A 72089-nucleotide genomic window follows, 5' to 3' on the forward strand; every position below is an offset into this window, starting at 1 on the left:
AGAGAATATTTACTTTCTCTTTCCTAAGTTGGGAATCATAACCCTAATATATATAGCTTTGGTATATTTTCCTAATTCCTAATTAGCCCATCATTAATTAGAAATTAATTAGAACTCAATTACTAGAGTATGTACACATATTTGACTCATACTTTATTTAATAATTAAATCTCAATAAACTTTAACCAAATTAGATCACTTTTAATTTAAACTAACCTATAATAATAATAAATAATAACATATAATTACCCTTTTATATATATATATATATATATATATATATATATATATATATTTTCCAACATTATTCTCTTCTCAAACAATTGGTGGGACAGGAGAGAATGGTGAAAATGACATTGTTAAATAGGAGACACAGTCATTATCTATCATTAAAGCTAAGGATTTGACCAAAGGATCCTAACCTTGCTATCATTAAAGCTAAGTATTTGCAAACCACTCATTATCTGATTTCGATTTTCAAAATCAAAATCAAAATGTGGAAAGAAGGTCCCAATGTTGTCTGTCATGTTTCTAATTTCATCCCACGTTTCATGTCAACACAACACCTTTTCTAACAATAAATGGTATGTGTTGTGTGGTGTGAAATCAACTTAGTATAATGTATATCAAGGAATTAGATTCCCTTTCTGAAATATGTATGTTAAAAAAATAATTGTTTGGATTGTTACTTAAAGTAAATGATACACAAGTTATTTAAATTATGAATGCTGTTCATCAATTCCTCAAATACAACATTGGCAATCAATCTGTTGACCGCAACTGTATAATGGATTCCAAGAAGGGTCATTGCAACATTGTGTTACTGGCGGATGACCACAAGATCTCGAAAGATTGTAACTGTAAAGACCTCCAGTTCCACAGCAAGCCTTCAATTGTTCTTTAAACCCTGGAGATTTGTTTGGAGAACTGTAAATCCGCATTGTAGTGCTGTAATAATTAGCATAAACTATGTTGGTGTCGGGATGAAGGTTTCGGATTTTTTCGAGTTCTTTTTGAAGTAATTGATTGTGGTGTTGAGAGAATTGGTTCAATCATGTTAGACAACCAGTTAAGGGATCATATTAATCCTTGTCTGAACCTTGAAACAGTGTCAAATAAGTGGGAGAGCATCGAATTGGGAAGTTTCCAGGGACCAGAAATGTCACTGCACCCAACTCGATCAACTCCTACATATCAAACTCAAATGTTATAATAATATGAAACACAGTACTGATCAATAATTGCCGTAAAAAACTGGTAATTCTTACATTAATTGATGAAGTTATAGAATCAACAACAGGAGGAACAAAGTTTCAAACATTCTCAATGCTTTTTCCTTGCTTGAAGGCCTGACTGCAAGCATTTCCCCCGATTTCTCCCATCATTATCAAAGAGTTCCGTAGGAGCTGTTTGAGATCTGTACGTAGATTAAGAAATTGTTTGAAGGAATTCACTTCATCTACTAAAGATATGTCGCTGACGGGATTATAGGTTCCAGTAAATGAAGAATTGAGTGCACTAGCATCCCCCTCCCCCCCAAACTGCAAAATTCACACCACTTTCAAATTTCTCTGATTTTTCATTTTTATATCCATCATATGGTGGAAGAAATGGCAATCCCAAAGCTTCAGCTGCAAAACCATGGACAGATATTATCATATCTATTATGGGATATATAATAATGGTGGATCCTAGACTAAAGTTTGGGTGCTTACTAAAATTTTTAAAAATTTTAAGAGTTTTATGTAAACTTTTTAAAAAGAAATTAAGGTCTAATTAAACTTTTAAATTTTTTGTTAGATTAATGGGAATTTTCAAAAATTTAAGGGATCTAATTAAAATAGGAATAATATTTTGTACACTGCCAGCAGAATTTTTAAATTTCATAAACAATGTTAAGGGTTGACAATAGTCTTATAGAGATGTAGTATAATATTAAAATAAATAAATATTTATAAAAAAGAAACATGTGACAATATTTTAAAATTGCTTGTGAAATAAATATATATATACGCTAGTGTATCAAATATTAACCCATCTAAATATGATAATATTTGAATTTAAATCAAAAATTAATAAAATAAAATATTTATAAATTGAAATAACTTTAAAGATATTATATATATATGTTGAATAATTAGAATATCTTAATACAAATACTACTTGCATTTGTAATATTCAAATCCGTAAAAATAGATCATATATTTGCAAATATCTAAATCCACACTAGTCGTTACCATTTTTATTTGTATTTAGATACATTTAGAGTATGGATCAAAGTAGTCAATATCGTAAAGGTGGACATATTGTTTTTATCTTGATCTTGATACATACGATATCAATGTGTTTCAGTGTATTATTTCAAGTTTATTGATGTTTTAAATCTCTTTTTCACACTTTTATACATGCAAATATATTATAAAGAAATATATATAAATTATGTCTTTATAATATATTTATATATAAATATAAGTTTTAAAATTATTAAGTCAAAGAAAAAACAAACATGTATACCCAAGTAGCCATCTAACATTAATGGTGATATTCCAAAGCATGAGGCCAAGTGGGATCAACTAAAAAAATAATTTGTGGACTCAAAATCTTCCATTTGCAAACGAGTCACTATCTATTTCGATTTTCAAAATCAAAAGAAAAATGTGGGAAGAAGCTTAAAAAAAACGTGGGAGCTTGGAAAAACAGATTAGGTTTAGTGTTATTGATAATGAAGAAGATGTTATTAAGGAACTTTTGGAAATTGAACTGAGAATATTAAATTTGGATTTATAGGTTGTTTGATCTGTGAATTTTTTAGGTCAGTGTTTTTGGTGGTTTTTAAGGTGGGTTTTTGCTAATTCTTATTCGAGGGATTTTATAGGATTCTTTTATGCCTTATTTTAATTGTTGTTGAGTTTTTGGGAGTAGTGTTCTTATTCGATGCTTGTAGTTTGAAGGTGTTGTTCTCGTTGATGTGTACAGAGGGGAATTGACTTTTTTAAGAAAAGTTTTTAAACTGTCATCTATCAAGTAAATGATTGGTTTTCATTGCTATATATTGGAGTTTTGTCCTTGCTGATATGTGTTGGAGTTTTGTTCTCAACCTTCATGGAAAGACATGTACAATTCATGGAGGGAGAAGCCTTAGTTGGTAGAGATATGACTTATAAGAGCTGTTGGGAAAAGTGTTAATATTGTGTGTAATATTAATTGAGGAGAATGTGTGTGGGGTGACTTTAGTGGATGGTATCTCTTGTGAGTTCTTGCAAGTTGTATCTCCATCAACCGAGAAGCCTCCTCCATGAATCGTACATGATTCTTCATAGAGACTAGAGACAACCCCAATATTTTTAGTTGTTGAAAGTCCAATTGACTGTCCAACGAGTAGTAAGTCGGTGTACAAGATTAAATATAATTCGAATGAAAGTATTGAGAGACTTAATGCTCATCTTGTTGTTTTTGGTAATCACTAGGTGAAAGGTATTGACTATAATGAAACTTTTAATCTTGTGGCGAAAATGATTACTGTTCGTGCTATCTTAGCTATTGCAGCTTTGAATCGGAGTTACATTATATGGGTATATATAATGCATTTTTGCATGGTGATATTGATGAAGAGGTTTACATGAAAGTTCCTTAGGTTTTGTCCTTGATAAGCCTGGAATGGTTTGTTGTTTGCCCAAGTCTTTGTATGGGTTAAAACAGGCTCCTCGGTGTTGGTTTGCAAAGTTAGTTACTGCACTAAAAGGGAATAGATTTCTTCTATCATATTCTGATTATTCTCTCTTTACATACACTACGAGATTTGTACACATTAATGTGCTAGTTTATGGTGATGATTCGCTTGTTTCTAGGAATGATTTTGCTGCTTTGAAAACTTTTGAGGGGTATCTCAGTTCGTGCTTTCATATGAAGATCTTGGTGTTTTGAAATACCTTTTGGTGATAGTAGTAGCTCGTAGTTCTTTGGGTATATATTTTTATCAAAGGAAATACGCACTTGATATTATTTCGAAGACGGATCTTTTGGGAGCAAAGCCCACATGATCACCAATAGAGAAAAATCATAGATTGACGAGTGATACATGGCAGTTTGACTGATTCTAAGTTATACAGATGGTTAATGGGTCGTTTGATTTATTTGGTAAATGACCAAACCTAATTTAGTATACTCATTTCATGTCTTATCTTAGTTTATGCATGTGTCAAGACAGAAGCATTGGGACACGACTTTGCGTGTTGTCCAGTACTTGAAAGGTTCTCTTAGCCAATGGATTTTATTGATATCTGATAGTGATTTTTCCTTAAAAGGGGTGGTGTGATTCAAATTGCTATGCTTGTCCTTTAACTCAGCATTCGCTTACCGGTTGGCTTGCCTTTCTGAGACAATCTCTTATTTCTTGGAAAACTAAGAAACAACATATTGTGTTTTAGTCTTCTGTTGAGGCTAAGTATAGGTTTATGGCTTCCATCACTTGTGAGCTCAAAAGACTGAAAGCCTTGCTATTGAGTTGTTTATCATCCTAAAACTATTCCTTTATTTTGTAATAGTCATTTTGTGTTGCATATTGTATAGAATCCTAAATTTCAATAGCGTACTAAACATATTGAAGTGGATTGTCACTTTACTAGGGTTGCAGTCCAGGATGCATTGATTGCAGCTTCTTATGTTCTGACCTCCATTTAGTTGGCTAACATTTTTACAAACGCGCTTAGTAAACCGCAATTTGAATATCTTATTATGGGATATTATCTTTTAGGAATATCTAAATATATTGTATATCTTTCTTTTAGGCATATATTTAGGAATATATTATATATCTTTCCTATTCTTACGTAACTCTTGCTTTATAAATATTATGTATACTCTTAAGAGGTCAATCAATAAGATTAAAAGGATTACTTATCCTGTCATAAAAATAGATTTATTTAAAAATATTTAGATTTATTTAAAATATTAAGTTTATTTATATTTAAAAGTATTTAATAGATATAAAAGCCTCTTAGTTAATTTTGTTATGAGGTATACATTAGTGCGTATGAATTTTTAAATGTATATTTTTAAAATATTTATTTATTAACTAGAAAATTAAATTTTTTTGGAAAATGACGATTAATATATTAGTATTAATATATTAATTTTGTTTGGAATAATTTCATTATAAGTTCTAATCATATCGCTATTTTTTACTCAATGTCTAGAACTATCCATAACTCTTCCCCAACCTATAAATAGAATGATAAATGCGCTTCAAACACACTTGACTCCATACCAATTGAGCTAAAACTCAATCAAGTAGTATCAATATATTAATTATAAATGAAAATTTAATTATATAAATTAAATATTTAATGTGTCACATGTAACTTAAAAGAACTATTCCAACAAATATTTTTATATAAAAATTCTTGCTATAGATTATATATATAATATGATACAATAAAACAATTAAAATTAGATTATGTGGCATCTAGTGTAGGGAAGGAAAATTTTATAGTATTTTAAAGTTGCAATTTAAACTATCTAATTTAAAATTCTCCATTTATATTAACCAGTGGTTAAAGTTTTTATCAAATATTGTAATATTGTATAAAAAAATTATCTACTTTAAAAAATTATAAAATTATTTAAAGACATAAATTAAAAACTTTTAATATTTTAAATTTTTTGTAACTTATGATACTAACTCAGCTTGATTAATCAAAAATCAAAGCAAAAACTATCTAATTTAAAACAAATTATGAAATTATTTGATAACATAAATTAAAAACTTTTAGTATTTAATCTTTTAATTGGTATCAAATTAACTTGTGATATCAATTCAGCTTGATTAATCGAAAAATCAAAGTCGAAACTATCTAATTTAAAACAAATTATAAATTTATTTAAAGATACAAATTAAAAAATTTTAATTTTTAAAACTTTTAGTTGATATCAAATTAACTTATGATACTAATTTAGCTTGATTAATCGAAAAATCAAAGTAAATTTAAGTCGGTTACTTCAACCAATTTAAAAATAATTATTTATATATTTATGCTAAAATTATTCTAGACTATAACTAGATTATAGTTCACTCAAACTCACATGTGAATAAAAATATATATATATATAAAAAACAATTTTATAAAAATAATAATATAAATAACAATTAAGACTTTGACTGAAGAGTAAAGTATAATGTTAAAAATTATAGAGGTTTAATTTCAAATCTTATTATGTGCATATTTTTATATAAAATATATAAAAAGACACTCAAAATATGCAATTTACCTTGTAAAGTAAAAGTAACTTCATCATTATCCAACAAAGTTGGATGCGCGGTTAATAATAATACTGAACTTAACAAAAAATTTAATATTTATAGAAATATAAATAAATAAATGAACTAATGAATGGTCAAATTAACTGAATAAATCTATTAAGAAAAAGCCCAATTTGATGGGTTCGATCAAATTTAAAGCCATTAATACTCACACCTATATTCAAATATCTTTTCTAATCAAGTCTTAGTTTAATTGAGATAAACATTGTTGGCATTGCAACGAGATTCATAAAGATCTTGAAAAGACACTAGATTAAACCCTTTTTTTATGAATTTATTTTCAATAAATTTGTTTGTTTACGGTAGATGGAAAACACAAGCTATTTGTATTAGGAATAGCATATAGTTCTTCTAAAACACCCTTTGAAATCCATCTGTAAGTTGCCTCAGTATAATGTAAACCATCCCAACTCACATGTGAAGAAGGGTCCTTGCAGCTTGTCGTTAATGGCGGATCCCCGCATGCCACTGATGCACTGTAATTGTATCGACCTCCCCCTCCACAACATGATCTAAGTCTTTCAGTAAATCCTGTAATCATTCAATATCAACAACAACAAAAAAAAACCATATAAACAGGCTGAAGTAAATTAGTATTAAAGAGCAAATTAGTTCTTTAGTAGAAAATTTTATTCATTTCTACTGTTAAAAATTGGTTCTTGTATGTTAGAGTGAGGTATATATGGCCGAGCAGTGTAACTGTTTGGTTATTTTGTCATCAATGTCAATTTTAACAGTAAAAATGAATGAAATTTTTACTAGAAAAGATCGATTTGCTCTTTAATCTAATAGATAAAGACTAATTTATCTATTTTTTCAGTAAAGGGGATGAAATATAATCTAACGTCTAATACAAAGTTCTCTATAATACTTTTTCCTGACAGAAAATATTCTTGAACCATTGGTTTAGATATACTATAAGGTATAAGCCTTACCAAATTGGTTCCGGAATGGTAGAAACGCATTGCAATGTTGTAATAATCTGCGTAAATGATGTTGACATTTCGATGAAGCTTGCGCATCTGATCGAGCTTTTTCTGAAGCTGTTCGTTGTGGAACTCGGAGAATTGGTTCAGCCATGTTATGCAACCAGTTAAAGGATCATAATCTGCCATATCGGAACCTTGAAAGTATGTGAGATATGCTGGGGAGCATCCAATCGGAAGGTCTCCAGGGACCAAAATTGTGACCGCCCCTAGCCCTATCAACTCCTGCATAGCATTGTTTATCAACTAAAAAAACTTTTTCTGGTATGAAGAAATTCTGTAAAAGATTGTCGTTAATTCAGACTCAGGCATGAGTGTTCGATAAAATTATATATCCAACACAGGTATGATAAAATACAGGCATGTATGCGACATAGAGTATATTTAGATTTTCCTAAAATTTTCAAATATTTGAAGGATCTTTTAAAGTCATATTACAATATTTATATGTTGGATCAGAAATATTTTTAGGGGGAGTCGAGATTAAGTTATATATTTTTTATAATAATTAAAATACAATTTGATCCTTGTATTAACTTATATCGTTATGGTTTTCAAAAAATTTCTAGCATTTTGAAGGTAAAGTATAATTTTACTATATATTAATTTATGATTTTATAAATTTTAGGATCTAAAGCATAAATTTCCCGTTTTAGGAGGGTCAGGGCCCTTGTCTAGCCGTCCCTTCACCCTTGGTTGGACATGAGTGTTGAATACGAATTTTTCAAAGTTTTTTATGTATTTGATGATGTTTCGAAATTAAATATTATATTTATATGACAATATATAAGTGTCAAACACGAGTATCTGTCCAACACGAATTAATTTGTTACCGTGATTGCTGAAGCAATGGTATCAACAGCAAGAGGAACAAAGTGTAGAATCTCCTTAGTGCTTTTACCTTGAAGGAATGCATGACTGTAATCATTTCCTCCTATCTCTCCCATCACTATTAACGACTTCTTGAGGAATTCTTTGCAATCTGTGAGTCAAACCACATTGCCATTAAAAGAAATAGATATGTTAACTTTACAATCTTTCCTTTTAAATATAAGAATTAAATATTAAGTAAATTCTATAAAACATAACAAAAGTAGGAGATATTTGGAGAAAGGATTGTATGAAACAGTGACGCCATGTCATCTGTATACCTTTCTAATGATTTTATGCCACATCAATATTTTTATCCTGAATTTCAAGATTTTATCTTGAATTTTAGTATTTCAATTTGAATTTGATTTTATTAGGATAAAATCCTAATGTGGCATAAAACTATTGGGAAGGGATACAGATGATGTGGCGTCACTATTTCATACCATCCTTTCCCGAGACATGAGATACTGTAGCTAAACACTATAGATAGCTCATATCTGCTACGGTTTATGGAGACATCCTTACAGTTTTCGTAGTTGTTATTGCCAACAACTTCAATTCACAACATATCTAAAGGATTAGAGTTGCACATCCATTCACAGATCGACTTATATTTCGTACTTGATCAGTTTGCAAAATTTTATTCTGTCTAGGGCTTAGGGTCTATCTGCCATATTGAAATATTCATTGTTTTGCCTAAAATGCCTTTTTCTGGAAATTGTCGAGTCTATAAGAGAATCTGGACTTGAAATGGGATCTTCTGTAAGCTTCTTCTTGCCATAATGGCAAAGGCATTCAGAGTCATTCTTTGAGCATTTGATTTGTAGTCCTAAAGGGAAAGCACAGGGGTTTTGAGGCTCTTTGAATCTGAACTATGTTCATGATCTATTTGTGCTCATTGCAAATCATATCAAGGGCCTTATGCATAATTTTGTATAGATCTCCAAGGAGAACAATGGAGATAGAGAGGTTTCTTGCAGCTAGTAGGCTTTAAGTTTTCTCATTGAGTTGTTTTGGGATTGATATGAGGAACACTTACTATAGTTTGATATTGTCGAGTCCTTCAAGTATGAAGTAATACTTAGAGAAGTTTAGTAATTTCTATCAAATGAAGAGAACAACATTTCAACTTGAAAATTTGCTCTCGGATCTTATCAATCCTATGGCCTTGTTGTCCGCAAAATAGTGTAGCTAATTCTTGCATAGCTTGTTTGTATCCTCCTAATGCATCCAAAACTCTTTGAACATTCCTATTAATCTTGCAACAAACTACAGTAGGACTAAGTTTGTTGTAGCACCTACTTTGAATAGTTCAATGTACGTCCACGCCTAGTACTCTTGAAATCGTATATTCCATTTGCTCGATGGAATGTCATCAATGTTTCTACTTGAGGTTCAATGAGAAACATCTAGGGAAGGCATTCTTTCGGTATAGTTTTATCACTATCACTAGGTATTATGGAGTCTTTTGTATATCCTTGGGAGGAGTACTCAGAGGATTCTTCTATGTCAATGACTAGTAGGTTATCCCTAACCAAACCATTTAGTATAGAGGAGAATACACTCGGTGTATCTGCTTCCTTTGTCATCAACTATGTTGGTTGCTTGGATGAAGCACCAATTTTGGATCTAGAAAGCTTGTTGCAGTTTTGGGCCTAGTTGAATTTGGTAAAGGAGTGTTAATATGCCTTTTCTTTTACTTTTTCTTTCTACAGTTGTTGTTATTCCTATTTGAACTTCTAGACCCATGCTTTAGTAACCTTTACACCTGGTGGAGCCTGCTATGCTTCTAAGTTCAAGGGAGTGAAGAATAGATCTCGTCGAACAAGAGGAGATGACAGTAGAGAATGTGTTGTCAGAGGAGTTGACTAAAGATGTTGGGAGGAGTAGAAAGGAATATGTCATGGTGCCTGAGAAGTTTGAGGGTATGTATCAAACATCCTTGGCGCTAGCTGGTAGAAACTTTTAGCTTCTTGCTCTTAAACCTTCTGGTTGTATTGCCATTGTAAATCTAGGAATTGCTTTTGGAGAGATCTAATCTCTGCTTATTTTTCCAGACATTGTAAATATGAATCATTGGCTCGTCTTTAAACTTTGTTGGAGTTCCTTATTAAGAACATCTAGTCACATTTGGATCTCATAGATTACATTTTGAAGTGTCTGGAGATGGTGGTCAAAATGTTCATTGATCTGGTTGATCTTGTTTTCAATTCTTTAAAGGTTGGCATTTTGTGCAATGGATTTTGGGTTTACTAATTTCAAACTTCTTCTAGTGCCACTACTTTCTTTTGGTTTCTCTTTTCGTCCCTATCATTAAGGTTAAGGGCTTTCAATATGTGTCTTTTTTTGTTTCTTTGGTAATCTTGTAATAGAAAAAACTTTGTGTCATGCAGGGTTTTTGGTTGGATCTTACAAACCTAAGAAATCTGTACCTTCTGTTTTTTTTGTCTTTCTTTTTCAATGTACGCTAGTCCTATAGCATAGCAAGGGTGTGGCTTTTATCTTCTTAGTTTTGGAGAAGGTGAAAGTGTTGGCCCATCTGCAGGAAGAATGTCCTCTTGCACTATGGAGGTGGCGTGTATTTCACCATAGAGGTGGCGTGTATTTCACCATGTACTGGTTTGTGGTCTTGTCTAAGCGGTGCAACTCAGGGATCTCCATCAAGGTATCTTTTTGTAGAGTGTTTTCTTAGAAGAACATATGTTTTTGCTTTTATTTTTCTATCTTTAGTCCGATTGGTTCAAAGCCTGAGTAAGACTATCTTCATGGCATCCGTCACAATCATAGTTTATATCCCATGGATAATGTATAGTTGAGGAACCTTTGAAAAAATATATCAACGGTCCTTCAGTGTAGAAACTGTGATGATGTGTTTTCATCGACCGAGACCATAATCATATCTTGGTTGATACATCTAGAACCGCACTGTTTGAGATGTGAATACTGACTCTATCATGAACTAGGTTGGAAAGACAAGATGTGACCACTTTTCGATCAATTTCTTCACATTTGAATTTGGTGGTCACTGTTTTGTCCGGATTAGTGGTGCATGCGGCCTCCATAGACTGGATTGGCTTCATATTTTTATGAAACTTTTCATAATTTGCAATCCATGAGAAACGGAGTAGAGAGATCCATCTGTTACCTAGTTACAACTTTAAGAACATGTACACAAGTGACTAAGTTTTCTTGTACATCAAATTTCACGAACAGGATCTCATGTTTGAATGGGATGGAGTTGTCAATTGCATGATCTTTGTAATCCACTAGTAGTGGAGGGTTGCTTCATTTGTGGCATTGATCATTTTTGCTCCAACTATTTGGATCTAAACTTTGAGGCATTTGAGAAGTATTGGATCTTTGAGGCATCTTGAACCTAAAAGGGTTATCCTGGCAAAGTTGGTTGTCCTTTGGTGCCATGGTAGCTTAGAGCTAAGCTTAATGCTCCAAAGTGAATGTGAGTGTAGCCATGCTCAATCCATTGTTATAGAAGTCACAAAATGTTCTAATGTACTTACTGGGAGAATGCACTGGTCAATTTTGTTAACTGCATGTATGCCATAGGAGCTTGAGCTTTTGAACAAACTATGAATTTGTTATCTCGATCAACTCCAAGGTTTTCCGATTGTTGCATCTTAATATCAATTCTAAGTTCTTCGATCAACTCGGCAGTAAGGAGGTTTACTTGTTGTCGAGGTTTAAGATCAGTAGTCCTAGCCAATAGTGATTGAAATTGACGTTGATATTCCTCTACAGTCCCAGTTTGTTTCAAGTTGGCAAGTTCTCACAAGGGGTTATTACTCATAGGTGGCCCAAACCTTACATGACAACACTCTTTGAAGTGCCCCCAATCAGATTTGCCTCCTCTTCTTCCATTTGATCAAGCCACAATTGTGCCTCTACTAAAAGATGGAATGATGCTAAGCTTATTTTGTCTTCTTCGTTAGTTCGTTGATTGCCAAAAAAAAAATTTCATCTTTTCAACCACCCTAAAGGATCTCCAACACCATCATAAGTGGGAAGTATCGTGGCACCATACACCCACCGTGTTGTAAGTCTAAATTCCTTTTCCTACCTCCGTTGCTGCCCTATTCTTCATTATTCTTTTCAAAATCTCCTTTCGTTATCTTTTAGACCGAAAGAGATAATATCGTCACTTGCTCCTCTAATGCTTGTTGCCTTGTAGCCATTTGCTCCATGAAAGCCTCTAGCTTGGTTGTCAAAGTTTTTTTGTCGCCTATGACAGCTAGCTCGGATACCAAGTTGTTATACGCCAAGACCAAGTTGTTATGCGCCTTGGCGTAGAATCTAGTCATAGGTCTAGACGAGAAAGAATTCTTGCTTCGACCTATAGTTACTCAAAAGGCAGATTTGTCATTGACTGAACCCCCTCTCAAAATAACGTTTCTTTTTTTATAGAATAATTGATTGCCTCTTTATTTCATATTGGCAGCCTTTTATAAACTGTTAATAACAAAGGAAAGAGTCGTAATTAACATAAAATAGAATTCCTAACTTAGAGTTTATGAAGAAATAAAAACCTAATATAATAGAGAAAATAAATAAAATTAAAACTCTTAATAAAACCTGATATAATAAATAAAACTAAAATTCTTATTGCAATAAAAACGTCCATATCAAAATTTTATATAAAGCCTAAATAATTTTTAAAAGGATTGGTATGGGTTTAAAAGGGGAAGACGAGAGCCTTCTATTTCGTTAGATTCTAGGATATGGACGATTTCTAACCAATGAAACTAACAAGGAGGAGAAGATGGATGATGTGGAAGTTCACCTAGAATAAGGCGATAAGCCATTGGATGGTGGTGGGAAGAGAATGAAAGGAGATGGTAGGTGATTTTGTGACCTTTTCTCAGATGTTATGGTGATTTTATGCAATGGTGGAGTCAGAAAATTTGTATATCTTTTTACAATTTTACCATTTTAATAATCTATATCTTAATAATTTTAAAAAATTAAAATTAAATTTTTATAGGCTAAAGTGTAATGCTACTATTACTAATTTAAAATTTTATAAATTATAAAGAAACTAAATAAAAATCTTTCTATTTTAAGGGGGTTAGAACCCAGCCAGTCACCTTGGCTCCACCACTGAGCTTATGGATAGGAGACAGTAGAGTGATATATTGTTCCCGATGATGTGACGTTCTAGAATATGAATTTCTTGGAGATAACTGGGTAATCAATAAGCTTGAAGTTAGAAATTTCAATTGGTAGGTAGGTTTGATTTTTGTTTATCTTTTTCTCAATTCTTTTTTCTATATTTAATCTTGTGGTACTGATCTCTATCAATGGAGGTGCCCATTCTATATACCCTAAACTGATGGTAAGGAAAATGAGAAGGGGTTAAGGCTAAAAGAGAGTTATCATGGTTGAAATTTTTTGTTGGTTACTCTGCTATCTTAGCTAAATATTAACTCTTGATCCTATTTACATTTTGAACTACTGATTTTTTTCAAAATCTGGAAAGTTCATGTCCTCTCATTTTCCTTCCAAAACCAAACAGAATCCAATATAAAAGACACCAAAAAGAAGAAAAAACATACCTGAAGAAGATGAACAAAGAGAAGGCAAAACATCTTTGAAAAATCCCAATTCAACACCCAAAGAAGCATTTGTGAAGGGATTATGGATTCCTCTTTCTTTGAAAAACACATCATCAAGTGCTGTAGCCCCCACTACTGCAAAATTCACACCATTCTCTAAGTTTCTGGGTTTTCCATTTTCACCTCCAAAATATGGTGGTAAAAATGGAAGTCCGAATTCTTCAGCTGCAAAACCATGAAAAAAAATAAGGAAAAATATAAAGGGAAAAATAAAATTATACAATATAGACATAACCCATTTTAAAGCATGTAAACATACCAATGAAATCTATAACCAAGCGCCCATCAGAGCATCTCCCAGTTGGATAATCAAAGAAGGTTCTTCCATAAGGAGGAAAATCAAAGTGGAAAAGTTTTTTTGATTCTGAAAGTGAAAGTTGAAGCAAGTTGCCAGTATCAGCTAAGGAATCACCAAAGCTGAAGATTGATGTAGAGCATCCATTGACATGTGAGATTGTGATGATGGCTATGTTAATGATAAAGCTAATAATTAAATGGTGTTTAAACAAAAAAACATGATGAAGAAAAACCCATCTCAGAAAAGTAAAAAAAAAAAAAAATTCAGAGCAGTGCCTTCGAGATGCAGCTGGTGAAGTTCCACTCTGCCTACAATATGTTTTTTTAATACCCACCATTGACTTTCCAGATATCGTGTTAGGTAGACGATATGGTTCTCTGTTTGTTTGTTTTTTTAATAAATTACATTAACAGTTATTCAATTTTTTACTAGATAACAAAACTGTCACTATTTTAAATTAAAATTTGAGTGACTATTTTTTCAACTATTTTTAGCAATGTTTGTCTACGCTTTGGTAACTGCCATACAATTGCATTTAAGGTCTTCTTAAAACCAATGTCGAGAATACGATCAGCCTCATCAAGGACCAAAACCTGCTCATAGGCCAGAAGTCACTACCCAAATCAGCAGCTAACAGAGCGGTGGAAAATATCAAACAAAAAAGCGGAAACAAGCCATTAAAAAATTAATAACCAAATTAACTATACATTATGTCAAGTTGTTGACCTGAAGCTGAGAACAATCAAAATTTGGAGTCTCATCCATATGCTGAAGAAGACGTCCAGGAGTACAAACTAGAATATTCAGCTCATTCACCCGCTCTTTCTCACTGTCAACTTCCTTTCGAGCACCAATTAGAAGGCCAGCACTAAAATTATGATGCTTCCCAACAGTTTTTATTACATCAAAAAGCTGACCAGCTAGTTCCCTTGTGGGAGATATTATGATGCTGCCTACTCCATCCTCAGGACCCCATCTCTCTCTATGCAGCTTCACCAGGACCTGACATAACAATTGATTCAGCATGACTGTAATATTCAAAAAAGGTCCAGAAATACTAACAAAACAACACATAATTAGTTAGTTTTAAGATAATCCTGCATATCACAAAAGCCATCTGTCTTAGTTCATTTTACATCTCCATCTATAGACTTAAATCCACAAAATAAATGCCATTGTGCTTGCAAGATACTTAGGTTGAGCTTGAAAAAATTTGAATTCAATTCAGTCATTCAAAGTTGAAGTAACATACTCAATCAAGCCTGAACTAAGCTTTGAGCATCAACTTTCAAGTCGGGTTCGAGGTCGAGCTTAGTTCAACTTGATTACACCCTTCACTTAACACCTAACCAACCAAAAGCTACCCCAGCCCTCAAAATAACCTAATAATAGTCCCTTCTTTCAAAATCACAAAACCTTCCTCCTAATTTTCTAACAAAAAGAAAATTAATATTCATGAATTGATAAAAATAAATAAACTTTTAATAAGAAAACCCGCTAACCGGAATAACAAAAGCAAGAGTCTTTCCGGACCTAGTTTTAGCAGCACCGAGAATATCTCTTCCAAAAAGCGCTTGAGGCAAAGACGCCACCTGTATATCTGTCATATTCTTAAACCCACCTCCCTCCAACCCACCTGTATACAAATTTACAGGGTTTCGGTTCTCTCGTTGGACCCAAATAGCCAAATATCCTTTTAATTTTTAAAATAAATGAATTTTACATAAAAAAAAAAAGGAGGCAATATTTCGCGTTTAGAAACTCGAAAAGGTCGTGCCCTAACTTATGGGGTTTTGATTGTTCTCGTTGAATCTAAACAACCGAATATCCTTTCAAGAAATCAAAGCACAACTTTTGAATAAAAGGCAAACTTGTTTTCGAAGGTTCAAATGTAGTGTCCTAACTTACGGGATGTGATTTTGATATCTCGAGACAAGAGGGCCTTTAATGCTCGTTTCAATTTATTCAAGCATTTCTTTTTAATCAACATTAATAAAAAAGGGATCGTATTTTAAATTCTTTTCAAATTTTCAACTTTCGACGTTTAGACATTAATTAATCAATTAGGTACTAATTTTGGGCATTACGAGGGTGCTAATCGTTCCTTGTACTTAACCGAATCCCGAACTCATTTCCTTGAATTTCGTAGACCAAAATTGTCGTTTTAGTAAATCAAAACGTTTTATTAAAATGACCAAATTACGAGGTGATCCGATCACACCTCATAAAAAAGATTGATGGCGACTCCCACGTTTTCATTTTCAAAATAAAATGTCGACTGCTTTTTCAAAAATAAAAATGGTTTCGACAAGGTGGATGTACATAATACCTTTTTGCATGGTGATATTGATGAAGAGGTTTACATAAAGCTTCCTCAAGTTTTACCCCTAATAAGTCTGGAATGGTTTGTCCTTTGTCCAAGTCTTTGTATGGGTTAAAACAGGCTCCTCGGTGTTGGTTTACTAAGTTGGTTACTGTACTGAAAGGGTATGGATTTCTTTAATGATATTCTGATTATTTTCTCTTTACATACACTACGATATCTATACACATTAATGTGCTAGTCTGTGATGATGATTTACTTCTTTCTAGGAACAATTGCGCTGTAACACCCCGTACCCGAGACCGTTGCCGGAGTCGGACACGAGGGGTTAACAGACTTAATTCCCTTATTTTTACAGTCCATTTTAAAAATTTCCAGACTAGCTGGCTAACTGCGTCACTGTCATCTTAAAAATCATATCTTGAGTTCCAAAACTCGAAAATCAGTTCGTAAATTTTACCTGAAACTAGACTCATATATCCATCACAAAATTTTTTTCTAGAATTTTTGGTCGGGCCAATTAGTACAGTTTATTAGTTAAAGTCTCCCCTGTTACAGGGTTCAACTGCCCTGACCTTCATGCATTACGACTTATATATCTCCCTGTACAGGGCTTCAATACTTATGCCGTTTGTTTCTAAGGAAACTAGATTCAAAAATGAATCTATAAATATATGGCATGACTTCTAATTATCTCTGGTTAATTTATAATGAATTTCCAAATTCAGATCAGGGGATCCAGAAATTACTCCGGCCCTGTCCCACAAAAATTTAGATATCTCTTAAAATCCGACTCATATGACCGTTTTGTTTCTTCCATATGAAAGTAGATTCATCAAAGTTCGATTACATAATTTATTCACTATTTAACTCCATTCCTAATATTTTTAGTGATTTTTCAAATTCACACCGCTGCTGCTGTCAGCATCTACCTTTAGGGTAGACTTTACCTATTACATAGTTTCCATGATTTAACTAACCCTTTTAGCATATATAGCACAAAATATGATTGTGATTAACCATTCCAACAGCCAATCATTGCCAAGCATATCCACACCTCTCAATAACCATATACATACAAGATGATTATAACATTATGCTCAAAATATAAATATAAGCCATTTTCGCATGGCTATCCAAATTTGTACAATACCGAAAGGTACATGACCAACATCAAAAGGGTAGTCCTATACATGCCATTTCAAAGTTCAACCAAAAGTGTACCAAAAGGGGCTTTGATAGTGTGGACGACTTGACTTCAACAATCCCGAGTCCGATGGTGACGAACCAAAACCTATAAAACAGAGATTCAAAGAAACGGAGTAAGCATTTAATGCTTAGTAAGTTTTGAGCCATGAAATTAGACACAACTAAAGTGTAGCATTCATATGGCTAAACGGATTAATTCATATGCACAAATTCTCAATATCATACTTACTTCACATTACCAACCCTTATATTCATACACAAAAGATCAACTTAGCCAAAGGCCGGTAGCTCATTTATCGACTGATCGAATACTATTTGTAAGGGATCAACTAATTCAATGTATATACGAAACATACCTCATCGCTGGGATTTTATGACCGTATTAATTGAAACTATTACAGCAAGGTCGCTCATTCCCAAGCCAAGTACCTTCGGGATTTAACCGGATATAGCTACTCGCTCGAATGCCTTCGGGACATAGCCCGAATATAGTAACTCGCACCAATGCTTTCGGGACTTAGCCCGGATATAGTAACTCGCACAAATGCCTTTGGGACTTAGCCCAGATATAATAGCTCGCACAAATGCCTTCGGGACTTAGCCCGGAACTAGTCACTAGCGCAAATGCCTTCGGGACTTAGCCCGGTTATCATCCAAATATTCATGCACATATCAATAAATCATGACACATCTATATTTAATTTTCATAATTAGAGTTCAAACACAAGTCACGTATTAAGCAATCCCATTTTCGGCTCACTAGCCACATACAAACGGCATGGTTTAGTTTGCTTTATAACACGATCTCTATGCACATACGGCTACCCGTCATACGCATAGACTAATTTACTCAACCTATAATTAACAGAAGAATCATCATATCACCGTATATTTGTTATGCTCATACGTCATGACTTAATCAAATCGTAAACTAAGTCTCGTTACTCGAAACTTACCTCGGATGTTGTCGAATGATTTCGATGGCTATTCGACCACTTTTTCCTTCCCTTTATCTGATTTTGTTCTCCTTTGCTCTTGAGCTTAATTTAACAAATAAATTGATTTAATCATTTGAGCATCGAAAAGAGGAACTCAAGGTCCTTAGCCCATATATATATATACATTAGACATTAAAGTCACATACATATGAAATCATGAATCAACTCAACATATTAATCCACACTCCCTTTTAGCCGATTGTCTAAGCCAAGATAAAAGCATCAATATGCTTGCCTCTAACCGAATACATGCAACACCAATCTTCTTCCTATGGCCGAATATGCATGTCTCGGTTGAGGCCAATTATATACTTAATACCACATATAAATGACATACATTTTACTAACTAATGCATTACATATTATAACTCAATACGCATCCATCATTTACTCCATAACTGAAACACCACCATATATAAATATATACCTTGAGATAATATATATGTCATACCAATACATCATGTGCAAATATATATATATATATATATATATATATATATGTGTGTGTAAGAGTCGAATCACAAAGTTGATTATAACTATCTCATATTTTTTCATCATATACCCGAATGCACAAATACATTATAATAACTTCCAACTCAATTCATGTTACAAATTTATACTTCACAAGAATAAATCATTAACCAAATATAAACATATATCCAAAACACAAATCTTACCTACCATGTAATAAGCATATCAAAATAAACTCTTTCTACGTTCGAATATAACCTAATATCATTTAATACCAAATCATGTATAACACCTCAACCAAATATAATAACCAAATTCACATGTATATTTTATTTTTACATGAAGCATAGCGAATCATTTTAACCATGAGTGACATAACAAGCATAAATCATACTTATGGATATACCATGGCCGATTGCTTCATGAAGTTGCTAAGACCTACCTTTTTCAAATTCTCACACACTCTATCATCTTCATACCAAGAAGACAACACCCATAGCCAGTATCATCTCCCTCACATAGCAAAGATTTAAACCATGGGCTAGGTAGGACTCAAGCTAACAACTAAAATATACATGAATCTCATGGAGCAACATCAAACATGCCTTAGCCTAGTTACATGCATGGCCGAACCTCTTCAACCTTTCTTCTTCCTTTCTCCTTAAAATTTTCGGCCAAAGATGTTAAAGGATGGACATTTTTTTCATCATTTTCCTTTTTCCATTTCTTTATTACTAACTTTTTATTTTATTGTTTCCTACATGCCACATTAACACAAAGTGTTTATAATATGGTTAATCCCATAGCATGGCCGGCCACTAGCTCAACTTTTGGGTATTTTGACATGCAAGGACAACATTTTCTAACATTCATCAATAGGCCACTTTAACATTTGCCTAGCACATTTCTAAATTTTCTCACATAAGTCCTATTTACCTAAATTCACCTACAATTAACAAAATTCAAATATGAAATTTTTCACACATGCATATATACATATAATAAGCATCAAATAGGACAGTTAATTATTTTTATGACTCAGTCTTGTGGTCCCGAAACCACTTCCCGACTAGGGTTACATTAGGGCTGTCACAACTCTCCCCCACTTAAGAAATTTTTGTCCTCGAAAATCTTATCGGTAAATAGGTTTGGGTATCATTCTCTCATAAAGTTCTCGGTTTCCCAAGTAGCTTCTTCGATTCCATGTTTGAGCCATAACACTTTTACTAACGGAACCCTTTTGTTTCACAACTCCTTCACTTCACGAGCCAGGATACGAATCGGTTCTTCTTCATAACTCATATCAGCTTGAATTTCAACCTCGGAGGGACTTATTATGTGCGAAGGATTAGATCTATAACGTCGAAGCATCGAAACATGAAAGACGTCGTGAATCTTTTCAAGTTCAGGGGGCAAAATCAATCTATACGCAACTGGACCAATTCGTTCGGCAACTTCATATGGCCCTATGAACCTCGGACTCAGTTTGCCCTTACGGCCAAATCTGAGTATCTTTTTCCAAGGTGAGACCTTAAGAAACACTTTGTCTCCCACCTGATACTCAATATCTCTTCGTTTTAAATCCGCATACGACTTGACGATTGCGATCGTCGCCTTGAGACTTTCACGAATTATTTTTACTTGCTCAAAGCATCTTTAATCAAATCCACTCCGAAAATTTTACTTTCACCGAGCTCGGTCGAAAACAATGGCGTACGGCATTTACGCCCGTACAAAGCCTCGTAAGGTGCCATCCTAATACTTGATTGAAAACTATTGTTGTAAGCGAATTCAATCAAAGGTAAATACCGCTCCCATGAACCACTAAACTCGAGGATGCAACATCTCAACATATCCTCAAGTATCTGAATTATCCGCTCGGATTGACCATCGGTTTGTGGATGAAAAGCGGTGCTAAAATGCAGCTTGGTACCCAAAGCTTCTTGCAATTTCTTCCAAAATCGCGAAGTGAATCTCGGATCTCTATCCGACACAATAGAAGTCGGTACCCCGTGCAATCTCACAATCTGAGAAACATACAATTCAGCTAGTTTATCCAATGAAAAATCCGTACGTACAGGGATAAAGTGAGCCGACTTAGTCAGTCTATCAACAACAACCCAAATCGCATCTTTCTTACTTGCCGACAATGGCAACCTAGATACAAAATCCATCGTGACTCGATCCCATTTCCATTCAGGTATCATGATCGGCTGAAGTAAACCTGTAGGTACTTGATGTTCCGCTTTCACTTGTTGACATATTAAACACCTCGAAACAAAATCAGAAATGTCTCGTTTCATACCATGCCACCAAAACTGACGTCTCAGATCGTTGTACATTTTCGTACTCCCCGAGTGAATTGACATTCGGCTACAATGAGCTTCGTTCAGAATCATCGAAATAAGTTCTGAATTTCTTGGAATATACAAACGAATTCTGAACCTCAAACAATCGTCATCATCAATTTGGAACTCTGATTCCATATTCGAAACGCATTCAACCCGTTTTGCAACCAATTCATCATCGACTTTCTGAGCTTCACGAATTTGATGGATCAACAATGGTTTGGCCTTTAATTCTGCCACTAACACATTGTCGGATAGAATGGACAAGTGTACATTCATCGCTCGTAAAGCAAACAGTGATTTACGACTTAAGGCATCCGTAACCACATTAGCCTTTCCCGGGTGATAGTCAATGACAAGCTCATAATCTTTCAACAACTCGAGCCAACGTCTTTGTCACAGATTTAAGTCTCGTTAAGTCATCAAATATTTGAGACTTTTGTGATCCGAATATACATGGCACTTCTCACCAAATAAATAATGTCGCCATATTTTCAAGGCGAACACGATAGCAGCTAGTTCGAGATCATGGGTCGGATAATTTTTCTCGTGTGGCTTCAATTGTCTCGATACATAAGCCACAACTCGACCTTCTTGCATCAATACGCAACCCAACCCAAGTAGGGAGGCATCACTATAAATGACAAACTCTTTGCCTGATTCGGGCTGCACTAGAATTGGAGCTTCAGTCAAATAAGTTTTCAGTTGATCAAAACTTTTCTGACATTTTTCCGTCCATTCGAACTTAACATCTTTTGAAGTAGCCGTCATTGGTGTGGCTATCATCGAGAAACCTTTACAAACCGTCGGTAGTGTAGCCAAGTCCCAAAAAGCTCGAACCTCAGTAATATTTCTCGGAGGCTTCCAGTTAAGTATGGCTGAAATTTTGCTCGGATCTACTCGAATATCCGATGCGGATACCACATGACCTAAGAAGCTCACCTCCCTTAACCAGAACTCACACTTACTGAACTTAGCATATAACTGCTTATCTCGTAAAATCTGCAACACTAATCTCAGGTGCTCAGCATGCTCGGTTTCATCTCTTGAGTAGACCAAGATGTCATCAATAAACACAACTACAAATCGGTCCAAATACGGTCTGAAGATTCGATTCATCAAATCCATAAATACCGCAAGGGCATTAGTGAGCCCAAACGGCATCACTAAGAACTCGTAGTGGCCGTATCTCATTCTAAAAGCAGTTTTGGGTATATCCGAATCTCGAATTCGCAACTGGTAATAACCCGATCTCAAATCTATCTTTGAAAACATCGAGGCTCCCTTTAGTTGATCAAACAAATCGTCAATGTGCGGTATCAGATATTTATTCTTTATTGTCACCTTATTCAGTTGACGATAGTCGATGCACAACCTCATGGTTCCGTCCTTCTTTTTCACAAACAATACTGGTGCACCCCAAGGTGAGAAACTTGGTCGAGCGAAACCTCTATCCGTCAACTCTTGCAACTGAGCTTTCAACTCCTTTAACTCGGTTGGTGCCATACGATACGGAGCTATCGAAATTGGCATAGTCCCAGGCACAAGCTCAATACCAAACTCTACCTCCCGAATAGGTGGTAAACCAGGTAATTCTTCGAGAAAAACATCCGGGTATTCACAAACCACCGGCACAGATTCAAGTTTCCTTTCTGGCTCTTTATTATCAAGTACGTATGCAAGATACGCTTCACACCCCTTTCTCACATATTTTTGGGCTAACATCAAGGATATTATTGTTGGCAATCCATTCAAGACAGTAGACTCAACTCGGACTATCTCATTATTCCTAAAATCAATAGTCTTACTTTTGCAATTCACAACCGCATCATGCACGGTCAACCAATCCAAACCAAGAATAACATCAAATTCATCAAACGGCAAAAGCATCAAGTCCGCCAGAAAACAGGAACCTCGAATTACTAGGGGACATTTCTTACACACTTTGTCGAGAAGCACGTAACGACCCAAGGGATTTGACACCCGAATTACAAACTCAGTAGACTCAACAGGTAGAGTCTTACTGGATGCTAAGGTTTCACATATATAAGAATGAGTAGAACCAGGGTCAATCAAAGCAATCACATTAGTATCAAAGAGAGTAAAAGTACCGATAATAATATCTGGCGAGGAAGCATCCTCGCGTGCACGTATAGCATAAGCTCTAGCAGGAGCACGAGCCTCAGATCTGGTTGTAGCATCTCTAGATCCTCTCTGACCGCCACTAGCATTGCCCGTATTCCTAGATGGTCTACCCCGAGTAGTAGTAGCACCAGGTTTCCCACTCTGATTTACGTTCTGTTCAAACAATCTCGGGCAATCTTTAATAAAGTGGTCGGCTGACCCGTACTTGTAACAGGAGCAGTCATGGAATCTACAACTCCCCGAATACCATTTACCACAATACTGACACTCCGTTCTGTCTCGACGATCATTTCCAACACTGGCGACCGAAGTGACTCGTGCACTCACAGGGGGTCGGTCACGATCTCGTCTAGCAAAACCCGAAGTGTCTCTAGACCAGCCTAAGTCATCTCTAAATTTCTTCGATGACTGTTGGAAGGGCTTTCCCGAAGATCTCTTACGAAACTCCTTTGCTCCCATATCAGCTTTCCTTTTCTCCTTACTGAGCTCCTCGGCTTTGCAAGCTTGCTCGACAAGTACCACAAATTCTCGGATTTCCAAAATGCCAACATACAGTTTTATATCATCATTCAGTCCATCCTCGAAACGTTTACACATTACGGCTTCTGAAGAAATACATTCTCGCACGTACCGGCTAAGCCTTACAAACTTTCGTTCATAGTCGGTAACCGACATGGAACCTTGTTTAAGTTCAAGAAATTTCTTCCATTTTTTGTCAATGAATCTCGATCGATATCGTCTTTCAAACTCGGTTTGGAAAAACTCCCAAGTTACTTGCTCTCGGGCACAATGAAATCAACGTATTCCACCAATAATAGGCAGAATCACGTAGCAAGGAGATAGTACACTTTAGGCACTCATCGGGTGTGCAAGATAGCTCATCGAGTACCCGGATAGTGTTGTCCAACCAAAATTCAGCTTGCTCGGCATCATCGCGGTCCGTAGCTTTAAATTTAGTAGCCCTGTGTTTTCGGATTCTGTCAACTGAGATTTATTTGACCTTATTTGGTCAGTTGCCGGAGGTATTGTAGGTGCGGGGGTGGCATTAGTCGGGAATGGAGGTTATGGAACAGCCGTATTAGTTCAAATGTATTGGTTGAACCAATCATTCATCACGCTATAGAAAGCTTGTCTAGCTTCATCATTCGGATTGCTAGCAATAGGTTGAGAGTCCGCCGGCGCTGTCCCTTGTGCGAGAGTAGGCGCTACACTCTCAAGATAATCAGCTACCGCTCGGTCGGGATCGGGATCAATTACTATAAATAACCACATTTTCAATTGTCAGAAATCACCACACTATCAAATAATCACATAATGGCATATATAGCTAGACCCAAACGTAGTACGGTAGTCCTAGAATCGACTAAACTGTAGCTCTGATACCAATAAAATTGTAACACCCCGTACCCGAGACCGTTGCGGAGTCGGACACGAGGGGTTAACAGATTTAATTCCCTTATTTTTACAGTCCATTTAAAAAATTTCCAGACTAGCTGGCTAACTGCGTCACTGTCATCTTAAAAATCATATCTTGAGTTTCAAAACTCGAAAATCAGTTTCGTAAATTTTACCTGAAACTAGACTCATATATCCATCACAAAATTTTTTTCTAGAATTTTTAGTCAGGCCAATTAGTACAGTTTATTAGTTAAAGTCTCCCTTATGTGGTTCATCGCTCGACCTTTATGCATTACGACTTATATATCTCCCCGCAGTGGCTTCAATACTTATGCCGTTTGTTTCTAAGGAAACTAGACTCAAGGAATCTATAAATATATGGCATGACTTCTAATTATCTCTGGTTAATTTATAATGAATTTCCAAAGTCGATCAAGGGATCCGAAATCGCTCCCGCCTGTCCCACGAAAATTTAGATATCTCTTAAAATCCGACTCATATGACCGTTTTGTTTCTTCCATATGAAAGTAGATTCATCAAGGTTAGATTACATAATTTATTCACTATTTAACTCCATTCCTAATATTTTAGTGATTTTTCAAATTCACACCGTCATTGTCAAGATCTACCTTTAGGGTAGACTTTACCTATTACATAGTTTCCATGATTTAACTAACCCTTTTAGCATATATAGCACAAAATATGATTGTGATTAACCATTCCAACGGCCAATCATTGCCAAGCATATCCACACCTCTCAATAACCATATACATACAAGATGATTATAACATTATGCTCAAAATATATATATAAGCCATTTTCGCATGGCTATCCAAATTTGTACAATACCGAAAGGTACATGACCAACATCAAAAGGGTAGTCCTATACATGCCATTTCAAAGTTCAACCAAAAGTGTACCAAAAGGGGCTTTGATAGTGTGGACGACTTCGACTTCAACAATCCCGAGTCCGATAGCTGACGAACCAAAACCTATAAAACAGAGATTCAAAGAAACGGAGTAAGCATTTAATGCTTAGTAAGTTTTGAGCCATGAAATTAGACACAACTAAAGTGTAGCATTCATATGGCTAAACGGATTAATTCATATGCACAAATTCTCAATATCATACTTACTTCACATTACCAACCCTTATATTCATACACAAAAGATCAACTTAGCCAAAGGCCGGTAGCTCATTTATCGACTGATCGAATACTATTTGTAAGGGATCAACTAATTCAATGCATATACGAAACATACCTCATCGCTGGGATTTTATGACCGTATTAATTGAAACTATTACAGCAAGGTCGCTCATTCCCAAGCCAAGTACCTTCGGGATTTAACCGGATATAGCTACTCGCTTGAATGCCTTCGGGACATAGCCCGAATATAGTAACTCGCACCAATGCTTTCGGGACTTAGCCCGGATACGAGAACTTCGCACAAATGCCTTGGGACTTAGCCCGGATATAGTAGCTTCGCACAAATGCCTTGGGACTTAGCCCGAACTAGTCACTAGCGCAAATGCCTTCGGGACTTAGCCGGTTATCATCCAAATATTCATGCACATATCAATAAATCATGACACATCTATATTTAATTTTCATAATTAGAGTTCAAACACAAGTCACGATTAATAATCCCATTTTCGCTCACTAGCCACATACAAACAACATGGTTTAGTTTGCTTTATGACACGATCTCTATGCACATACGGCTACCCGTCATACGCATAGACTAATTTACTCAACCTATAATTAACAGTAGAATCATCATATCACCGTATATTTGTTATGCTCATACGTCATGACTTAATCAAATCGTAAACTAAGTCTCGTTACTCGAAACTTACCTCGGATGTTGTCGAACGATTTCGATGGTTATTCGACCACTTTTTCCTTCCCTTTATCTGATTTTGTTCTCCTTTGTTCTTGAGCTTAATTTAGCAAATAAATTGATTTAATCATTTGAGCATCGAAAAGAGGAACTCAAGGTACTTAGCCTATATATATATATATACATTAGACATTAAAGTCACATACATATGAAATCATGAATCAACTCAACATATTAACCCACACTCCCTTTTAGCCGATTGTCTAAGCCAAGATAAAAGCATCAATATGCTTGCCTCTAACCGAATACATGCAACACCAATCTTCTTCCTATGGCCGAATATGCATGTCTAGGTTGAGGCCAATTATATACTTAATACCACATATAAATGACATACATTTTACTAACTAATGCATTACATATTATAACTCAATACGCATCCATCATTTACTCCATAATCTGAAACACCACCATATATAAATATATACCTTGAGATAATATATATGTCATACCAATACATCATGTGCAAATATATATATATATGTGTGTGTGTAAGAGCCGAATCACAAAGTTGATTATAACTATCTCATATTTTTTTCATCATATACCCGAATGCACAAATACATTATAATAACTTCCAACTCAATTCATGTTACAAATTTATACTTCACAAGAATAAATCATTAACCAAATATAAACATATATCCAAAACACAAATCTTACCTACCATGTAATAAGCATATCAAAATAAACTCTTTCTACGTTCGAATATAACCTAATATCATTTAATACCAAATCATGTATAACACCTCAACCAAATATAATAACCAAATTCACATGTATATTTTATTTTTACATGAAGCATAGCCGAATCATTTTAACCATGAGTGACATAACAAGCATAAATCATACTTATGGATATACCATGGCCGATTGCTTCATGAAGTTGCTAAGACCTACCTTTTTCAAATTCTCACACACACTCTATCATCTTCATACCAAGAAGACAACACCCATGGCCGAGTATCATCTCCCTTACATAGCAAAGATTTAAACCATGGGCTAGGTAGGACTCAAGCTAACAACTAAAAATATACATGAATCTCATGGAGCAACATCAAACATGCCTTAGCCTAGTTACATGCATGGCCGAACCTCTTCAACCTTTCTTCTTCCTTTCTCCTTAAAATTTTCGGCCAAAGATGTTAAAGGATGGACATTTTTTTTTCATCATTTTCCTTTTTCCATTTCTTTATTACTAACTTTTTATTTTATTGTTTCCTACATGCCACATTAACACAAAGTGTTTATAATATGGTTAATCCCATAGCATGGCCGGCCACTAGCTCAACTTTTGGGTATTTTGTCATGCAAGGACAACATTTTCTAACATTCATCAATAGGCCACTTTACCATTTGCCTAGCACATTTCTAAATTTTCTCACATAAGTCCTATTTACCTAAATTCACCTACAATTAACAAAATTCAAATATGAAATTTTTCACACATGCATATATACATATAATAAGCATCAAATAGGACAGTTAATTATTTTTATGACTCAGTTTTGTGGTCCCGAAACCACTTCCCGACTAGGGTCACATTAGGGCTGTCACATGCGCTGCTTTGAAAACTTTTGAGGGGTATCTCAGTTCTTGCTTCCATAAGAAGGATCATGGTGTTTTGAAATATTTTTTGAAAATAGTGGTAGCTCGTAGTTCTTTGGGTATATATATACATATATATATATATATATATATTTCAAAGGAAATACACAATTGATATTATTTCGAAAAGGGATCTTTTGAGAGCAAATCCCACAAGATCACCAATAGAGAAAAACATAGATTGATGCATGATACAGGACGGTTTTGACTGATCCTAAGTCGTATAGACGGTTAATGGGTCGTTTGATTTATTTGGCAAATGATCAGACCTAATTTAGCATACTCATTTCATGTCTTATCTCAGTTTATGCATGAGCCAAGACAGAAGCATTGAGATACGACTCTGAGTGTTGTCTAGTACTTGAAAGGCTCTCCTGGCCAAGGGATTTTATTGAGATTTGATAGTAATTTTTCCTTAAAGAGGTGGTGTGATTTGAATTGGTCTGCTTTCGCTTATTGGTTAGCTTACCTTTCTGGGATAATTTCTTACTTCTTGGAAAACTAAGAAACAGTATATTGTGTTTCAGACTTCTGTTGAGGCTGAGTATAGGTTTATGGCTTCCGTCATTTGTGAGCTCAAGTGGCTGAAGGCCTTTCTATTGAGCTTAGGTGTTCATCATCCTAAAACTATTCATTTATTTTGTGATAGTCAATTTGCGTTGCATATTGCACAGAATCTTATATTTCACAAGCGTACTAAACATATTGAAGTGGATTGTCACTCTATTAGGGATGAAATCCAGGATGAGTTGATTGCAACTTCTTATGTTCCGACCTTCATTCAGTTGGCTAACATTTTTACAAAGGCGCATGGTAAATGGCAATTTAAATTTCTTCTTAGCAAGTTGGGCATTTAAGATCTGCATGCTTCAACTTGAGGGGAGTGTTAAGATATTATTATGGGATATTATCTTTTAGGAATATCTAAATATATTGTATATCATTTAGGCATATATTTAAGAATATATTATATATCTTTCCTATTCTTATGTAACTACTATTTTATAAATGTTATGTATACTCTTGAGGTCGATCAATAAGATTGAAAGGGATTACTTATTCTTTTCATAAAAGTAGATTTATTTAAAAATATTAAGTTTATTTATATTTAAAAGTATTTTATAGATATAAAATCCTCTTAGTTAATTTTGTTACGAGGTATACATTAGTGCGTGCGAAAATTTTTAAATGTATATTTTTAAAAATATTTATTTATTAACTAGAAAATTAAAATTAGAATTTTTATTTTTTTGGAAAATGACAATTAATATATTAGTATTAATAAATTAATTTTGTTTGGAATAATTTCATTATAAGTTTTGATCATATCTGCTATTTTTACTCAATGTCTAGAACTACCCATTGCTCTTTCCTAACCCATAAATAGGAGGATAATACGCTTCAATAAGACTTGACAATAATGTCCATATCAATCAAGCTAAAACTCAATCAATGAGTATCAATATATTAATTATAAATGAAAATTTAATTAAATAAATTAAATATTTAATGTGTCACATGTAACTTAAAACAACTATTCCAACAAATCATTTTTATATAAAAAATCTTGCTATAGATTATAAATAATATGAAAAAAAACAATTAAAATTAGATTATGTGGCATCTAGTGTTGGGAAGGAAATTTTATAGTATTTTAAGTTGCAGTTCAAATTATCTAAATTAAATTTTTTTATATGAAACAGTTGTTAAAGTTTTTATCAAATGTTTGATACCAGTTCAAACTTTGTCACCCCAATATTGTATAAAAATTTATTTAATTTAAAAAATTATAAAATTATTTAAAGACATAAATTAAAAACTTTTAGTATTTTAAATTTTCAGTTGATACTAAATTAACTTGTGATACTAACTCGGTTTGATTGATAGAAAAATCAGAACAAAAACTATCTGATTTAAAAATAAATTATGAAATTATCGATGACATAAATTAAAAACTTTTAGTATTTAATCTTTTCAGTTGGTATCAAATTAACTTGTGATATCAATTCAGCTTGAATAATCGAAAAATCAAAGTCAAAATTATCTAATTTAAAACAAATTATAAATTTATTTAAAGAAATAAACTAAAAAATTCAGATTTTAAAATTTTAATTGATACTAAATTAACTTATAATATTAACTCAACTTGATTAATTGAAAAATCAAAGTAAATTTAAGTCGGTTACTTCAACCAATTTAAAAATAATTATTTATATATTTATGCTAAAATTATTCTATACTATAACTAGATTATAGTTCACTCATACTCACATGTGAATAAATATATATATATATATAGACAATATTTATAAAAAAATTATTATAAATAATAAATAATGTTAAAATTATAGAGGTTTAAGTTCAAATCTTATAATGTGTATATTTTTTGTATAAAATATATAAAAAGACAAAAGACACTCAAAATAAGTAATTTACCTTGTTAAGTAAAAGTAATTTCATCATTATCCAACTAAGCTGATGCGTTGTTAATAATAATCTGAACTTAATAAAAATTTAATATTTATAGAAATATAAATAAAGAACTAATGACTGGTCAAATTAACCGAATAAATCTATTAAGAAAAAGCCCAATTAATTTCTAAAACCAATAGATAGAATCAAATTTGATGGGTTTGATCGAGTTTAAAGCAATTAATACTCACACCTATATTCAAATATCTTTTTCAATCAAGTCTTAGTTTGATTGACATAAATATTGTTGTCAATATAGAAAAACGTGAATTCGTTATCCTCTTATTTATAAGTCAAGGAAGATTATGGATAATTTTAAGTATTGTATCAAAAAGAACAGATATATTAGCATTCCAACAAGATTCATAAAGATAAACACTAGATTAAACCCTTTTTTTATGAATTTATTTTTAATAAATTTGTTTGCCGACGGTAGATGGAAAACACAAGCTATTTGTGTAAGGAATAGCATATAATTCTTCTAAAACACCCTTTGAAATCCATCTGTAAGTTGCCTCAGTATAATGTAAACCATCCCAACTCACATGTGAAGAAGGGTCCTTGCAGCTTGTCGTTAATGGCGGATCCCCGCATGCCATTGATGAACTGTAATTGTATCGACCTCCCCCTCCACAACATGCTCTAAGTGTTTCAGTAAATCCTGTAATCATTCAATAACAACAACAAAAAAAAAAACCATGTAAATAGACTGAAATTCAATCGTTATGTATATATTATACAGATTACGACACTTTTATGTGCCAATAATCCGCATACGAGACAGTAACTGATAAAAGTACTATGGAGGCTCAAGTAAATTAGTTTATATACATCAGATTAGAGAGTAAATTAGTTCTTTAGTAAAAAATTTCATTCATTTCTACTGCTAAAAATTAGTTTTTGTATATCAGAGTGAGGTACATATAGCACAGCAGTGTAACTGTTTGGTTATTTTGTTAGTAATGTCAATTTTAACAGTAAAAATGAATGAAATTTTTACTAGGAAAGGCCAATTTTCTCTTTAATCTAACGGATAAGGATAAGTAAAGGGGATAAAATATAATCTAACTTCTAATACAAAGTTCTCTATAATACTTTTTCTTGAACCATTGGTTTAGATATACTATAAGGTATAAGCCTTACCAAACTGATTCCGGGAATGGTAGAAACGCATTGCAATGTTGTAATAATCTGCGTAAATGATGTTGACATTTCGATGAAGCTTGCGAATCTGATCGAGCTTTTTCTGAAGCTGTTCGTTGTGAAACTCGGAGAATTGGTTCAGCCATGTTATGCAACCAGTTAAAGGATCATAATCTGCCATATCGGAACCATGAAAGTATGTGAGATATGCTGGGGAGCATCCAATTGGAAGGTTTCCAGGGACCAAAATTGTGACCGCCCCTAGCCCTATCAACTCCTGCATAGCATTGTTTATCAACTAAAAAACATTTTTCTGATATGAAGAAATTCTGTAAAAGATTGTCGTTAATTCAGACTCAGGCATGAGCGTTCGATAAAAATATATATCCAACACAGGTATGATTAAATTTTTCTCTGTTTTTTCATGTATTAAGTGTATTATTCAAAGTTATATCCCTATGTCTGTGTCAAATATAGGCATGTATGCGACATAGAGTATATTTAGATTTTCCTAAATTTTTCAAATATTTGAAGGATATTTTTAAAGTCATGTTACAATATTTATATGTTAGACACGGGCAAAGTCAGAAATCTTTTTAGGGGCAGTCGAGATGAAGTTAAATATTTTTTATAAGAGCTAACATATAATTTGATCCTAGTATTAGCTTATATCATTATGGTTTTCTAAAAGATTAAATTAAATTTTTAGCATTTTGGAAACAAATTATAATTTTACTATATATTAATTTATGATTTTATAAATTTTAGGATCTAAAGCATAAATTTCCCGTTTTAGGAGGGCCAGGGACCCTTGTCTACCCGTCCCTTCACCCTTGGTTGGACATGAGTGTTGAATATGAACTTTTTCAAAGTTTTTCATGTATTTGATGATCTTTCGAAATTAAATATTATATTTATATGTTGATATATTAGGTTCAAACATGAATATCTATCCAACACAAATAAATTTGTTACCATGATTGCTGAAGCAATGGTATCAACAACAAGAGGAACAAAGTGTAGAATCTCCTCAGTGCTTTTGCCTTGAAGGAATGCATAATTGTAATCATTTCCTCCTATCTCTCCCATCACTATTAACGACTTCTTCAGGAATTCTTTACAATCTGTGAGTCAAACCACATTGCCATTAAAAGAAATAGATATGTTAACTTTACAATTTTTCCTTTTAAATATAAGAATTAAATATTAAGTAAATTCTATAAAAAATAACAAAAGTAGCAGACATGAGATACTGTAGCTAAACAATGTAGATGTCCTTAGCTCATATCTGCTACGGTTTATGGAGACATCCTTTCAGTGTTCCTAGTTGTTATTGCCAACAACATCAATTCACAACATATCTAAAGGATTAGATTTGCACATCCATTCACAGATCGACTTATATTTCGTACTTGATCGGTTTGCAAAATTTTATTCTGTTTAGGGTTTAGGTTCTATCTGCCATATTGAAATTTGTTTGGCTTCTAATATTCATTGTTTTGCCTAAAATGCCTTTTTCTGGAAATTGCTGTCTATAAGAGAATCTGGACTTGTAATGGGATCTTCTCTAAGCTTCCTCTTGCCATAATGGCAAAGATACTCAGAGTCATTCTTTGAGCATTTGATTCGTAGTCCTAAAGGGAAAGCACAGGGGTTTTGAGGCTCTTTGAATCTGAACTATGTTCATGATCTATTTGTGCTCATTGCAAATCATATCAAGGGCCTTATGCATAATTTTGTATTGATCTCCAAGGCGAAAAATGGAGATAGAGAGGTTTCTTGCAGCTAGTAGGTTTAAGTTTTGTCACTGAGTTGTTTTGGGATTGATATGAGGAACACTTACTATAGTTTGATATTGTTGAATCCTTCAAGTATGAAGTAATACTTAGAGAAGTTTTGTAATTTCTATCAAATGAAGAGAACAACATTTCAACTAGAAAAATTGCTCTCGGATCTTATCAATCCTATGGCCTTGTTGTCCACAAAATAGTGTTGCTAATTCTTGCATAGCTTGTTTGTATCCTCCTAATGCATCCAAAACTCTTTGAACATTCCTATTAATCTTGCAACAAACTGCAATAGGACTAAGTTTGTTGTAGCACCTACTTTGAATAGTTCAATGTATGTCCATGCCTAGTACTCTTGAAATCGTATATTCAATTTTCTCGATGGAATGTCATCAATGTTTCTACTTGAGGTTCAATGAGAAACATCTAGGGAAGGCATTCTTTCGGTATTTTATCACTGTCACTAGGTATTATGGAGTCTTTTGTATATCCTTGGGAGGAGTACTCAGAGGATTCTTCTATGTCCATGACTAGTAGGTTATCCCTAACCATACCATTTAGTATAGAGGAGAATACACTCGGTGTATCTGCTTCCTTTGTCATCAACTATGTTGGTTGCTAGGATAAAGCACCAATTTTGGATCTAGAAAGCTCGTTGCAGTCTTGGGCCTAGTTGAATTTGGTAAAGGAGTGTTAACATGCCTTTTTTTTTTCTTTTTCTTTCTACAGCTGTTGTTGTTCCTATTTGAACTTCTAGACCAATGCTTTAGTAACCCTTACACCTGGTGGAGCCTGCTGTCTTCTAAGTTCGGGGGAATGAAGAATGGATCTCGTCGAACAGGAGGAGATGACAATAGAGAAGGTGTTGTCGAAGGAGCTGACTAAAGATGTTGGGAGGAGTAGATAGGAATATGTCATGGTGCCTGAGAAGTTTGAGGGTATGTATCAAACATCCTTGGCGCTAGCTGGAAGAAACTTTTAGCTTCTTGCTCTTAAACCTTCTGGTTGTATTGCCACTGTAAATCTAGGAATTGCTTTTGGAGAGATCTAATCTCTGCTTATTTTTCCAGACATTGTAAATATGAATCCTTGGCTCGTCTTTAAACTTTGTTGGAGTTCCTTGTTAAGAACATCTAGTCGCATTTGGATCTCATAGATTACATTTTGAAGTGTCTGGAGATGGTGGTCAAAATGTTCATTGATCTGGTTGATCTTTTTTTCAATTCTCTAAAGGTTGTCATTTTGTGCAATGGATTTTGGGTTTGCCAATTTCAAACTTCTAATGCCACTGCCTTCTTTTGGTTTCTCTTTTCGTCCCTATCAGTAAGGTTAAGGGCTTCCAATATGTGTCTTTTTTGGTCTCTTAGGTAATCTTGTAATAGAAGAAACTTTGTGTCATGCAGGGTTTTTGGTTGGATCTTACAGACCTAAGAAATCTGTGCATTCCGTTTTTCTTGTCTTTCTTTTTCAATGTACGCTAGTCCTATTGCATAGCAAGGGTGTGGCTTTTATGTTCTTAGTTTTGGAGAAGGTGGAAGTGTTGGCTCATCTGAAGGAAGAATGTCCTCTTGCACTATTGTTGCCCATGGAGGTGGCGTGTATTTCACCATGTACTGGTTTGTGGTCTTGTCCAAGTGGTGCAACTCAGGGATCTCCATCAAGGAATCTTTTTTGTAGAGTGTTTTCTCAGAAGAACATCTGTTTTTGCTTTTAGTTTTCTGTTTTTGGTCCAATTGGTTCAAAGCCTGATGTGAGACTATCTTCATGGCATCCATCAGAGTCATAGTTTATATCCCATGGACAATTTATAATTGAGGAACCTTTGAAATAATATATCAACGTTCCTTCAGTGTAGAAACTATGATGATGGGTGTTAATCGACTGAGACCACCATCATATCTTGGTTGATACATCTAGAACCGCACTGTTTAAGACGTGAATTCTGACTCTATCATGAACTAGGTTGGAAAGGCAAAAGATGTGACCTCTTTTCTATCCATTTCTTCACGTTTGAATTTGGTGGTCACCGTTTTGTCCGGATTAGTGGTGCATGTGGCCTCCATAGACTGGATTGGCTTCGTATTTTTATGAAACTTTTCATAATTTACAATCCATGGGAAAGGGAGTAGAGAGATCCATCTGTTACCTAGTTACAACTTTAAGAACATGTACACAAGTGACTGAGTTTTCTTGTGCATCAAATTTCACGAACAGGATCTTCTGTTTGAATGGGATGGAGTTGTTAATCGCATGATCTTTAACTCTGTAAGCCACTAGTAGTGGAGGGTTGCTTCATTTGTGGCACTGACCATTTTTGCTCCAACTATTTGGATCTAAACTTTGAGGCATTTGAGAAGTATTGGATCTTTGAGTGCCATGTAGTTGGGGAAGAAAGATTGTTCCTAAGTTAAGGTAGGTGTCTATGATACCTATACAAGCATGTTTATACTTGAGGCATCTTGAGCCTAAAAGGGTTATCCTGGCAAAGCTGGTTGTCCTTTGGTGCCATGGTAGCTTAGAGCTAAGCTTAATGCTCCAAAGTGAATGTGAGTGTAGCCATGCTCAATCCATTGCTATAGAAGTCACAAAATGTTCTAATGTACTTACTGGGAGAATGCACTGGTCAATTTTGTTAACTGGATGTATGCCATAGGAGCTTGAGCTTTTGAACAAACTATGAATTTTATAGAAAGCCTAAATAATTTCTAAAAGGATTGGTATGGGTTTAAAAGGGGAAGACGAGAGCCTTCTATTTCGTTAGATTCTGGGATATGGACGATTTCTAACCAATGAAACTAACAAGGAGGAGAAGATGGATGATGTGGAAGTTCACCAAGAATGAGGCGATGAGCCATTGGATGGTGGTGGGTAGAGAATGAAAGGAGATGGTAGGTGATTTCGTGTCTTGACCTTTTCTCGGATGTTATGGTGAGCTTATGCAATGGCAGAGTCAGAAAATTTTTATGGAGCCAAATTAAATTGTATATCTTTTACAATTTTACCATTTTAATAGTTTATTTTTAAATGATTAAATTAAGTTTTTATTATTTTTGGAATTAAAGTGTAATTTTACCATTATTAATTTAAAATTTTATAAATTATAAATCACCTAAATGAAAAAAAAATTCATTTTAAATGGGTCGGAGTCCTGCCAGTCCCCTTGACTCCACCACTGAGCTTATGGATAGGAGACAGAAGAGTGGTACATTATTCACTTAGAATGGTGAATGAAAAAATTTACATTTTAAAGGAGTTAGGAGTCCTGGCAACTCCCTTGGCTCCACCACTGAGCTTATGGATAGGAGATAGTAGCAGTGGCGAATACAGGGGGCAGTGGCCCTGCCCCCCCCCTAAATTGGAAAATTTATGTTTAACCTTTGAATTTTTCTTAAAATTTTAAATTAATAAAAGTAAAATTGTACTTTGGCTCTCCTAAAATTATAAAAATTCTATTTAATCCTTTAAAAATTATAAATATATAGACTATAAAAAATTAAAATTTTATTCGGCCCCCTAAAAATTTATTCTGACTTCGCCTCTGAATAGTAGAGCGATACATTATTCAGTTAGAGTGGCAGTGATGTGAGTCCTAGATTTCTTTAAGATAAGTGGGTAATCAATAAGCTTCAAATTAAAACTTTCAATTGGTAGATTTTGATTTTTGTTTATCTTTTTTTCAATTTTTTTTCTATATTTAATTTTGCAGTACTTATCTCTATCAATCGAGGTGCCCATTCTGTAAACCATAAACTGATGGTAAGAAAAATGGGAAGGGGTTAAGGGTAAAAGAGAGTTATCATGGTTGAAATTTTTTGTTGGTTAATTTGCTATCTTAGCTAAATATTAACTCTCGATCCTATTTACTTTCTGAACTACTGATTTTTTTCCAAATCTGGAAAGTCCATGTCCTCTCATTTTCCTGCAAAAACCAAACAGAATCCAATATAAAAGACACCAAAAAGAAGAAAAAACTTACCTGAAGAAGATGAACAAAGAGAAGGCAAAACATCCTTGAAAAATCCCAATTCAACTCCCAAAGAAACATTTGTGGAGGGATTATGGATTCCTCTTTCCTTGAAAAACACATCATCAAGTGCTGTAGCACCCACTACAGCAAAGTTCACACCATTCTCTAAGTTTCTGGGTTTTCCATTTTCACCTCCAAAATATGGTGGTAAAAATGGAAGTCCGAATTCTTCAGCTGCAAAACCATGAAAAAAAAATAAGGAAAAATATAAAGGGAAAAATAAAATCATACAATATAAACATAACCCATTTTAAAGCATGTAAAAATACCAATGAAATCTATAACCAAGCGCCCATCAGAGCATCTCCCAGTTGGATAATCAAAGAAGGTTCTTCCATAAGGAGGAAAATCAAAGTGGGAAAGTTTTTTTGATTCTGAAAGTGAAAGTTGAAGTAAGTTGCCAGTATCAGTTAAGGAATCACCAAAGCTGAAGATTGATGTAAAGCATCCATTGACATGTGAGATTGTGATGATGGCTAAGTTAATGATGAAGCTAATAATTAAATGGTGTTTAAACAAAGAACATGATGAAGAAAAACCCATTTCAGAAAGTAAAAAAAAAAAAACAGAGTTTCAGATCAGTGCTTTGGAGATGGAGTTGGCGAACTCTCACTCTGCATATAATATATTTTTTTCATACTCACCATTGACTTTCTAGATATCATGTTAGGTATATGATTTGATTCCCTGTTTTTATATTTTTTAATTGGAAAGACTGTTAATTTACTTCATTTGAGCTAACACCTGTCTCAATAAGTTGTTATTTTAGCCACCTTTGCCATTTCATCATCGATACCATCCGAGATGGTGTAACTCAAATTCAAAAGGACTCGAAACGAAAATAAACCAAAAATTTCCTGTCATTACTCCTTTTGTCCTTTTTCAAATTCGTTTTTCCATAGACAACTGGTAATGGTGACTTAATGATGAACTTGAAAGCCTAAAAGAACCCCAGTTGTGCAGGTAAACATTTGACTATATTTTATGATTGAATAAGAAACTGACATACTACAACCAGTAAACGGAAAAGAACACCGACCAAAACTGGAAAATCGTATCGTAAAATTTACGAGTGCATTGAGTTTAATAACTTAAGAGCAAGTTCTTCTTGTTCTGCCAGAGAAATGGATTCGGCATTGATACCTGCCGAACCAGCCTTATCTTCTTCCTTTTCACCGTCATCGCTATCACTATGGAAGTATATTTTCGATCTTTTCCATTTTCGGTTCGCATCCGGTTCTCCTTCTGAACCTGAAAGATCATCCTCCTCCTCCTCACCATCCTCTTCCTCCCTTTGCCCTTTCTTCAACTTCATCTTCTTCTTGATTCGTTTCTCCCTAAGCCGTTGCCGCTCTAGAAGTTTGTCTTCCTTGTCCACCTGCTTCAGCTCTTCCCTCATTTTCTTGTAGAAATCATTCTTTTTGTCTGCAATGTGGAAACATGAGTTAGAAAAACATCAAGAAGCAGCGATGCATTCAACATTGGCAAAGTACGGAAAACACAGTATTTGATCCTTTTATGGCAGGGGATGAACCACTATTATCGAAAGTAGCATCAAATTTTGAATGGCATAAGATGATGTTTAAAACCATTCAAGCTTTTAGTAGGAGAAAGAACTGAATTTGTCCTACGATTACATAAGTAGAAAACAGGAGATCAAGTTAACTAGCAATTTACATTAAAAGTTGCAGAAGAGTAGCCTATAAACTATATTGGGTTATGAATGTTGAATACGGGTATGTGTCCGACTCAGATATATTCAATTTTTACAAATTTTTCCATAAATCTGAAGGGTCATAACTCTATACCCGTCATGTCCAAACATGAGTCAAACATGGGTGCCAGACTCAGGTAATTCAAGAAAAATAAAAAATCGCAGCAACATAGGCCAACAGAAGGGATAATGTATACCTTGGTCAAGCAGTATATCGCCACTCGTCTTGTCAGCCAACATAGCAAGTGGAGCCTGTGTGTTGCCTTCCTCATCAAAGACAACCCTTGTCCCCACAGGCCTATGAACATTGATCTTCAGCTTTTTTTTCTTCAAGACCCGTGTTGCTGACCTGAAAATAAGAAAACCAACTCAAAAACTGATTTCAAGTAATGGACTACAAATAAAACGAATCATTAAGGTAAAACTACCCAGAGGCATACATAATTGACTAATGTAAAACGATCTACCTATTCCCAGAAAAAGAAAAACTAGAATCTGTGCAAGTTACCATGTAACCAGGTAAGCTTACGAGCCAAAGCAGCTATATAAAGAATTTACCATTTAACCTACTAGTACATAAATGAAATTATTTTTCATTATTGCAAGGCCATCTTATCATTGCTCTGTATGTAAATATATAAATAAGGAGCATACACGATATCTCCAAGTTCGCTAGTATTTCCTTCAACATCTGGTGCATCGTCCTTCAAAAGAAAATCTTTGTCCCCTCTGTTGTCTTTGACATCTTCAACAAGTAGCTCTTCCTTTGGAATAACTGACTCGTTTTCTTCATCATATATTTTTGGTTCAATAAGAGAAGATTTTTCTGACTCGGTTTCTCTTTTCTCTTTTTGTTTCAAGAACTTGACTTTGGGGGTCATTGGCAAACCAAGTGATGCTGAATATTCGTCAATAGGCAATTTCGTGACATCAAAAACCTCTTTATCTTTTTGAATATAAATAGAACGCAGATATGTGATAAAGGCCCTCTGTGCCAGCTGCTGCATGTCTGGATATTTAACTAGTAGAGCCGACAATAATCCAGAAACTGGTTGTAACCTCTTTGTATTTGCCTGGGAAACCAGTATCATAATAGCAAGATTAACATACAAGTCACATATATCAAGACCTGATTCAGAAACGAAAGAATATCACGATTAATCTACCTTAATAAACTGTATCGGTACTTTTGCTGCCTGTAACTTTTCAAGCATCTTCATTTCTGAAGGCGTCAAAAATAAAACCGACCTTCCTCCGGAAAGATAACGAGCAGTGCGGCCAACTCGGTGTATATAGGATGCAACATCTTCGGGACAATCTACCTGTTAAGACAAGAAATGAAGCTCATTGAGATAATGAAAAAGAAATGCTGCTTCTGTTTTGTTTTTGTTTTTTTTTATCGATATTTACCTGCACAACCCAGTCAACAGCCTTGTTAAAATCAAGGCCTCTGGAGGCCACATCGGTTGAGAAGAGAACTGATTGAGACTCGCAGAACTGGGAATATATACCCAGCCTCTTCTCTTGGTTCATCCTTCCATGGAGACATTTCAAGGGTATTCCAGGACGCAGTTTCTTGAAGGCTTCAAAGACAAATTTAACCTACGAAACAACAATTTTCACATTATAGAAACTCCTAAGGATGGCGAAAAAGAAGAAAAACAAGCACTAAAAACAGAAAAAAAGTTGTAGAATTAGGACTTGGAGAAAGAGAGAGTTCTTTTCCCCCTAAAATCTACCTATACTAGAATAGGATATAAATTAAAAGTTCCAAATCCAAAAATTAAAATTCCTAAAAGCCCTAAATGGGGATATGGGCAGGCAGAGAAGTTGCTTGCTTTCAATTCAGTGCCGCTATATTCTACCAGGATTTGATGAGATGCAAATAAAGATATCAAATTGCAACCAAGATAGCCAAACATTTATGGAAATTGCCGATGAAGACCCAACTGAAAATGAAATCACTTGCATTTTGACTCCTAAATATAAATTCTTTAAACAGAATATGCTCAGTTTACGCAACATAAATAATGCAACATACCTCTTTGCAGCTTGAAAGAAACACAAGGATCTTTGATCTAAGATGTGCCTTTATGAAACTCCACAACATGTCCAACTTTTGTTCAAGAGGAACAATCATAGCAGTTTGCTGCAAGCGACTAGGAGTGGCTGTCACAGCTTTCTCGTGCACACTGATATACTCTGGATCTTTCAAGCTAAGCCTAGCAAGATCCTGAACAGACTTTGTTTGCGTTGCTGAGAAAAGCAATGTTTGTCTACGCTTTGGTAACTGCGATACAATTGCATTTAAGGTCTTCTTAAAACCAATGTCGAGAATACGATCAGCCTCATCAAGGACCAAAACCTGTTCATAGGCCAGAAGTCACTACCCAAATCAGCAGCTAACAAAGCGGTGGAAAATATCAAACAAAAAAAGCGGAAACAAGCCATTAAAAAATTAATAACCAAATTAACTATACATTATGTCAAGTTGTTGACCTGAAGCTGAGAACAATCAAAATTTGGAGTCTCATCCATATGCTGAAGAAGACGTCCGGGAGTACAAACTAGAATATTCAGCTCATTCACCCGCTCTTTCTCACTGTCAACTTCCTTTCGACCACCAATTAGAAGGCCAGCACTAAAATTATGATGCTTCCCAACAGTTTTTAATACATCAAAAAGCTGACCAGCTAGTTCCCTTGTGGGAGATATTATGATGCTGCCTACTCCATCCTCAGGACCCCATCTCTCTCTATGCAGCTTCTCCAGGACCTGACATAACAGTTAATTCAGCATTACTGTAATATTCAAAAAAGGTCCAGATATACTAACAAAACAACACATAATTAGTTAGTTTTAAGATAATCCTGCATATCACAAAAGCCACCTGTCCTAGTTCATTTTACATCTTCATCTATAGACTTAAATCCACAAAATAAATGCCATTGTGCTTGCAAGATACTTTGGTTGATCTCGAAAAAATTCGAATTCAATTCAGTCATTGCAAAGTTGAACTTACATACTCAATCAAGCCTGAGCAAAGCTTTGAGCTTCTACTTTCAAGTCGGGTTCAAGCTCGAGCTTAGCTCAGCTTGATTACACCCTTCACTTAACACCTAACCAACCAAATGCTACTCCAGCCCTCAAAATAACCTAATAATAGTCCCTTCTTTCAAAATCACAAAATTTTCCTCCTAATTTTCTAATAAAAAGAAAATTAATATTCATGAATTGATAAAAATAAATCAACTTTTAATAAGAAAACCCACTAACCGGAATAACAAAAGCAAGAGTCTTTCCGGACCCAGTTTTAGCGGCGCCGAGAATATCTCTTCCACAAAGCGCGTGAGGCAAAGACGCCACCTGTATATCCGTCATCTTCTTAAACCCACCTCCCTCCAACCCATTCTTCGTCCTCTTTGATAACGGCAGCTCACAAAATTTTCTCGCTCCCGCGTACCTCGAGAATAAAACGGCGCCACTTTCAGGGTCGACAATTCGGCCGATTGGCGACTTGGATTTGAGCGGGTCTAGTGACAAAGGATTGGAACCGGATTCGGGTTTCTGGGATTCTATCCATTCGCTCAGAATCTCTATTTCTTGAAGCTCATTGTTCTTCTGTTGTTTTCGGACAGCTCTCGATTTCGGTCTTCGCATCCTTTCTAAGCTTTGGATTTAAGAAGCAGGGTTTAAGAAGAAGAAGAAGTAGTTCTTCCTCTAGTTTATTTATGTAGGGTTTTACAATGCCTTTTATATTATGATATATATTAACCAAATTAAAAATAGGATAAATTCTAAAAGTAGTCACTTTTGTTTGCCCTAAATTATATTTTAGCCATTTACATTTGGAATATTACGTTTTAGTCACTTATATTATTGTCATTTTAGTCATTGAGCCACCATTTTAGTCATTGAGCTGTTAATTGTCTCTAATGGTGTTTAACCCATCATTTCAAATAAAAATTTTAGGTTAATTTATATAATTAGTCCCAATATTTTTTTATTTTGAGTAATTTAATTTTTTCTTTTATATTTTTAACTTTTATTTTTTCTTTATTTTTCATTCTCTTCTTTTTCGCTTTCTTCCTCAATTTTCCTCTCTTTTTATTTCTTTTAATGTAGTTTTTCTATATTTTTATTTGTTAAAATCATTTCTTGTACTTTTATTTTTTAAACAATTTAATTTTTTTTCGTGTGAGTCGAGTTTATGGATTAGTTTTAACAAATGAAAAATTTAACAAAACTACGTTAAAAAATCAAGAAAAAAGAAAAAATAAAGGAGAAGCAAAGAGAATAGAAAATTAAATAAAAATTTTAAAACAACATAAAAAAATTAAATTGCTCAAAATTAAAAAATATAGAGAGCATTTTATAACCTAAAATTTTCGATTGAAACAATGTTTTAATGTACTACCTCAATTTATCGTTACAATCGTTAATGACAATTAATCGCTCAATAACTAAAATATTACAACATAATAACGTAAGTGACTAAAACGTAATATTTTAAATATAAATAACTAAAATATAACCTAAAGCACAAAAAATACTATTTTAATAATTTATCCTAAAATAAAATTATAAAACTATAAATAAAAATATAAAACTAATAAAATATACAATTTATTTAAAAATATAAAATAAAAAAGTAAAGAGCAGTTGAAAAAGGGTGTTCGCGATACCTTTTAAAGACAAATATTATTTTTTAATTTTTAATTTTATTTATTTTATTAAAATACTATTTTTATAGGTGGTGTTGTTTAATATATTAAAGACATGTCTTTTATTGTTCAAAATAAACTATTTTCATAACAAATCCGCTCTTTGCCCTATTTTCGTAATAATTTTTCCGCACTATTAATATAAAGACTTAACGATAAATTTAGTTACTAATGTTAGTGTCTAAATTTATCATCAAGTTTAATATAAAAACGATATGTGTAAGGCGGTAAAGATAGGTTCTAGGTTTGAGGTTTTTAAGGATATTTTAAATTTTGAATAAATTATATTAATTATTTTTAAATTTTATTTAAAATTATATTTCAATTACTTAACTTTTAAAATTATATAATAGTCACTAACATTATTTAATTGTCATATTTTTATCACTTATCCGAGAATGATATGATAGATTAATATCCGTAACTCTCTTCACTCTTAAATCGATAGATAAAACAAATCTCGATTGGGATAAAATAAATAAGATATTAATTAAATTTAAAAATGTTTTTCAGCTGTCATTATCAAAAACAGTGTATGTATTTAAATAAATAACATTTTAATCCTCATTTAAGTAACGCCTAAAATTAGAACATTAGAAGGGAAAAAACTAAGAAAATTGCCTTTTGTCTCCTTTTTGTTTTTCCAATTCCCCTGTGTAATCAAATCAAACCCCACTCCTACTTCAGATCTCTGTTCTTCCATATATATAGTTTCTTTTTTTTTTTTAAATTGAAACAGAAAAGGAAAGGAATAAAGGAGTAGAGATGGGGCTCAAAAACAGAGTAGAAGAAGATAATTGTTCAGTGAATGAAGCTTTGTTGTTTGCCACTATCTCCATCATTGGTCTGCAAGTAGATGTACACTTGAAAGATGGCTCTGTTTACTCTGGAATCTTCCACACTGCTTCTGTTGAGAAGGAATATGGTGCGTTTTTCCTTTTTTTTTATATTTTTTATATTTTGAGTTTCTTTTCTGGGTTTCTTCTGGCATTACTTCATTTGCCAGAAACCAATTTTGGGTTTTGATTGTTGATTGAATTTATATCGGGTTTTTTTTTTATGATGATTTTGTTTGGAAATTGGATGAGATATTGAGATCAGATTGGTTTCTGTTTTTTGTGCTGTTTTCTTCTTGCCTATCTATTTGATTTATAATAAAATTATATATAAAAATATTTTGATTTTTATTGTTATTGTTGTTTTTACTTTTAATGGCGAAGGTTTTAATTTTAACAAAGGCAATAAGTAATTGATTAAGGGGTTCAGGGATCAGATTAAGGGATACATTCTTACTTTTTATTAAATATGTTTGATTGTGTGTTAAATTCAAGTAATTTATTTATTTTGCTTTTAGTCTTGTGAGGAAGTTGAAATGGAAAGTAGAACAATCAAGGAGGAAACCAAGAGAACACTGTCCAATATACAGTATGGCACACTTAGGGTGACCAAAGCAGTACAAAATGAAGCACTTGAGTGTTCTTTCTTTGCTACGTGGGAATATTGAGGATGGTTATTTAATTAATTTGTGTTCCATTAGGTATTGTTTTGAAGAAAGCAAAATTGACTAAACAGGGCAGATGTGCCACCAATGTTGCGAATGGCAGTGTTGTGGAGACGCTTGTAATCCTTGCTGGTGATCTTGTTCAAGTTTTTGCGAAGGTATTAATCACTCTTATATCATTCTTGGGTCAGGGATTTTATTTGGCTAATGTGGAAGTGAATGATCAGTTTTGACATGTATGAATGTTGTGTGTAGGGAGTCCCACTTCCTCTTGATGGCTTTGCTGGAAATTTAGCTTGCGGTAATGGAGAAGCTGCTCCTGAAATTCCCCCTTCTTCTGCCAATTCGCTGAATGGGACCAAGAAGTTCAATAAGTCTACCATGGATGAAAGAATAAGTAATACGAAAAGGTAGCATATATTCATATTTATTCTTATTATTTTTGGCTAGCATATATTCATTTTATTTTACATATCAAAACAGAAATTCAGCTCCCAACGAGAATGGATTTGTTGATGGTTTTATATCCATGGGTGCTGGAAAGGAAGATGAAGGTCAAAAGTTGCTAGAGAAACCTATGGGAAATGGAGAAGGAGTTGAATATCACAAAAGAGAGGAGACAAACATCGAGCAGGTAAAATTTTTCCAGCTCAAAACTATCTTTTAGTTAAGCATTTCTTTTTTGGGAAAAAAGTGAAGATGTTAAATACAGATTAGCAAATATTTATTATCTTTTAATCGTTAAAAAATGAGTTGCAAAAGGCTAGGCTTTGTTGATGGGCATTAGTTTAATAGGAGGCTTCCACTATTACTAAAAAATTTTTGCACTTCCCATGGAAGAAGATCCAATGATGTTGCTCAGTTCATATGATTGGCTGGATCTTTAGATCAAGGAAACTATATAGTAGAATGGCATAAATTCTGTGGTGAAATATTGCCTGAGGGTGATGATTTATCTTTCATCTTTTTTTCTTTCAAAAAATTTCATTTGTCTCCTTGCAGAGAGAAGATGTTTCTGGTGCCACTGTTGCTAGGAGGTATGAAACTGACTTTTCTTTAAGTTTTACACTTGTTGCTCAAGTTCCACACTAAGTTTCAATCATATTGTTAGCCGAAAGAACATGCCTTTTTCGAGTTGAGAGATCTATGCTTAGACATGAACATGCACATGAAAACAAATAGCTTAAGCCAAAGCTTCCTAGATTTTCAAAAGGAAGAAAAAGGTTTCTATTTAACTTATCTCATCTGTTTTACTTTCACTATAATGTTTTTATGCTAGGAGGACTGAAATTACATTAGCATCTCTTGGATGACATTAAGGAAAGTTCTTAAGGAACATGGTCATTCCCAATATAGAAAATGCTTTATGAAGAATGTGCTAGAGCATAAAAGATATTGCTTCTTTTTTGTTTTACCTTAGCTAGTTTGCCCATTCCATCCCAGCTGCCATCATTAGTTCTGGCAACTTAAATTACTCATTTCATTGCTTAAAGAAAAGAAATGAAATATAATGTTTGGAACCCTTTGCCTTGTGTTCTGTTGGATATAGGTAACTTGGAACGCATCATATTCATGATAGATTCCTTCCAGATGTCAACAAGCATTCTTCAATGTATCTCTTTCAAATTCTTTCATATGTAAAGAAATATCTTTTGTATTCTCAGATTTGTATCAATTTATTTTTTCCGACAGACAGGTTGGAGAGGATGGGTCGCAGCTTTCACAGGATGAATTTGGCCAAAATTTCAAGTTTCATGTTGACGTGAGTGTAAGTAATGAGAGTTTCACTTGTTTTCTTCACATAAGACCTAGAGTTAAAGCTAATATTCAACTCACAAATGAAGTTATTTCTACAGGAGAAGGAAGTTCAACACTCAGTTTCAAGCTGCGAGTCTTCTGCTCTTGATACTCTTAAGCCAGGTTTTGAACTATCTGAATCTCCTCTTAAATAGAAAATCAAATGGCATGCTTTGTCTTAGCTGTGAAAGTTACATTGCATCAATAGCCTTTTGACTTGTTGGTAGCTGAGAAGACAATTAAGCTATTTTTGACTGGAACATTTCATGATACTCCAGTGGATGGTGAACTTGACAATCATTGTGAAAGGCCCTCTGCAACAGACATTCACCAAGATGCTGTTTGTTCTGGTGTTTCGATTTCTTCTAATCCTGCTATGAATGTTTCCCCGGAATCATGCCAGAGGTCATTTGCTAATCCGACTGCCACACTTCCTCCACAAAATTCAGAATTAAATAAAAACTCCAAGGTAAAACAATTATATAAAATTTGACTTGTAATATCTGTAACTCTGACTCTGGTGTGAGTGTCTGGTAAGGGTCTTGTTAGATTTTTTTTAAATTTTTTCCATATATTTGGAGGATCCGTGGAGGTCGTATCCTTATATTCATGTGTTGGACACAAATGTTAGACTAGGGTACTTCAAGAAAATGAAGAGTTTGAGCAACATAGCTTTATATCCTGGAGAGAGAATATTCATGGATCTCTTTAATGAGGTTGTCAATGCTTTAATGTTACACCCACAGGATGCTAGCCATATGGTTTTATGTTTCATCAAGTAGCTAACAGCTTACACTTTGATCAGTCGGTTATTTTAGGCACTAACAATGCAAGTTTTGTAGCAACTAACATGGCACAATTGTCTATGTCTATGAAGACGGTTTCCTACTTAATTTATTTATTTTGTGTCAGGAATTTAAGCTCAACCCCGGAGCAAAAATTTTCTCTCCATCTTTTGTTACTGGCTTATCAGTGCCTCCTCCAATAGTACCAACAGTTGCAAATATGTCTTACCTACCAAGCAACTCTCCTATGGTAGCTGTTGCTGGTTCTCAGCCAGAGGTTGGGATGGGCACTTTTGCACCTCGTTCCTCTGCTCCTAAGTTTGTCTCATATGGCAACTTATCGGCTGCAACTGGTGTCAGTGGTTCTCAATTTTCGCAAGCTGTATGTATTTTATATTCTTTTGTAGTTCATTAATCTTAATGTTGGATTTTTTATTTTCTCAATTTCTCATTCAAAGTTCTTTCTCAAAGGACTTGAAATTTTTCTTGGCTGCATTCAAAATCTGTCAAGCTAGATATATACATTACAGTTCTTTCTGTTTTAATCCATACACTATTCACCGATATAATATTTGTTTAGCTTTAAATTGATTGCTGCTCAATTTCAAGTGCCACAAATTGAATCTTCATATGACCATGTCAACTGTCTACAGGCAGAGAGTTATTATTTTATTCAGTGGTGAAGTATTCCTAGTTCCGATTATATTACTAATGTTGTTTTAGTTTCTTTGGCTATAGATTGTTGGGCACATGGGGAATAGAACCCAGCCAGTTCGATATGCTAGTCAATATCATCCTGTTCAGGCTGCACCTGCATATTTGAACCCAAATTCACAAGCAGTAAGCAAAAGAAGGAACTTTCATCCCTATGTTACTTCCGTCCCTTAGACGGGCCACGGATTACGAATACTCTTTTGAACGTTGATAAAGTGGTCATTTATGATTTACTAATCACTCTCCAACCGCTCTTTTTCTCTCTAGGTTATGTTTGGGCATATGGGACAACTGATTTGTGTGCCTGTTTCTCATGTAAGATGATCGATTATCAAACTAGTGAAATGACCTTGTTATCATTTAAGCACTTCGACATGAGAGTTTCGAGTATATAGTTGTCAAATAATGAACCGATGTTTTATTTATTCATTGCTAAATTTCTGTATATTTCATATGAAGGACTTGGTTCCAAATGCAGCAGCTATCTCTCCAGAACCTGCACGTCCTCCATTGACTCCACATCACGTCCAATTTCCGAAACACCAAGGTTTTCTTTTCTTTGCTATAAAAAAAGTAGAATGCAGTCATTGTACATATAACCCAATTATCGAAATCTTGAAATATAGTGCATTGTTATGTCCTAAAGCACTCTTTGTAATTTGCAGGAAGTGCACCAGACCAAGCATTGCAGCTTTGTGTACCTCAACCTTTCATCGCCGGTGGACAGCCGCCATTGGCAGTGCCGAGCCATATTCCATATTTGCAACCTCCCTTTCCTGTCAATCGTCCCATACAAATCCCGGGATCTAATGGTCTCTTTAGCACAAAGCTTCCCTGAAATTTTGTTATTTTTAGTATTACCCTTTGTTATTTCTTTTTTTCCTTTGTTCTGTTTGAAGATAAATAAAAATTTTGACCTATAAAATTTCATATTTTGGGAGCATCCAACTTTAGTCATTTAAAGGGTTATGCATTTTGCTGTTGTTTTCTTTTTTGAACAGCATATGGCATGAGTCAAGAGTGACTTATTGTATTAATTATTAAAAATTGTATGAGAGAAAAAAAGAAATTTTGTTAATTATATTATTAAATAGAATAATTTATTAGTATAATGATAAAGTAATATTAATTAATATGATTAATTGGATCAAGTTTTCAAAAAAATCCCAATAAAAACATAATATATTATTAATTTAATAAAATTATAAAAGTATACAATCATTTAATATAATTGGGTAAATTAAAATAATAAAAATCCAATTTTTTAATTAAATAAATATAATTCTCTCAATATAATTGGATAATGACTTCATTCATACAATAAAATAAAAGCATAATTTCAAATTGCAAGTCAAGTTAAAGAAATTAGGATAAAAATCCATCAATTAAGAATTTGTATTTTTTATTATTATCTATATTTCTCATATTTTTTAAAATCTATAAAATCACTACTATAATATAAAAATATTTATAATTATGGTTTTTAAAAGAAAAATATAATTATGATGTTTCTATTAAATCCTGAATTTTATCGATTGACAAAAGAGTTTTCTAGAATCTCTTTCACTAATAAAAATATAAGAAAATAGAAACAAATGAAGAAGAGTGATTTATTTGAAATTAGGATTGACCAATAAAAAATTTGTAGGAGTGAGTCTAGCTGATGTAATAGAAGAGCCTAGCTTATATACAATTAATTACATATTTAAGGCTTAGATTGCAAATCGTTAATAGAAAAATACACATTATAATATCGTAATGTTTAATAATTATTTTACGTTCCTAATTTAATTATATAATAGTTAATATATTATATGTCCTTAAACATGTATGTATACTATTTTATATAATATGTACTAAATATAATTATGTGACATTACAAAATAAGTTCATATCGTAATATTTATTTTGATTATATAAATATTAAATTTTTTGTTTAAAAATTAACTAATTGAATTGGTCAAATAATAAAAGATACTAGCAAATTTAAAAATTTTGATGACTATTTTATCTTTCATTTAAGTTTACAAATAGAAAAAAAATTAAGAGAAGCTACATGAGATTTAAGAGTGCTAAATTGGGTATATTTTTCTGATAATTTTTAACATTTTAAATTTATTATTAATTATTATATTTAATTTTAAAAATTATTTTATTCATGTTTGTACATTATTTATTAGCTTGTGTAAATTAGCTATAATAATTAAAAGCATAATTTTAATTGTCAAAAGTTACGTGTTCAAATATTATAAGAAATAAAATTTTATATATTTTATAATAGAGTTGGATATCTGAATCCGTTATCCGAATGTAAATACAAATATTTGATGGATAATCATATTTAATTCAAATTCAAATATGGATATTAAAAGTTGGATAGTTTAGAAAATTTGCGGGTATCCAACTCCCCCTATGAATGGATTCAACTTAGTTGATTTATTCAATTTAAAACTCATAATTTGAAATGTTGATTGAGTCTTAGTTCAGTTCGGATCGGCATGAATGCTTACAATTTCTTCACTCCGAGAATTCCTAGGTGAAATGGAAAAAGCCTTGACAATATCAGGTCTACAAGGCCCAATCATGTTCAATGGCGAACTGGACATTATAAGACAGTATAGTACGCAACTCATATTGGAATAGCATCTTGAAAGAGATTAGTATTGCTTCACCATTGATTTGAATTAACGACTTTTTCTAGTTTGTGCTCTTCCCTCAAAAGAGATTCTTGATTTTAATAACTCCAACTTAGTTACAAATAACAAGTACGGTAAATCATTGACGAAGATTACCGAATGTTCTCCATGGTCACTACCAGCGGACAAGGAAGCTCAGTGGCCAATTATCAGAAGATGCTCCTCGCATAGCACTATTGGTCCATTAGTTCTACGCCAGAGCAGCATCGATAGTAGCCAAGTCTTCGGCTTTTACTTGTTTGTGCAACTGCAAAAGAGGATTCTCAAAGTAAGGTGGGAAGAAATTCTGCAGACATATACCTTTAACAAAATAAGATCATAGTCAATATAACCAAGAATCAGCACAATGATATCATTTGGATTTACTACATCATCAACAAATACCTCAAACTCGAACCAAGACCATAGCCGACTTAGCCAACAATGGAACAGTTTTGAATGGACTAGACTACTTTTAGACTAAATACATTCTCTTGCCTTTGTCCAATGGCTATAAACCAATGAATGTAACATCAATAATTAGGCCTTAAACAATCAGTATCGATGAATATTTTAGCACATTTAAGCAACATATGATGGAGAAACTTACAGCTTCTGCAACAGTAAACCAATGGAAAGAACGCAAGAAGGGATCATCTTTTGAAGGAGGGGCATCATGATTCCAATATGTCAATTTATCAAATTTGGCTTTCATTTCCCAATCGTTTGAGTTTCCTTCAGATACATCACAAGCTTTCCTCTTTCCAGAGTTGTTCTTCGCAAGAACAAAGCCTGCAAGAGCAACCAGAAATAGTAAAACCAACAAATTTACATAAAACAAAACAAAAATGTATGATAGAATCAAATTGGTGCTAACTTCAGTAGACAGACATCCTACAAACCTCCTAGATATGAGAAGCTTAGCTAGATTAAAGACATGAAAACTCTTCAGGAAGAATAGTGAACCGAATTGTGGAAACGTAAACAAAAATAGTTTTTTGAACCAAGACAATGAAGAAGAAAAAAAGAGGAAATGGTAAGCTACAACTATATCAAATGTCTGTTAATAATATTAAATTTAGAGCATGAAGCCTACTGAAACTTCCTAAAATCTAATAATCAACACAATACAATATCTTGCACATTGTTTTCCGGATAATATTTTCCCTGTAAACAGAGAAGCATATAAAATTTCCAAACTATTTTTCTTTTCTTACCTTATTTTTTCCACAGATTCAACGGGCTACAAAATGTTAATAGTTTCAATGTCACAAGCTTAGACCAACAATATTCCTAACACACAACTACAACTCAGAGTTTCAGTCAACAAACATCAAGGAGAAGAAATCATCTTTCCAACAAAATCAAACTTGCAAAAATCCATTAAACCCCCCTCCAACAAAAAAATACCAGCATATCCATTTGGAAGAGAAATAGTAGTTCCTTGAAGCTTCCTTCCTCTAAAATGCGCTTCCTCTACTGCTAATCCATCAATCTCCATCCCTACTTATCATAAACCCAAAAGGAAAAAGGGGGAAAATCACATCTTTACCTTTGCATGATATTTCATTATAAAAAAAAAACAAAAACAAAAATAAAATAAGGAGAAAAAGTTACCCTTAAGTTTGGGTTTGAAGTACTGAGAAACAGTGCAAGGGCCATTGAATTTGATGCAGCATGGAAGATGATGAACCTGACCACTCAGATTTATTTTCTCTTCTTTACCATTCAGGCTTAGGTTTATGCTTCCTGTTGTTCCCTTCTCTTCCTCCATTTCCCCTTTGATTCAAACCCTAATCCCTAATTCTCTTTGCACCTTAAAAATTAGACATTTTTGGGATTTTCCCGGTCCTCCGCAGCAGCACCCAATTTTCTTTTTCCCGCACTTTTGACCATCTATTTGGATATTATTTTCTCCATTTTACCTATTAAAAAAACAAAAATGAGAGACTAATCGAGTTTTTTATATTTATATTATTTGTTTTAATATTATTTATTATTATATATTTTTGAAACTATTTCGATAATCACGAATGTTGAATTTGATATACATGTCAAATTATCATATTAATTCATGCCAGTGCATGAATAGTACTTCAACATCCGTGAGTGTCAAGTTTAAAGTTACGCTTAAGGTTTAAGATTGAAGGCTTGAAAGTTGAGGTTTAGAGAAGATTTAGAATTGTAAAGAAGGGCGAACTGGATTGATACTTGCGTAAAAGTAGAACAAAAAACTAGCTTTTGTTCAATTCAATGAGGAAACAACTAAGAGTTGGAATAAATAAGTAAAAGAAATACAAAGAAATGACCCTAAAGATAAGGGTGTGTTTGTTCGAGAATCAAAATTAGCATACACAAGTAGACAACAAATAATATGACAGCTTTAACTATTGCATAAATTAACCTAAAATTTTTGTTTAAAATGATAATTTAACATGTCAAGTTAGATTATTGTTACACCGTTAATGACAATTAACGACTTAGTGACTAAAATGTTACAACTCGATAACGTAAGTAACTAAAACGTAGTATTTCAAACATAAGAGACTAAAATGTAATATGAGATAAATAAAATTGACTATTTTAATAATTTACAAAAAAAAAAAAAAAAAAAGATTGTTAGTCTTTCTATTTAACTTTGAAGTGTTCCACTTGGGTGTGGGTGTGGGTGTGGAAATAAGTGTAGGAGGTGAAGGCGTCGCTCGGATATAAGGAGAGAACCATTTTGGCATTGAAATACTCAGCTTGACGCCATGGAGGAATATGCATTCCCCTCTTCTTGAGCCTTTGCTTTGCCGCCTCGGAAACATTAGTAATTGTCCTCTAGAGAGAGACGGTGGAGAGGGAGGGAGAGGAGAGGGAGAGGGAGAGGGAGAGGGAGAGGGACCGGGTAGGGGGAGGAGAGGGTTTTTTATTATTATTTAATATTAATATTAATATAAAATTTAAATGTATTATTATATATATTGAAAATATTTATGTATTATTTTTTATATTTGTTTGAATTTTTAAAAATTATGATCATATTAAGATATTCAGTAAATTTTAAGGGTGATTTTTAAAAATTAGGACTAAAATAATATAATATGTAAAAGTTGAGGGCTAAACTTGTTATTATACCAATTTTTTTACTGTCAAGTCACCCTCCCGATAGTGCAATTAACGGAAATGGACCGAAAAAAACAATTTCAATTAGTTGGATGATCAATGAAAAAATGCATAGTTCAATGATAAAAAAAGAAACAACCCATAATTTGGTGACCAATTTAAAATTTGATAGTTAAGTGACTAAAAAAGAAAATGACCCACAATTGAGTAACCTCTAGTATAGTTATCAAAATATTTACTTAAAAACAAAATAAAAAACATTTTTTCTCAAAATTACTTAAAAATTAAACCAATATTTATAAAAATAAAAAATATTTTATTTAAAAACATTTGTCAATTGAGTCGTAACTCGATTGGTATGAGTATTATTGCCAATACAAGAGGACGTGGATTGAGTGCGTTGAAACTCATTATCCTCCTATTTATGAGTTGGGAGGGGATATGGGTAATTCTTGGCGTTGTATTAAAAAGAACATATATGATCAAAACCTATAATGAGATTATTAAAAAAATTCATTTTTCCTTAAAACCTAGATATCCACCCTTTTCATGCCCAATTTTCCAAAATTTTAATTAAATTGAAATTTAATTTCGAAACTAACCTCAAAACATATTTTAAGATTAATTGACTTTCAATATTAACTTAATTATGAAATTCTCTGGTAAAATTTGATTTAAGCTTGAAAATTTATAACATCAATCCAACTGGTAATTAAAATTTGATTTCAAAGTTGATTTTACTCAACTTTAAAATAAAAGTTAATTTTGGTTATTAAGGATTGCATACGCGCTCTTTCCAAAGAAGAGTTTCAAATTTGTCAGCTTACTCTCTAAGTAACTATGAGTTTGAAAATAATAGAGAAGATCAATTGGTTGAAACTTTGAAGTGTTAAGACTTCAATTCAAGCACCTTCCCATATGGGTATCATGACAAGGACTATCTCCAATAAGTCTCGATACAGAGGTACTTGTTTGATCAAATTTTTTACTTTAAATATCATGACAAAAGTTTGGTTTAGAAATTTTTTAGATTTTGTTGCACTAGCTCTGGCATATTTTTCAAACAATTTTCTAACAATAATCACGTGGGCTTTTCAAATGGTGAAATTGTGATTATCAACCAATTTGATTGATAATTGCCGTGCTAGATAAAATTGCACAACTACATTGCTATTGATAATGGCAGTTTAACGCCATTTTTTGTGTGAAGTGGTGGGATGAGATAAAAAAAATTGTACTTTATGGATCTATTCGAAGGAGCTTATAAAGCTCTAATACCATAAAGAGAATTTATAAAAGATATAAATGAAGGCTTAACAATTTATTCATATAACCAACAAGTGATTGGAAGAAATAGAAATGGATTTTTTCTCCATGTATTTCGAGTGAGTTTGAATCTTAGAGTTATAATTGTTGGGATTTACCTGAATACCACCCCTGGTTCAAATAGGATTAGTCTCAGACCGTAAAACGGATGAAGACCTATGCTACCAAAAAAAATATTTATATGATAGCGAGATATATAAAGAGAGATAACCATATCCATAAAAGTCTAACAAAATGACGAAATATTCCAAAAACCTAAAATTATAAAGAGGTGAGTAATATATATAACTGTCGACACATTTTCTATTAGTTTATTTTGATATGGCTCATATATTTAGCATTGAATATAGATTAGATCAATAAATTTAGTCAAGCTTTAGTCCTCCTTAAATAGTTGCCACTTGATTCATTGACAAAAGAAAAATAATTATTTATAAAGTAATAATTCTCTAAACTTATCATGGGTTAAGTTAAATTACGGTTAATTTTAAAAATTTTAAATTTAAACTTAAATTTAATTCGACTTAATTCGATAGCTCTTATTATTATTCATAAATAATAAAATAATAATAATAATATTTATTTTTAAACTTAAATAACTTGAAATTAAACATATTTAGAGTAAAAAATTTAAACATTATTTTATACAAATCAAGACGGTAATTTTATTATTATTTTTTCAATCTCCCAATAATATTGTAGTCATCATGAGGTCATCAACATCATGGGTCCTTCATTGCCTAAATAAAATGGAAAAATAGTAGATTTTGATTTGTTCAAGATTGATTTTTTTGGTTATATTATTAATTCTAGTTTTGTCCTATCTATCTATAGCTTCATTTTTGTGATGTCTTTGTCACAATTTGTGGTGGTTGCATGACTAAATCAACAAATTTCATGACTCAGCATTCAATAATTTAAAATAAAAATAAAAAATTATGTATCAAAACTAAACTAACCAAAACTTTCGTCCTTATATATATATATATATATATTATAAATAAGAGTTTTCGCTCGATTGGCATGAACGTTATTGTTAATGTAGGAGGACATAAGTTTAAATACGTTGGAGCACATAATCTTCTTATTTATGAATTGGAGAGTGTAAAAAAAAAAGCAAATATAATCAAAACCTATAATGAAATTATTCAAAATAAAAATTATCATCTATAACACATATACATATATCATTTTATTATTTTTAGTAAATTGCTACCCCAATTCATTTCCGGTAAACATATTTCTAGGCTGAAGTTTCTTCTAAAAACACCAATTCCAAACTTAAAATACCGAAATAGATTTTTTTTTTGTGTGTTAGAAATGTGTACTTATGATATCAAAATAGATTTTTCTTTTTTGACAAAGGAAATAGATTTTTCTTGTATGTGTTAAAAATGCATTTTTAAGAAAAATTCACGATAATATTTTAACGAGAATAGTTAAGGGTGTTAATTATTTAGATCAATTAGTGTCATTGATGAAATAGATGACCAAAATATAGAATAAATCCTAAACCTTAGCAAAGTAGAGAGATCAATATTAAAATTTTACTGTTATCTTATAGGGCAAAAACAAAAAAAGAAAGGCATTAAGACATTTTTTTATACAAATAACTAATGAAATTATAAACATTGAGGCAACAAATTATGTAAAAAAAGTATAAAGATTAAATCTTAAATTTAAACATAATATAGGGATCAAAATTGCAATTTCACAATTTTATGTAATCTAATTAAATAAAGGGATTAGATTGAAATTTAATCATTTATGTTTAGAATTAAGAAATAAAAAAGGACTTCCTTTTATAGATATAGTCGTGTGGAAATTTTCTTTCAACTTTTCTATCCAATTAGCTTTTACTTAAGTTTTTTCAAATTAATTATTTGATTTATAATTACTTAATTATTATGACTGAATCTTCATCAACATACTAAGTCAGATCTCCAGAGTTACACAAAACAGTATGGAATTTCTATTAGTTTTGTTATATAATTATAATAAAAATAATCCGACTAGGTCCGACCCTATATAATAAAATTAGGTTTCTTCTTCTCTATTTCATGATTAAATTTGTTTTATCTCTACCTCTGTTGATATAATGTATCAACAAGTTTATATAATTAGCATAAAATATTACAAAATTTATACTGATTTACGTAATTAGATAATATTTTATGTAATTAAATGAATATTTTAATAATTTATGTAATTACACAAAATATTATGAAAGTTGTTATAATTTACGTAGTTGAGTAATGTTTTTATAAGTTAATAAAAATTGTGTTATTATGCAATTATATAAATACTATATAAATTATAATAATTTGTATAATTGGATAATATTTTGTAGATAAAAGTATCGTGAAAGTTTATTAGTAGGAATTAGATTACTTTTGACCCAATTTATTAAAAACTGAATAAATTAGTCATTATATATTAGATCAAAGAGTAAACTAAATTTTTCTTTTGAAAATTTCATCATATTATGTAGTTAAAAACTGAGGCGGCTGACGGAATAACTAGACAATTATATGTGGCTTATCATGTATACCTCATGCTGACATATAGAAACTAGATTTTAATATTAGAAATTGATGAGATTTTTATTAGAAATAATACTTTGTTCGTTGATTTAATATATAATGACTAATTTGTTTATAATTTTAGTAGAAAAGACATAATGCAATCTGATTCTAATATAAGACCTCCGTAGAAATTTTATATGTTTAGTTAAAGGTGAGAAAATAGTATTTATAAAAGGACGAAAGATTGTATAAAATTGTAATTTCATATCATCTTTATTCCTTTTTAATATAAGAACAACAAATCAGATTTTTACTCTTTATTTTTAGCATTTTTAGTTAGATTTGAATTTTTTCAAGAAAAAAATTAAAAATTAAGAGAAAAAATTCTAATTTACCATTCGTAAAATGAAAAAGGGCCTCTTTTAATTCTATACAAACAAAAACACCATGTTCTTTCTATATACAAACTGATCAAAAAAACCCCATCGAATTTTTCTTCTTTGCTCTCTATTTTCTATCACTTTCCCGAGAAAATCGATTAAACCATATGCCATACAAGAATTCCCCCCCCCCCCCCGCCCAATAGAAAGAACAAAAATTCTGGGTTTCATTTTTTTTTCTTCATGATCAGCTCAATTCACCTCAGGAATGCTTTGTAGTGCAGGCCTCCATGACCGTTGATTTGTTTCATCAAATTGATTACTAACATTAATCAACTGTGCTAAAACCTGTTGTACTGATAACTCCTTTACATCAACCCTACCTAATAATTCCTCCAACTGCTTCTTCGTTATCTTCACTTTAACTTCATGAACAGTTGGAGTCGAAGATGTTGTAATAAAACCATCTTTTTGATGATGATCTCCTACAATACCCTTTTCTTTCGTTTTAATGTCAGAAAACCCGTCGTCGTCGCCGTAGTCAGCCGCCGTTGTTCCCCAGTCGTCGCCGGCCCATTGTGTTGATGATTGATGCCGTAAACAGTTACCCATTAAAATTTTTTAAAAATGAAAATAGGAGAGAGAGAGGGCAAGTACTTGAATGTTAAAAAGGGATGGGCTATATATAGGAAAAGTGGTGAAAGAGTCAAACCTAAAATACCACGTAGGATGACATATCATCCGACGTGGCTGATTATCAATGGTTGACCTTATCACCAACTCAATATCTGCATGTGATTGACACCTTTATTAGGTTAATCATTGTCGGTTAAGTCGCCTTCAATATGGCTCGGCTTGGCTTCGCTTGGCTTGGCCTTTTTTAGCTTCGTCATTCCCGTCGAATCGTGATAATATCAATCGAATTAAAATTCAATCGATAAATTTTTTTTATTTCATTACATAAATTATAACTACGGTGTAAAATTATTTAAACAACACACTAAAATTCGAAAATATTTAATTTTTTCTTATTTTCTTTGAATATTCATAATTTTTTCTCAAAATTTTCTTATTCTCTCGCACTTTTTCCATAATTCTTACCATATAGATTTATCAATCTTTCTATGCTTTCAAGTAGGTTTCTCTAATTTATCAATCTTTTCTTTTCACGTTTTAATCTTTAAACGTGGATTTATTGTTATAAATTAAGATTTTTATACGAGATTAAGTTTTATTAGTGGAATAATTTTTGGATGTTGATTTTACGAGATCACTAATATCTTTATTGATTTGTATTTTTAGTTAATATTAATACTAATCCTCGAAGAAATTAGATTTGATTGTCTATATAATTTTTAATTCTTAAATATAGATTAAAATTTGCATTTTTGTTTAAAATAATTATTGCTAATGTGATTTTATGCATTTTATGTTCACGTTCATCTTGTGTTTTACATATTGTATTCTCTTAGTACTAATAAATACTTAAGTAACTTTTATTGTTGTGAAGCGAAATATATTTTATTTTGTAACAATCGAAAAGAATTATGAAATGAGATTTTACTATGTCATTATTAATTAAAAGAATTACGAAATATATTTGGGTTTATGAAAATGTTTGTATTTACGATTTAGATTTATTTAATTAGCATTAATTTATTTTAAAAATATTTTAAAATTTAAAATTTAAAATATTATATTAAATAAAAATAGGAGCCAAGCCATATTGAAGCTTATACTGCAAAGCATTAGCTAGGATGAAGCCGAAATGTTGCAAGTGTGAACGCGGTTAAGCGTGGAATCTATTAAGTGTGAACGCAAATTAGAGAACGGAATCTATCAAAGATGCCATCTTGCTACTCCACGTGATATGTTGTGCTGCCTTGCATTACTTACTTACTTTTTTATTATTAAATTTTTTAATAAATAATAATAAATATATATTTTTGTTAACTAAGCACTTTCATTATTCTTTAATTATTGACCAAAATTACAAAAATTCGTAAAAATATATATGAAGTGCTTATGAATTATCAGGTTTATTCTTGACATTTTAGTGCTTTCAGTGAAATAATAAAAATTGAAAAATTTTGGAGATGAAACATTTAAGGTGAAAAATTGAAAGTCCTAGACATTTAATTAATTAATTTTAATCTGAAAACCTTTTTTTACTTTAAAAGTTGAAAAAATATTTTGCTGCACTACCCGTTTCACTCAATAATGGATGTATAATCTTAAAAATCAATACTACTTTTATGAATGTTGGATTTATTCATCTATCTCACCCCACTTTACTTAGAAATTTTATTACTTATATTTAATATTTTAAAAATAAATAAATATTTAAATATAATTCTTTTAAAAATATTTGAACATAAAATATATAATTTTTTCATAACATATTATTACATTTTTACTGTTTTAATAATTATATATATATAAGAATAAAATAATGATTTTAGATAACCGACATGATAATAATACTATAATTTCTTTATACTCACTATAAACAAAATCCACCCACAATACTCTTTACTCTACATTTTCTTTAAAAAATCTACTTCATTCAAAATAAATCGATTTAAAATGTATCAAACTAAATTTAACTTAAATATATTAAATCATAAATAAAACTTTTTTAAAAAATTTGATGGGTACACCAATGTAGAAAATTAGAACCCATACGAATGAAATTAGCTAAAACAAGGGAGAGTCCTTTTCCCCCCCACAAATCCCCAAAAAAGGTTGGTGAAGTCTCTAAGTTGGCCCCTAACCCCACAAATCCCAATGCTATAATCCAAAAGTCACACTCACCAAACCAAAAAAAAAGTCTTAAAATCCTATTTTCAAGACAAAGTGCTTTCTAAGCATGGTGGTAATTCGATGATGTTAAGGTGTTCCTATCGACCTTTTATCCACGTTTATCTTTAATTTAGTATATTTAATTTTTTTTTATCTCATGTTATAATATTATTATAATATTTAATTTTATCGTCTTCATTATTTTTATACTAACCATAAATAAATTTATCGTTTATCTAAAGAGTTTTGATAAGAGTTTCTCTACTTCATTTTGTTGAAACAATGTTGGATGAGTGACAGTTCTTTTTCATCCTAATAATAATGCTGATCCTTGCCGAGCTAAAAATAGAATTTTTTTGTATATTTATGTTATTTTTATAATTTTAATGGACTATAGTTATATTTTAAAATATTTTATATTTATATAAATAAAAATTTTAAAAATTTGTATGTTTAAATTATGTTGATGATATTTATTTTCATATGTGTTTTAGTATTTCTTAAGATCAAACATGAAATTTTATCCAATTATAATGTGATAGAAGACTTTTGATTATTGAAAAAATCGGAAGAATTTTGATCGGTGTAGTTATAATTAGGAAATTTTAATTTTAACTCAATTATAAATATTTAAAATAAATAAATCAAATGTTAAATAAATATAATTATTTGTATATAAAATAAGTAAATTAAATGGTATCCAATGGTGAAATTGGGATTTTATATTAGCGACCCGAATAAAAAGAATGATCAAATATATTTTTAGAGGATCAAAATAATTATTTTTACCATTTTAAGAATAAACTATCATAAATTTAAAAAAAACTGAACATTATTACAAAAGGGACGTCGAAACTAGAAAATTATTTTGGGAAGGATAAAGATAAATTATAAATTTTTAAAGAATCAAAGTATAATTTTACCATTATACTAATATATAATTTCATTAATTTTGAAATGTCTTAATCATTGGAGGGGGAAATCGCTGCCTATCCCTTTGCTTTCGTCTTTGATACTGTCACGATCATAAAGATATTAATGATATGTGAAAATAGAATCAAAATTAAAATTTTATAAGCACAATTACACTAAATAAAAAAAATTTCAATTGAGTCTTAGCTCGATTGGCATAAGCATTGTTGTTAATGTAAGAGGATGTGAGTTCAAGTGTGTTGGAGTGCACTATCTCCTGTTTATGAATAATTTTAGGCATTGTGTTAAAAAAATAGATATAATTAAAATTTATAATAAAATTATTAAAAAAATTTCATCGAATCATTATTTATATATATATATATATATATAAAGTTAGATATTTTTGTTGATATGGAGTCTAAAGTTAGTAAAATGGAGTGGGGGCAGTGTAGCACTTTAGTAGTGGCGATCAATTTGCATGGTGGTGATGAAATTTGCGTAGTGCTTTTTAAAGTAACCATCGGAAAGGCCATCGTCCTCTTTGTCTCGACTAAGTGGACAGTGGTCACAATAATAGTTCCAAGTAGGGATATTTTTATCTTCATCATTTTGAACAATACAGGAAAAAATTGAGGGAAAAAAAGTCAAATATAAAATCATTAAATTTTTCATTTTTTTTATATTCGTTTTAAGTTTAATGTTCATGTTTAAATTTCGTAATTAGAGGTTATTATCATAGTCTCTCTTTAACCCTTAAATAGGAAGATAATACGCTTCAGCGCACTCAAACTCACACCCTTCAATATTGACAATAATATCTATACTAATCGAGTTAAGACTGAATCGATAATTTAATTTATATTTTTAATATTAAAAAGTTGATGATGAAATGATGATGTCACCTTCTGAATTAATTCTTTTAACTACATTTCAATTGACTAAAGAAAATAGTTAGCCCTTTGTTGGCAAAATTATAGCTAAAGCCACGTACGAGAATTCATAGTCTTTTCATGGAAAGTTTTGCCTTCTTTTTGTTTTTGTTTTTAATTTTAGTCTCAATTTTTTTCCATGGTAGGTGGACGATTGATGTATCAATTTGCCGTTTATATATTAAGTTATTTGATTAAATTAGTATCGTGAATCAATTGACGAGGTTAGCAATGTTGATGAGGAGGGTCGGAGTATTTAAATAAAACAAATATGTTTAAAGTAAGTTCGACTTACTTTTAATAAGGTATCTAAAATTTGGGATGACGGGTTAGATCTAATTTCAACAAAATATTTTTAAATTCGAGATAATCTTAATTAACGAGGTTAGAAATGTTGATGAGGAGGGTCAGAGTATTTAAATAAAACAAACATGTTTAAAGTAAGTTCGATGACATCTAATTTCAATAAAATATTTTTAAATTCGGGATAACCTTAATTACCAAAATTTAGGAAAACAAAATACGTTAATTGATCAATTTCTATTAGATATTATAATTATTTAAGTTATTTGTTATTTATACTTAGATATTACAATTATTTAAATTTATTTTTACCAAATTGATATTTAGATGTTACTTTGTATTAATTTGTCAAGTGTTACTAAATTTATCATAAAAATTATAAATTCTATAAAAGAAACCAAATTAAAAAACTTGAGGGACCAAACAGAAATTTATCCCAATTTTAAACACTAATTATAATATTAAAATAAATTGTTTAAATCCGCCCCAATTAATTAAATACTAATTAAAAATTTTATACAGTAACAAATATTTTTAATCTTTTCCTAATTTTAAATAAAATAATACTATAATAAAACTTGATTTTAACACACATAATCTTTAACCATTTCAATCTACATTTATGGGTAATCCACACAAATGAGTAATGTGTTTAAAATTAATCCAAATTGGAATTAAATCTAATAGTTTGCCTTTTAAATCCAAAGGTTTCAATACATATAACTTTGGGTTTAATTTAAAAATTCATAAATTTTATTTTTTAAAGATATAAGCACAACCTCAAATATAAATAATACACAACTCTATTATTAGAATTAATCACTTCAAAGCACACTATAGGTTGATAATAAAATATTACTTAAATTAAAATAAATTTAGAGAGAATCCACACATGATTTACAAAGAATGAGACGAGAAAAGATTGTATGAAACTGTGATTCCATATTATCCCTATCTCTTTCCAATACGTGAATGACAAATTAAATTTTTCTTCTTGATTTTTAGCTTTTTCCTTCTCAAACAATTCAAATCCAACTGAAAATGTTAAAAATCAGGAGAAAAAATCTAATTTTTTATTCTCCTATTGAAAATGAATTAGAATAATGTGAGATCACAATTTCATATCAAGAGAAAGATGATGTAAAATTATAATTTTATACAAATTATTTTTTTAGAATTTTCCTAAAATCTAGGATACAAATTTTCAATTATGAAGCTTTGACAAATTCAATAAAAAAATATAATCCATGTTTAGTTGATGGTGGCGTGCAAAATTGAGTGCAAAAGTCAGTTATATTCACCAATCACCATATTTTTACATGTATGAAAAGAATATTATATAGTTTTTGCTTTCTATCGTTCAGTCAAAATTGTTCACTTAGCAAAGAAACCAATAAAATAATAATATTTCGAGAATTTGACCCCAAAAAAATACCTTTCTCGGCCTTTTCGCTAAGATCAAGATTATAATTGTACGCAAGCTTTTGATGAATATTTCAAGCAAATTGTATTTAACATTATATATAGAAAGAGAAAGGAGAGGTTTACTTAATATATTTATATAACATTTTATGGATAAAAGTATCATACAGTGTTTGTATTAAAATTAGATTACATTCTATTTTTATTAAAAAATAGATAAATTAATCTTTATCGTTAGATTAAAAAGTAAATTGATTTTTTATTAAATTTTTATTTTTAAAATTGGTCCTTATAAGTTAGCATGAGGTATGTGTCATTAGTTTGTTCATTGATTTAATGTATAATAATTAATTTATTCTTTCAACAAAATATAATTGAATTTTTAGCATAAGAACTTTTATAGTTTTTTTTTATTTTTATATATATACATTTTGGGTGTAAATGTGATCTATATAGATTACTATTTGTGATTGCACATTATAGGGTTTTGGTTGAGGTAACAGATAATTTGAACGGTTCAATTAGATTAAGATATGATTGAAAATTGTTGGAGAAGCTGTTGTTGCTTGTTTCATGTACTATTATAATGAACTTGTTTCTCTGCTTGGGCAATCGTTATGGGCCCTTCACAGGTTTCGGTTGGGTTGAGTGTGGTCCATTTGATTATGGCATGTTTGAAAAAAAATTGTATCATGGGTTGAATAAGAGATCTTAGTTTCCCAATTGACTTCTTTGAGGTGGTTTGATAAGCATGGAAGCCTTATTATTTCTTGATGATTAAATGTGCTATTTTCTAAGGATAATTATAAGCTTTATCAGGGACTTTCTCAAGGACTTATCCACTGTTTTAAAGGAGAATATTTTGCTTCTTTCCAAGCCTATAAATAGGCGACATATTCCCTTGGGAATGATCAAGTTTTATGAGTTGATTTCTACCGAAAGTGTGTGTGACTTAAGTTTCGATCAACTTGTTTGTTTCTTTTCTTGTTCGATTGTTTGCTTAGCTGACTAAGGTAGTTGTACAACTTAGTCGAATCACTGTAGACTAACCATTGTGAGTTGTGGGATTGTTAATTCTTTATTGAGGCTGTATATACTTGCTTATAGAGGAAGTTGTGGGCTTTAGCTGATAGGGAAGAAGTGTACTCTTGAATCATTTGGTGATTGAATTAAAGATCTATCTTAAGTGAGGCTTTACTAGGACCGTTGTGTTTGAATTGTAACACCCCTTGTCCGACCCAACCATTAGGTTTGAGCTACAGGAAGCCACAATCAAAATCAGAACTAAAACCGACAATTTATTCATGCATGCATTCATTCATATCATAAACGTTTTCATATGATAGTATGAAATTAAATTCAACTCTAAATCGAGCTTACAAAAGCTCTTTTGGTGTCCCGGGCATGTATTAGGACCAAATTGTAAAGTTTTAAAAATCTAAACCTGACATCGTGGTGTCGCCAAAATAGTGTGTCACTTTATGACCACTTGACGTCGGGACGTCACAAACTGTTGTCTGTTGTCATGACGAAGGAAGTTTGACATCAGGACAAGAATTCTATTTAGTGCAAAAATAGGTTATTTGGTACCAACTCCATGCCAAGCCACACCATTAGCACTTTTTGTGCTTATTAACACATCTATACCGGCACAAAACATTCCATAATACTTACCAAAGATCTTGTAACATCATTTTAATTCATTCTATCCAACATGTCTTCATTTGAACCTCAAAACATACCAAATTAACTTAATTAATCCAATATAATCATCCAAGCATATCAATTTTTTATACCATTACATTTACCACATCATTGCATACATATCATGCCATTTTAAGCACATAAGTTACAAAAACATATATCCTTATACTTGAACATTATCACATCATGATCCAAATATCAATTATGTTCAAAACTATTATCTAGCCAAAGTAACTCATATAGTTATAACACCTATGTACATGCCACATAACCGAGCATAAAACGAATTAAAATCTACCGAGTCGATAAAGAGATAGTGTGATTTTCAAGCTTATCCGACTGACGAATTTTGCACATCGACAATCTATAGAAAAGAAAACAACAATAGAGTAAGCATTTGGAATGCTTTGTAAATACATAGGTTTTAAAATGGTAAACTTACCTCAATTCACTACAAACATAACGAATTAACTAACCATACAACTTTTCTAAAATCACATTTCACAACAGTAAGATGAGATCATCAAATACGAGTTGTATGACATTTTAAAATGTCAACCTAACGACATTAAACAAAGGCATTTTTTGGGAGGCAACTCCATTTTATTTTTTTTTCTTTTTTGTTTTAGAAATTTTCTTTAAACTTAATTTTGATTTTAGTTCTAGTGATTTCTAATTTATGTGATTTTTCTTTACTAGGATTGAAAATTTGTTGTCCCTTGCATCACTGCCCCCATCAAATTGGACAATCATAGGGAAGTTTTCTCTTCATGCTTATTTTATTCATTTAATTTTATTGCGATACATTGAGAATAATGTATGGATTAAGTGGGGGAGATTTGAACTGAATTGTTAATTGATATATTCTAATTGTCTGTGGTAAATTTTGTCATTGTTTGCTTTGTCCTCAAGTATTAATTGTGTTTTCACCCTTGCATTCTACTCTTTTTTTGGGAAAATTCAATAATTAGTTTATCAATTCTTTGAAGCATCTAGACGTTAGAAAAATATTGATTCTATAATTCGATTATGGTAATAAAACATGTATATTTACTTAATTATTTGAGATAAATGTGTGTGCGAAATTGAATGCTTTGTGATATTAATTTTGTGTCAGATTAGTTGAGACACCTTATTTCCATGATTTTTTTTTCGTACATGAAATTTCGTTTTATCTTGTGGTCGAAGAAAAAAAATTCAATAAATACTCCGCTAATTGTATAAATTATGAGTACAGCTTAGACTTGTGACTATTGAGTAATTGAAGTCAAGTGCTTGAGTTGTCATCTATCTTGGTCAAAAGATCAAGTGGTGTTCTAAGTTATTCACTTAACTCTACTAATCTTCACAATTATAAGTAGAGTTAATAGCCATCTAGAGATGTGACAAATTGAATAATTGGGGTGCGGTGCTTGGGTTGTCATACTTCTTCACATATAAAGATTTAATGACACCTTAGACAAGCTTTTTAATTAAAAAAAAAAGGAAAACTGAAAGAAAAAAAAAATCAAACACAAGAAATGGGACAAATGATTGTTTATGGTTGTAAATTTTTGTTTAATTTTGGTGTCTTGACAATTTAGCATGAATGAATATTATGGAACCTAATAATCAGAATATTTGATAATTTTGTACTTAACTGAATTACAAATCGACTTTTTAGCTTGAGGGAGATGGTTATAGGATCGAAATTTTACTAATGTCTATTTCCTTGACTGAATTAAGGATCATGGTGGTTGAATTGACTTGAATACATGTGGTGTGGTCAGATTGAAAAATGCGTGAAATTCTTAGGGGTAAACATTGGCTAAGTGGGGGGAGGAATTGGATAATACGCTTAATCAACATAATTTTTTATTATTTATTTTAATTAATTTTGGACGTAAGTTTTACCTAATTTGACACTTAATTGATTATTTTCTATGTAGGTACAATTATTGTCTAATGTATTGAGAAATGAACGAACATGTAGATTACACGAAAAATTTGACACGGGAACTCGAGTTGACACACAAGATAAAGAATTGTTATATTATTTTATTATAACTTTTTATATTTTTAATCTTTTTATTTTGGAGTTTTATTAATTTATGTTATTATTATATTATATTGTATTATATATAATATAAGAGACGTGAATAGGCGGGCGCAACCACCCCCGCTAACATGTTTGCATCTCAATGATATGATAGCATTAACTTCATACACTGCACTTTCCATTTCGTTTCCTTCTCGCATGGAATTTTCTCCCATTTCAACATCATCTACGAAAAAACCTGCTATCACATCTGTTATAATAAATGTTGATAACAGTGATAGAACGAACATAAAGTAATAAAAAAAATATAAATTTTATGTGAAAACCTTTTCGAGAAAAAAATTAGAGACAGAGGACAGAGGAGGAAAAATTTTCTAATGTTGAAAAACGGTTGATACAAAAAGAGTTTTGATTACATCTATTTAAGGGTTGAAAAACCCTTGACCTTTCGCTCCCCACAGATCCCATTATTTTACCATTATATTTATTTTTTCAACAAATATCGAGATTTGAATCATACAATCTCTAACGACATCCATAACTTCTCTAACTCACAATTCATCTCTATTCTCTCCTCTTCTTAACAAGTTCAAAATTTTATCCTTAAAAGGATACTTTAAATTCCTCCATAGCCTCAATCTCCATTCCGCCACCATTAGAAGCGCCATCACTCCTCTCGAAACCTCAACTTTTTTTGGTCACTCTACCGCCAACCACTATTGTCGGCAATGACTCCCGTAGATCTCCATAGTAGGTGGTCGATTGATGTATGTACTTTATTGGAAAATTTCCAACAATTCACCGTCGGCCTCCAAAATTAACTTTAATTTTCTTAATTCCATATTCATATATTCAAAGTTGATAGGTACATCTATCTTTATAATATATTCTTTTAACATTAGTCCAAATAGGAAAATTTTGAAATGGTCCATAAAAAGTGTATATGGTCAAGTGAAAACAAACAGATAATTTGACTCAAATAAATCGATATAAAAAAGTTAATTAAAAGTGGAGTCGTTCAAATTTGAATCCTAAACTTAATGTAAATTAATCAAAATAATTTCTTTTTCTATTAAATTAATTCTTAAAAGTGGATTTAGGTAAACTTTAGGGTTCAATTTGATATTCTTTTTGAATTATCCCTCAATCTTTGACCACCTTTCTAAACAAACACTAAATAAAAATATATCCCATGTTTAGTTCATGTAGCCGTACCATATTGAGTACAAAATCCATCTATTCATTATCTTTTTACATATATAAATAATATTAATATATTTTTCGTTTAGTACTAATATAGAATTACTATAGAATAATGGAATATATCATAATCCGAATTGAAATCTGATCCGTTCCGGTGTCTTGGAATCCGACTCAAAAAAACCCTTTTATATATACTTCTAATGACCCTCTTTAGAGGGTCTATTCTCCCAAGACTCTCCACTTTTTTTCGTTTCCTTCATAAGAAAATCATTTTTCTCTATACTCTAATAACTGATACGAAGAAAAGGATAAACTGACCAACTCAACTACCAACTAACAACAAGGTAAAATAAGAAAAAACCCACTCATATTTTGAGAATTTGACCCAAGTGTATGCTTGTGATTATCATTGCAAGCACGTTTTAATTTTGAAGAATTTTTCAAACAAGTTGTAATAATTATAGCTATTATATCGGTATAAAGATAGATATACATTATTTATGATACTTTTCTCATGCATATTGACTTCCATATGCATATCGTTGGGTTTTGGATAGAGTTAAAAGACATTTTGAAGTGTTCAATTTCATCAAGATGTGGTTGAAATCAACATAAAAAGTGATTTGACAACTTGTATAATTTTATTTAGGAGTCAAAATGTTTTCTTAGGGCCATTTTGTGAATCATGGGTTTAAGTTTACGGCTAGAATATTAATATTGTATTATTTTTGAAATAAAATTTGATCTGTTTTATTTTTTAATGGTTTTCTTTTTAAGATAGTAGTTGATATATTGAAAAATTAAGTACTGATAAATTAAGTATAAAATTTCTAATACAAGATTTTATTAGAGTTGAATTTACATTATAAAATTGTTTGTTATGTTAGTAAAAATTAAGTTATTCTGTTGTTTGATAATAATAAATTTTGATTTTTGAAAATACTTATTTCATAATTTAATCTTATTAATATAATGTTTTATATTGTTTTGGATAATATAAAGCTAATAAGTATTGAGTACAATGGCAAGACATATGCACTCTTAAGAGAAGAATAATGTTTAAATCTGAAGACAACATTATTAGAAAGGGAAGCGATGAACCCTGAACATGGAAATTCAAAAATAAAGTACTTTAAATAACATTCAAATTCATTAATATCATGATATATAATATATATCATCAGTAAATTAGATGAAGCCACATTATTAGAAATACCATTAATTATAAAATTCATTAATGATTCATAGAATTATATATATTCAATATAAATGAGGATGGTAACTTTATATCAAAATTAACTTTTATAAAAATTAAAAGCATTTAAATTTATTTTTTATATGGGTATTGTTGTCGATGCAAGAGGACGTGGGTTCGAGTACACTAAAACATATTATCCTCCTATTTATGGGTTAAGGATGGACTATGGATAGTTTTAAGCATTGTTTTCAAAAATATAAAAAATAATCAAAACTTATAACCTTATTGTTAAATATGTATATATATATATATATATATATTATGAGTTTGAAAAGTGAATTTGGAAGTAAAAAGTTCATTATTTAACATTATTATTTTTATCAAAAAGGTG

The 72089-nt window shown here is 32.0% G+C and overlaps 6 protein-coding genes and 1 pseudogene across 7 annotated transcripts; 1 reads left to right on the forward strand and 6 right to left on the reverse strand.

Moving 5' to 3' along the window:
• Nucleotides 1–6396: 6396 nt before the first annotated feature.
• On the reverse strand, nucleotides 6397–14440 carry LOC108451489 (GDSL esterase/lipase At1g28580-like; annotated as a pseudogene).
• Nucleotides 14441–14555: 115 nt separating this feature from the next.
• Nucleotides 14556–15710, reverse strand: LOC128292741 (DEAD-box ATP-dependent RNA helicase 32-like). The gene is made up of 3 exons (XM_053027660.1): nucleotides 15606–15710; nucleotides 14830–15105; nucleotides 14556–14696 (listed from the first exon to the last, which is right to left on the reverse strand). The coding sequence occupies exons 1-3, from the start codon at nucleotides 15708–15710 to the stop codon at nucleotides 14556–14558; spliced, it is 522 nt and encodes a 173-aa protein (XP_052883620.1).
• A 15581-nt stretch (nucleotides 15711–31291) lies between these two features.
• Nucleotides 31292–38577, reverse strand: LOC108453606 (GDSL esterase/lipase At1g28580-like). The gene is made up of 5 exons (XM_017751811.2): nucleotides 38205–38577; nucleotides 37885–38109; nucleotides 33097–33245; nucleotides 32122–32398; nucleotides 31292–31639 (listed from the first exon to the last, which is right to left on the reverse strand). Exons 1-5 carry the CDS (start codon nucleotides 38476–38478, stop codon nucleotides 31389–31391), a joined length of 1176 nt encoding a protein of 391 aa, XP_017607300.1. The 5' UTR covers nucleotides 38479–38577; the 3' UTR covers nucleotides 31292–31388.
• A 313-nt stretch (nucleotides 38578–38890) lies between these two features.
• LOC108453605 (DEAD-box ATP-dependent RNA helicase 32) lies at nucleotides 38891–43385 on the reverse strand. The gene is made up of 8 exons (XM_017751810.2): nucleotides 42926–43385; nucleotides 42149–42424; nucleotides 41691–42014; nucleotides 41060–41251; nucleotides 40816–40971; nucleotides 40304–40722; nucleotides 39847–39998; nucleotides 38891–39360 (listed from the first exon to the last, which is right to left on the reverse strand). The coding sequence occupies exons 1-8, from the start codon at nucleotides 43307–43309 to the stop codon at nucleotides 39002–39004; spliced, it is 2262 nt and encodes a 753-aa protein (XP_017607299.1). The 5' UTR covers nucleotides 43310–43385; the 3' UTR covers nucleotides 38891–39001.
• Nucleotides 43386–44943: 1558 nt separating this feature from the next.
• On the forward strand, nucleotides 44944–50113 carry LOC108450499 (polyadenylate-binding protein-interacting protein 4-like). 2 transcript variants are annotated; one of them, XM_017748152.2, is made up of 13 exons: nucleotides 44944–45298; nucleotides 45911–46032; nucleotides 46130–46284; nucleotides 46358–46508; nucleotides 46877–46911; nucleotides 47567–47642; nucleotides 47731–47794; nucleotides 47950–48140; nucleotides 48584–48838; nucleotides 49195–49296; nucleotides 49438–49485; nucleotides 49630–49717; nucleotides 49836–50113. In XM_017748152.2, exons 1-13 carry the CDS (start codon nucleotides 45139–45141, stop codon nucleotides 50006–50008), a joined length of 1620 nt encoding a protein of 539 aa, XP_017603641.1. In that variant the 5' UTR covers nucleotides 44944–45138; the 3' UTR covers nucleotides 50009–50113. The 2 variants fall into 2 exon arrangements, with proteins under 2 accessions (XP_017603641.1, XP_017603642.1); XM_017748153.2 differs by having other exon boundaries at nucleotides 44950–45298; nucleotides 47567–47636.
• Nucleotides 50114–51817: 1704 nt separating this feature from the next.
• Nucleotides 51818–53773, reverse strand: LOC108450693 (uncharacterized). Its single transcript, XM_017748428.2, has 4 exons — nucleotides 53463–53773; nucleotides 53256–53348; nucleotides 52456–52637; nucleotides 51818–52113 (listed from the first exon to the last, which is right to left on the reverse strand). The coding sequence occupies exons 1-4, from the start codon at nucleotides 53617–53619 to the stop codon at nucleotides 52057–52059; spliced, it is 489 nt and encodes a 162-aa protein (XP_017603917.1). The 5' UTR covers nucleotides 53620–53773; the 3' UTR covers nucleotides 51818–52056.
• Nucleotides 53774–59175: 5402 nt separating this feature from the next.
• On the reverse strand, nucleotides 59176–59864 carry LOC108452348 (uncharacterized). Its single transcript, XM_017750126.2, has one exon. It carries the CDS (start codon nucleotides 59794–59796, stop codon nucleotides 59437–59439), a length of 360 nt encoding a protein of 119 aa, XP_017605615.1. The 5' UTR covers nucleotides 59797–59864; the 3' UTR covers nucleotides 59176–59436.
• Nucleotides 59865–72089: the final 12225 nt, after the last annotated feature.

The sequence above is a fragment of the Gossypium arboreum genome, chromosome 5, assembly GCF_025698485.1.
Source record: "Gossypium arboreum isolate Shixiya-1 chromosome 5, ASM2569848v2, whole genome shotgun sequence".
Lineage (NCBI taxonomy): Eukaryota > Viridiplantae > Streptophyta > Magnoliopsida > Malvales > Malvaceae > Gossypium > Gossypium arboreum.

Coding starts and splice junctions, on each gene's coding strand:
- LOC108450693 (XM_017748428.2), bottom strand. CDS start 53,619: ATGGAGGAAGAGAAGGGAACAACAGGAAGCATAAACCTAAGCCTGAAT. Junction 53,349..53,462: donor CTTCAAACCCAAACTTAAGG/GTAACTTTTTCT, acceptor TATGATAAGTAG/GGATGGAGATTGATGGATTA. Junction 52,638..53,255: donor TCTTCCAAATGGATATGCTG/GTATTTTTTTGT, acceptor TTGCTCTTGCAG/GCTTTGTTCTTGCGAAGAAC.
- LOC128292741 (XM_053027660.1), bottom strand. CDS start 15,710: ATGACAGATATACAGGTGGCGTCTTTGCCTCAAGCGCTTTTTGGAAGA. Junction 15,106..15,605: donor CTCTTGCTTTTGTTATTCCG/GTTAGCGGGTTT, acceptor TTGTTATGTCAG/GTCCTGGTGAAGCTGCATAG. Junction 14,697..14,829: donor TTGATTGTTCTCAGCTTCAG/GTCAACAACTTG, acceptor GCCTATGAGCAG/GTTTTGGTCCTTGATGAGGC.
- LOC108452348 (XM_017750126.2), bottom strand. CDS start 59,796: ATGGGTAACTGTTTACGGCATCAATCATCAACACAATGGGCCGGCGAC.
- LOC108453605 (XM_017751810.2), bottom strand. CDS start 43,309: ATGCGAAGACCGAAATCGAGAGCTGTCCGAAAACAACAGAAGAACAAT. Junction 42,425..42,925: donor CTCTTGCTTTTGTTATTCCG/GTTAGTGGGTTT, acceptor CTGTTATGTCAG/GTCCTGGAGAAGCTGCATAG. Junction 42,015..42,148: donor TTGATTGTTCTCAGCTTCAG/GTCAACAACTTG, acceptor GCCTATGAACAG/GTTTTGGTCCTTGATGAGGC.
- LOC108450499 (XM_017748152.2), top strand. CDS start 45,139: ATGGGGCTCAAAAACAGAGTAGAAGAAGATAATTGTTCAGTGAATGAA. Junction 46,509..46,876: donor AGGAGACAAACATCGAGCAG/GTAAAATTTTTC, acceptor GTCTCCTTGCAG/AGAGAAGATGTTTCTGGTGC. Junction 49,486..49,629: donor TTTGTGTGCCTGTTTCTCAT/GTAAGATGATCG, acceptor TTTCATATGAAG/GACTTGGTTCCAAATGCAGC.
- LOC108453606 (XM_017751811.2), bottom strand. CDS start 38,478: ATGGGTTTTTCTTCATCATGTTCTTTGTTTAAACACCATTTAATTATT. Junction 33,246..37,884: donor TCTTTGTTCATCTTCTTCAG/GTAAGTTTTTTC, acceptor TTTGACTCACAG/ATTGTAAAGAATTCCTGAAG. Junction 31,640..32,121: donor CCATTCCCGGAATCAGTTTG/GTAAGGCTTATA, acceptor GAATGATTACAG/GATTTACTGAAACACTTAGA.